Here is a 70,258-nt window from a genome sequence, read left to right on the forward strand (position 1 = left end):
AGGGCTGCCTCCCCCTGCCGGGGCCACCTTAGGACCCCTGGACCTTTGCCCCAGTGACCTAGAAGAGGTCTTGGGTGATCAGGACTGCCCTCTGGAGTTACAGACGGGGAAAGTGAGCCCCAGAGGCCTGGAGTAAATAACAGCGAGCACTTATGAGGCACTTAGTGTGTGCGAGCCATTGGGCATTTATCTTATCCTACCCTCGCCACAACCCGATGTGCCAGATGGGGAAACTGAGGCCCAGAGGGCGTGCAGCAGGGCGAGGCAGCAAGGCATCCAAGCGGCTCTGTTGGACCCTGCAGGATCTCCTTTCATTCCCTCAACACCCGGGCAAGGGAGAGACGGCGGTGTCCGTTTCCCAGCGGGGGAAACCGAGGCACAGAGGGGCTGGGTCCCCTGCCCGAGGGCTCAGTATTCTGCCTCCGGGATCCCTGCTCAGAGCTGGATGCGTCGGGCGCATCGCTAGGGCACACTTCACGTCTGTGCACTGACCAGCCCAGGTGGGCGCTCACGCGGGCATCTGTTGGAGCTCACACGGGCATCCCTTGGAGCTCACACGGGCATCCCTTGGAGGTCACACGGTCATCCCTTGGAGCTCACGCGGGCATCCCTTGGAGCTGCATTCGAATTCCGACTGTGCCTTTCTCTGGTGGCACCACGGCCTGGGCCCGGCCCGTGGCCGCACCCCGCTGCACTCGGTGTCCTCCCTGGTGGGGGCGATCGTGGCGGTCCTGACCCGGCAGGGCAGCCCTCGGGCTGTGCCGTGGAGTCAAAGCGGCACCTGGCCGCCCGGCTCCGTGGACGCTGACTTGGGCATCTGAATCCTCTCCGGAGCCAGGCTGGGGTCAGCCTCGGGGCCCGCGTCCGCCTCTCTCTCCCTGTGCCGCCCAAGGGCAAGGGGAGGGCGGAGGTTTTTATGAGGCTGGGAACCAGACAGGCTCTGGGGCTCAGAGGGGCCTGCCGGCGGCGGGAGTGGGGCCGCCTGGTTCCCAGCCCCTGAACTTTGGGCTGGGGGCCACTCGGTGGGGGGTGGGGGGTGCAGGGAAGAGGCAGGGGTGGAGCAGCATTTTGATGTCTTCTCTTCATTCCATGCCTGTTGCTCGAGCCAGGCTCCACTCCTGGAGACGGAGACCCAGCAAGGTCTCCGTCTGCATTCTGGTGGAGGAGACAAGATCAGCTGAGCGAGCCCAGGGACAGAGAAGATCGTTTCAGCGGGAGAGAAGCCCCATGACCGAAACACACAGGGGTGTTCGGGAGCTTCGTAGATCAGAGAGGGCTTCTCTGAAGAGGTGACCTGGAGAGACATCCGAAGGAGGAGAAGAAACAGGCCCTGGGGGAAGGGATTGCAGTAGGGGTAACAGCCAGGGCAAAGGCCCTGGGTTGGGTTGGGGCTTGGAGGTCCTGGGAAAGGCGGGGAGGCCAGGTGGCTGGGGGGAGTGAGGGAGGGGAAAGGTGATGTCAGAGAAGTTGGCAGGAGTCAGATCACACAGGGAGCTCTGGGTTGAGCGCCCCTCGTGGGATCTGAGTAGGGGCCTTCACTTGCTATTTTCACTTAAATTTCCTTTGCCTCTGACAGATGAGCTAACAACAGCCAAGTTCACCCAGAAGGTCAGGGGTGGGGTGGGGATGAAACCATGGTGGCTGGACAGACAGTTCGGGCCAACTCCCCCGAGAAGAGGGAAGTCAGAACATGGGCTGAGGAGTCGATGGCCCAGGGTCAGTGGCGTGGGTGCCCTCGCAGAGCCCTGGGCGCTGGGTGCTTCCTGGCAGAGGAGGTGCCCTTCAAGCTGAGGCTGGGGCAGTTTCTGGAAGAGTGCTGGTCGGGGGGAGCCCAGAAGCAAGGAAGAGCAGGGTGGATCTGGGAAATTCATCACGGCTCAGGAGCTAGGAGAGAGGACGGGTGGACTTGTCAGGATCTGATCCTGCGAGGCCTTGGAGCCACGGGGGGAAGCTGCAGTTTCAGTCTGCAGGTCAACTGTGTGCCCCAGCCAGATGCTAGGGACACCGAGACAGACGCATGTTCACCCTCCTGGGCCCCCTGGTCCAGCCCAGAGAGGGGTCAGGGCCACGAGGGGCCAGGAGGGGCACGGGGCGTGAGCTCCCATCCTGGCTTTGACAAAAGACACCTGAAGTGCAAATCTCAGTTTGCGGGGCACCGTACCTGAGTGGCCTGTGGCAAGTCACCTGACCTCTCTGCACCCTGGATTTCTCATTTGTAAATGTCACTTGGAGAGATATTGTCAGAACTCAGCAGGGCTATTCTTTCATTCACTCACTCACTGTTTTTTTCTGGGCACCAGGCTGGGCACTGGGGAAGCACAGCCTGGATGCAACCTGCTGCTGAAGAGGCGGGATGGCCTGGCAAGCCGTGAAGAACGCGGACTCTGAGCCGGAAGGCCTGGCTTAGCTCCTGGCCCAGCTCTTACCAACTCTGTGACTTTGGGCAACTTGCCTTACCTCTCTGAGCTTTTTCTGTCAAATGGAATAATTACAGTACCCACCTCATAGGGCTGTTCCAAGAACACAGGAGTTAATACGTGTGTTTAGCACAAGGTACACAGTACCTACTCAATAAATGTTCTCCACGTTTTGTGCTCAAAAGGAGGAGAGAGACAGTAAGCGATCAGGTGAACGGATGCGGCAGTGTCTAAAGTGGGAAGTGGCAGTACCGGCTCTTGGCGCCAAATGGGCATGCAGTAGGTACTCAATGAGTGCTTCCCCTCCATTGTCTCCTCCTGAGCCGAACTTGGGCTAGGAGAGGAACCTGAGGTTTGGGAGTCTGTGTGGAAGACGAGAGGCTGTATTCGCGGATCCAGAAATCCAGGGCTGAGCTTTGGGGCCGGGGAGGAGAGAGGCACTCCCACCACCCCCGTGCCCCCGTATTCCCCGAACCCCATCCCCAGCTTTGCTCACAGCCTGGGTGGCTGGGGCGAGCTGGGGCTTGCCCGGCGGGTCCCCAGTAATGACACTCATTACGCAGGTGTCTGGCAGCTCAGGGGGAGGCGAGAGCCCCAGGGGCTGCGTTCACATGGCACCCGGCCAGCCCACCCCGGGCCCTTCCTCGTCCTTTATGAGTCTGGTGCCCAGGGCGGGCAGGCAGGCTGGGGAGAAGAGCTGGCGCGGGGCCAGCTGGAGCCTGGAGAAAGGAAGGAACACTGGGGCGTTTGGGTGCCAAGGGCTGGTGTGGAGGAAGGGGGTGCTGGGGTGGCGGGGTGTGTGTGTGTGTGTGCGTGCACATGCATGCAGGTGTGTTTAGGGCCACAGGGAGTCTGTGTATCAATACAGGTATTCTTCCAGCCCATCCGTGCGGAGGTGAGAGGGTCTATGCAGGTGAAGCACTGGCCGCCCCCACAATGGGCTCAGCATCTCCAACATCCCTTTCACTTGTTCACTTAACCTGCACTGATGGGTGGGTGCCAGCCTGTGCCAGGTGACATCAGATCCAGCACTGGGCCCGTCGTGGCTCCTCCATCTAAGGCTCCAAACCCCAGGAGAGGCTGACGCCACACCCGGGGGATAAGACATCCCCATAAAGCCTCCCGTGGAGGAAATAAGGCAGGATGGTGAGACAGAGCCACTGGATGGGGTGAGGGAAGGCCTCTCTGGGGAGGTGACCTTGGAGCGGTGGCCCGAAGGATGAGCTGCCAAGGCAAGATCTGGAGGAAGCATGTTCTGGGCAGGAGGAACAGGCTGTGCAAAGGCCCTGGGGCAGCACTGGCGTGGCATGTTTGCGGAGCACTGGGAGGCCCCCGGTGCAGAAGTGACTGAGGGGAGGAGGTAGGAAGAGAGGTCAGGTGTGGGCCGGGCCAGGGCCAGGGGTGTGGATCTTACTCTGAGTACAGTGAGAAGCTTGGCACATGGTGAGCGCCCAGAAGGGGGCACCCACCACCCCCGCCCTGGGAAGGATGGGCTTGGAGAGAGTGGGGGCCAAGCCCACTGGGTGTGGGAACCATCGGCTCTCAGAGCTGCAGGCAGGAATGTGGGCTGCTTGATTTGTGTTTGAACCTATTCCCCTGGGTTCAAACCCCCTGGATCCGGGAGCCTGTTATTAAGCTGGCTGTACCCTGCGGCACCTGCCTTTATCCCCAGACGGGCCTGCCTGCCCCGTCTGCCCTGAGGTCAGCTCTGGCCTCCGAGAAGGGAGTGGGTGGGCGGGACTGGTGAACCCCCTGTGACTGCCCCAGCCTCCGCTGGGCCCCTGTGTGAGGCCCGATCGATTTCTAACAGCTGGAAGGAGATTGCGGAGCAATGAGCGTTTCCATTTACAGACACTGAAGCCCAGAGGAGAGGGTATGTCCCAGGGCCTCGTGGCAGGGAGCCGGTGGCGGCACCCAGGAAGTCTCTGTCATAACTCACATCGCTTCCCACTTCCCGTCCTGTCTGCTGGGCTCCTCTCAGCGTGACTCTGGCCAGAGGAGCAGTTGGCATCTGAGCAGAGTCGGAGGGAAAAACTGGGGGCAATTTGGGAGGCCTCTCTTTGTTGAGCCCTACAGGATGAACTGCCCAACAGTTTAGACAGTGAGTTCCCCATCATTGAAGGCATGTAAGAAGACCCAGATAACAGTTCTTCAAGGGTTCTTCTGCTTACAAGGGTTTGAATGACTGAGAGACCACTTCCTTTTAAGCTCTGTTATCCCACTGGAACTTGGCCTAATCTGTCTCTGTTTAAGCCTTGGTTTCCCAACTGTAATTTTTTGTTTGCTTATTTTTTGTTTAATAATCAGAGTGGCTTTGGAAAAAAAAAAACAGAGTGGCTTTGATAAGAGGACAGACTAGATGATGAAACTCCCCTGCTTCCAGCCCTTTCTCGGTTCCCTAGTCCTCAGGAGACAGCTCCATCCCTCACCATGGCCCACACGTCCTGCAGCCCTGGCCCCTGAGACCTCTTCCTGCCTCTCTCTAATGAAGCCACTTGAACTTTCTCACCATCATTCGGGTCACTGTCCCTTCCTGCCTCAGGGCTTTTGTATAAGCTGTGACTAATAGATGCCAGGTCAAGCGCTTTCTGTATTTTGTATCTCCCACCAGCCCTATGAGATCAGTACTGATATTAATACTATCATGGGATTAATTTTACAGATGAGGAAACTGAGTCTGAGTCAAGTCTTTTGCTGAAAGCCACATAGCCCGTAAGCAGAGGAGTCAGAATTTGAACTCAGGGCATCTGAAACTTGACACCACTCTCTTTTCCTCTTTCCTGATGGGACTCATTTTCATCTTCAAAACTTTGACCCCCTGGCCCCTTCTCCAGGAAGCCTTCCCTGATTACCCTCCCAGTGCTTCTCCCATGCCCCTCCTGAGTTTCCCTCTTGTTGCACTGGTCACGCTGCCGCACAGCTTCCTTCTAAAGCAGCTTTAGTGAGTGAGGTTTGACGGGCTTCCCAGGTGGTGCTAAGGGTAAAGAACCCACCTGTCAATGCAGGAAGCAAAAGAGACCTGGGTTCCATCCCTGGGTGGGGAAAGATCCCCGGGAGGAGGGCATGGCAACCCACTCCAGTATCCTTGTCTGGAGAATCCTACGGACGGAGGAGCCTGGTGGGATACAGTGCAGAGGGTCGCAAAGAGTCGGACACGACTGAAGCGACTTAGCACCGCTGAGGTTTAACAGACACGTGATGAACGGCACACCTTCTGGAGTACCCTTGCGTGAGTTTTGACATGCGTGTGCACTCGTGAAGCCAGCAGCACAGCCAAGATGGTAAACACATCCACCACCTCCGGAGGTTTCCTTCTGTTTGTCATCCAGCCTCCCCGCGCGCCCTCCTGCCAGTTGCCGGGTAGCTGCCAATCAGCTTTCTGCTGCTCTAGATTAGCCTGTATTCTCTAGAACTTTCTCTAGATGGAATCATATAGCGTATTCTTCTTTGTCAGGCTTCCTTGCTTCAGCACAATGATTTTGACATTCAACCATGTTATCGCAACCACTATTTGTTTTTAGGTCTCTCTCCCCCGCCCCTGCCCCCATCAGCTCCATGGGGACAAGCGTTTTGTTTATCTCTCTGTCCCCAGCACCCAGCATGGGGCTGGGCACACAGGAAGGGCCTAATAAGTGTTGAACGACTGGAAAGAAGATGAGGATGTGCCCAGGTCGGGGAGGAGCAGGCCCAGTTGCATGGCAGAGAGGAGTCCAAAGATTGACTTAAAAAAAAAAAAAACAAACAGCCCCTGGAATGGTCAGGAGTTATGGCAGCACGTGGCTCCTCCCTGGGACGGTCTCCGCGGAACAAGGACGTGAATTGCATAGAGGGTCGGGCTTGGGCCGAGGGGGCACTCAGAGGCTCCAGAATCTGGGGTGGGCGTCCGGCTCCGTCTGCTGGAGCCGCGCGGCCCACACCTCCTGCACGGCCCGGGCTCGGGGCGGTGGGCGGGCAGGTGGGCGGTGGGAAGGGGAAGTGGCCGCCCAGCCCTCCCCAAACCAGTCGGACTCCTTTGCAGAGGTTTCTGGAGGCGCTTCGGGGAGCTGAGTAAGGGAGAGCGGGAGGCCAGGGCGCGGGAGAAGGAGGGTGGAGGAATCATTTAATTAGCAATATTATAGGGAATTTCCAGTTCATGCCCCACCAGGCTGGGCAGGGACGCTGTGGGATTACTCAGGCGGTTTCCAGGTGTGTTCCAGCATTGGCCGCGAAGGCTCAGCTGGGCCCAGAGCTCTCGAGGCTGGCTGGAAACTCAGCCTGTCCGTGTGCGAAGGTGGTACAGGTGGTCAGGGCTTCACCCCGCGGCCGGGCCTGCAGCAAGGGCTGCGGGAAAGCGCGAGCTTTCGGCATCAGTCCCCCTGCCCCGAGGGGACTTTGTTGGCCCTTTCTCAGGCCGAAACACTGAGTCTGGGAGCTATGGAGCTGGCTGAGGTCATACCAGGGTCACTGGAAATGGGGAGAGATCAAGAACCAGGGGTCATTTTGGAGTGACTGCTTCAATAACAACGTTTTTTCACAAATGCTCATTGAACACTTACTGTGCTCAGCCTAGGGATTAAAAAATAAAATAAAATCCTGGGTGTATATTGTGGACTGCATCTTGTCTCCTGATGGAAAAACTATGCAGACAGAGACTGTTTAACGAAAGCTTGTTTCCCTTTATCGTGGAAATGAGTTTAGACCAGACTGCTGTTTTTCAGTCGCTGAGTCGTGCTGACCCTTTGAGACCTCATGAACTGCAGCATGTCAGGCTTCCCTGTCCATCACCACCTCCCAGAGTTGGGCCAGATGAGCATTTCCCAAATGAGCTTCTAAGGAACACAGATTCTCTGGGATATTAGTAGAAGTAAAGATGAGATGGCTGGATGGCATCACCGACTCCATGGGCTTAAGTTTGAGTAAACTCTGGGAGTTGGTGATGGACAGGGTGGCCTGGCGTGCTGCGATTCATGGGGTTGCAGAGTCGGACACGACTGAGCGACTGAACTGAACTGAACTGAAAGTGGGCAAAAGGGTTTATGATCCAATGAATTTGAGGATCACTGTGTTAAACAATATTAACATTTGCTGCAGGACTTCTCAGTCTTTAAAGTCTTCACAAACTCAGTGAGCATCTAGGTAAATGAGTGTTCTGTAAGTCACTCTCTGATATATCTAAGGGAACTTGTTCACTGTTTTCCTGTCTATGAATCATGGTTTACATGCCACCTCTTCCAAGGAACTTTCTCTGAATCCCCAGATAGACCCAATCCGCTCCAGTGGAGGCACCTGCCTCAAGCCCCCTTTAAGCTCCTAATAGTTTCCATCTTGGGTTGTAACTATCTGCTCCTGCCACTAGACTATGAGCTTCTCAAGGGAGGGGCCAGCTCTGATTCATCTCTTGGTTTTGGTACAGGGAACAGAATAGAATGAGTGGATGGAGAGGTTAATGGGTGGAAGGATGAGTGATGTTTTGATGGATGGGTGGATGGTCAAATGGATGATTTATGGCTGGGTATGTGGGTGGACGGCTGAGGGTGGATGGATGAAATGGATGAAGAGATAGATGGATGAGAGAATAGATGAATCAATGAGTGAAATGATGAACTGACTTAATGGATGGATAGATGGATGGATGAATAAAGAAGTTAGTGCATAAATGGATAGTTGGACGATGCATGGATGGTTGAATAAATAAATGGATAATGGATAGCTTATGAGATGGGTAGTATAGATGATTTCACAGTTGATACTGTGAATTATCAATGGTGAATGAGTAAACATATAATTAATGAGTAAATAAATAAGAAATGAAATGATGGACACATTAATAGATGGCTAGATAAATAAACACATAAAGGAATAAATGGATAGATGAATTGATAAATAGTGACTTCATGAATGAATGGTTGGGCAGATTGATAAATGGTTTTGTTGTTGTTTAGCCACTAAGTTGTGTCTGACTCTGTGCGACCCCATGGACTGTAGCCCACCAGGCTCCTCTGTCCATGAAATTTTCCAGGCAAGAACACAGGAGTGGGTTGCCATTTCCTTCTCCAGGGGATCTTCCCGACCCGGGGATTGAATCCATATCTCCTGTGTCTCTGGCACCGGCAGGTGGAATCTTTACCACTGAGCGACCAGGGAAGCAACCAATGGTTAGATGAGATGGATAAATGAGAAAGTGGATGGATGGATGGGTCAGTGAATGGATGAATGGAGGGATGGATGGGTGGGTAGATGAGTGGATGGATAAATGGATGCGTGGTGGAATAAGTATATGAATGGGTGGATGGGGGAGTGGATGGATAGGTAAGTGAACAGATGGATGCACAAGTGAATATGTACCAATGTCAAAGGTCTGAACTGAGGTCAGGATGGCGGGAAGATCCCTGCATCCCCCCCTGGGGTAACAGTCTGTCAAATTTTGGGAGCTTGAGAGTTTAATGAAAGCTATGACCCTTATCTCCCAAAAACTACTCCTAGATATGACATGTAAGCAGTTTTAATACAGCGGTGGCCAGTGAGCCTCTTGGCCATCTACAGAGCCTGGGGGGAGCTCCAGCACTGCACAGGTAGTTTCTATTTCTCAAGGCCTGTCCATGGAGAGGAACCCAGGCCCAGAGGGATGAAGGTGGCTGAGATGGCGACAGGGAGCATCCCAATGGAGGGGTCACTTGTGGATTAATTTGTCTGACACACAACATTACTGTGACCTTTCTGGATGCTTGGGAGAGGATCTCTGTGAAAAGATAAAATTGTCGCTTGTAGTGTTTAAAGAGTAAAGTCAAGCAGTTTTCATTTTTAATCTCCTGTCTAATGCTTACTGGTTGGGTCACCTTAGGAAAATTACTTCATCTCTCTGGGCCTCCTCTTTAGATCTAAAATAGGGATAGCAATAATCCCTACCCTATGGGGGTACAAACATGTAAACAAGTGTGCAATGCACATAGCCTGGTGCTCAGGGCATAGTAAGTGCTCAATAAAATGCTGGTGAATCCGCAGTATCTAAGGCATTGTCAAGTCCCTTAAAGCGCTCGTAGTCTGGTAGGAAAGACAAAGAAGTAAACACAGGCTGACTGGGGCTGTGGAGGGGAATCCTGAGCCACCACCACCTTTGGGGTCCACTGGTACCCAGCCTCCATTCACATCACTGTCTTCTGTCTAGAGGATGCAGAGGCTGGAGAGCTACAGGCCACATTTCCCCGTCTCCTCTGCAGACAGGGTTCTGTCTGCTCCTTAGGTTTGGCCACTCAGATGCTCTCCCACGAGATTCAGAAAGTAGAGCCATCTGGTTTTTGCCTTTGCTCTCTTTCTGCTGATAAACTTGGTCATGGCCAGGTTTTTCCTTTGGTAGCAGCATACTTTGTCTGCTCACCAGTTTCAGGGATTCAGAAGTAGCGGTGTGTGCTACATTGCTTCAGTCTTGTCCAACTCTTTGCGACCCCATGGACTGTAGCCCGCCAGGCTTCTCTGTCCATGGGATTCTCCCGGGAGGGATACTGGAGTGGGTTACCATGCCCTCCTGCAGGGGATCTTCTTGACCCAGGGATCAAACCTGCATCTCTTACATCTTCTGCATTGGCAGGTGGGTTCTTTACCTCTAGCACAACTGGGTGAGGTGTTCTGAAAGTCAGCAGTCCCTGTGGTGGCCTGCTGGTTCCCCACCATCCGGACTGGCTGTGGTGGCAGCTTCCCCTGTGGGCAAGCTCCACTGTGCCATTCTGGAGCCCCTCCAGGCTGTCTAGCAATTTTGTGAGTGCCCACATCCCTGTATTCCATCATCTCTGTGTAAAAAAAAACAAAACTGGAGGGCTTTCTGGTTCCTGTAGCTGTAATCTGATTCACATGGTGAGCGGGGATAGGACCTCAGTGGGTACCTAAACCAGACTTAGGGGATCGAAGACATTGTATGAAGCCCATGGCACCTTGGTTGAGTCCTGCCGGGCATTCGTAGAATAGTCAGACAAGAGATGGGGTTAGGGAGGGAGGAACCCTTCAGGCAGAAGGAACAGCCTGGCAGAGGCTCAGAGATGAGAGAAAACACAGCGTGCTGGAACAGTGAGAGGGGTTGGGGTTGGTTGAGGCCAGAATGTGTATGGATGGGGCGAGGTTACTGGACTGAACCGGGGTTTTAGTGCTGGCCAAGGTGTTTGAACTGCCTTCTGTGATGGGGAGCTACATGCAGCTGGCGGCCGTAGGAAACGGTAAACGTCAGCCAGCTGCTGTGGGAAGCTGGATTCAGAAAGGAGGGTGTTCCTATGAGGGGTACACAGCAAGGAGCTGAGTGAGGTCAGCCAAGGAGGAGGTGAGTGGCAGACGGATTCGAGGGGCGCTGAGGACAAGACTCCCTGGCCTCGGTGACCAGTTGGGCTGAGGGTGTGGGGGGGTGAGGCATTATGGGCAGCGCTCGGGCCTCTGGCTTTGTCCATTGGGCAGACGGTGGACCTTCTAAGAGTGTGAAACAGGAGGCAGAGGGGCAGTGTGGGGGAGGCTGGTGAGTTCACTTGGGGGGCATTGGTTTGAAGGCTGCCCCGGGGCCACACAGGGGCGACATCTGGGAAGCGTGCAAACAAGTGGCCAGAGGAACATGATGCCAAGGCTGAGACAGATTAGATATAAGACTATGACTCAGGGAAAAGGAGATTCCCAGGAAGCGAGTGAAATATTCATTCAACAAACACCATGGGGGAAGCCTGAGACAAACCCTGTCTCCTCATTTCTGAATACCCAGCACCTGGCCTAGGACCTGGCTGCTTGTTTTTTTCTGTCTTGTTTTGTTTTTTTTGGCCACACCACGAGGCACATGGGATGCTAGTCCCTCTGCATTGGAAGCGCAGAGTCCTAACCACTGGACCACCAGGGAAGTCCCTGGCTGCTGCTTAAGTAAACCAGGAGGAAGTTCTAGGGCCGAACCTCAGAGGATGGGCTGGGTTCCGGCAGGAGGAGAGGAGGTGAGGCCGCTGTGATCCCGCACGTGAGGCCTGAGCTTGGGTCCAGCTCTTCTGCAAGCTTGTGGTAGGGCCCTGGGCCAGTCTCTCCCCCTCCCAGAGCCTCAGTTTCCTCATCTGAACACTGGCTATGAAAGGATGTGGTCGAGATTCAGAGCAACGGCAGTGGAGCCGTCTGGCTTGGAGCGTGGGGGGTGGGGGGGGGGGGGGGGGGGCCAGCATGTGAAGAGCAGGCTGATGAGGTCGTGGTTTGGGGGTGACCTGGTGGAGCACAGGGTCACCTACTTCCTGGGGTGGCAGGGCCGTGGGGGACAGAAGAGGAAAATGAGGATCTGTCTGGAAAACACAGCCACAGCTGTGTCCCATGTGGGCCCCCTTCCACCCCACGGCCAGCTGGGGTGGGCGGGCAGGCTGGGGAGCCTCACCCGGAGACGGAGGAGGGGACCAGATGACAGGGACCTTTTCCGCAGTGCCTTGGAGCTGCTGGCACCGGGCTCTGGCCACCGTCCTGACCCTCTGATCCTGACTCAGGATCAGGCCCTGATCCGCTCCTTCTCTGGCGGTCCTCTTTGGCCAAGCGGAGGTTACAAACCGGAGGCCCGAGAGACCGAATCTGGCCCTCGGGTTGGCTGTGTTCAGTCCAAACAGAATTTTTAAATGAAAGGAGGCAATGTTAAAAAAAAAAAATCTGTAGATGTTGGATAAAAACCCGTGTTTCTGGAAAATCAGAGGACCCAAAATTCTGATCGCACTGGGTCCGCATCCCCGAGGAGCCACACTGAGCTTTAGACAGGGTGCCATGGTCCCCACCACTCCCTCTTGTCTCTCGGAAACTGAAGCCAAGGAAAAATAGCTCTTTATCATCTTAACTCTGGCCTGCTTCACTCTTTTAAAACCCCACTGGATTTTCAGCCCTGAAAAATTGTCTCTTTTCCCTCCATAACCACCGAGGCCTGGGCCCTGGTTCGAGCCCGGAGCCCGTTAATCTCTGCCTCACGTGAACGCTCCAGGATCTCTGGTCTTCTCTGCCCTTGCCCCCTCCGAGGCCCAGCACCCCGCCCTGAGGGTGGATGCGAGGCTGAGTCTTGGCTGGGCCCCGCGGGGCCGTGGGAGGCGGGCCCACGTCTGCTCTGAGACGTGTCAGCTGGGCCTGGTCACACTCTCCGCAGCTCATCCCAGAGGTATGTGGGACCAGCGCTGTGCTCGCGGCCCGGCTGGGGTGGCGGGCGGGGCCCGGCCGGGACGTGGTGTATGTCCAGGCCGCACGCAGCAGGCCTGATAGTTCAGCTGCAGACACACTGCCTGAAAAGAGGGGAGGAGGAGGGGAGAGAGGCAGAGCTGCTTTAGCGGAAAATGCCCAAAACGCAGAGGCAAAAAGACCTGAATTCACACCCTTGGTTGCTGTGTGACCTTGGCCAAGTTGCTTCACCTCTCTGAGCCTCCAGCGTAAGGTGGAGCCAAGGAGAGCCCTCAGAAGTGGTAACATGGCATCAGCCTAAATCCCAGAGGGGCAGCCCGGAATGAGGGGAAAAATATCACAGACTTTTGGGGGTCAGATCAACTGACCACTTGTGAGCTGAGTGACCCTGGGCAAGTCACCTGTGTATCTGGAGCTCGGAGCAAAGGTCGTAAGCTCTAAACCCTCAGAAAATTAATCTGAGGGAAAAGAGAATTCATTCACTCGACAAATATTTATTGAGCATTTCCTGTGTGTCAGGCGCTGGGGTCATAGCAGGACACGAGACAGTCAGAGGTCTCTGCCCCCACGGAGTTCACACTTTGGTGGGGTGAGTGGACAACAAACAAGATAAATAAGTTGTATATTATATTTGAAGGGTTTCCCAGGTGGTGCAGTGGTCAAGAATCTGCCTGCCAATGCAGGAGACGCAAGAGACTCGGGTTTGATCCCCGGGTCGAGAAGATCCCAAGTCAAAGGAAATAGCAACCCACTCCAGTATTTTTGTCTGGAAAATTCCATGGACAGGGGAGCCCGGCGGGCTATAGTCCATGGGGTCACAAAGAGTTGGACATGACTGAGCGCGCGCACGCGTGCGTACATGCGTGTACACAAACACACACACGCACACCTTGTATTTGAAAGCACCAGTGCTACAGAGAGAAATAGAGTGGGGGAAGAAGCGGGGTGAGCTGGGGGTTTCAATATCCAGAGATGGGTCAGAGACAGCCTCACTAAGCAGGGAACAGCTGAGCAATGATCTGTAAGTTGAGGGAGGGAACCCGCAGGAGGAGGAGGAGGCTTTCACGAAGCAGGAGCAGCTCTCACTGCGAAGGCCCTGAGGTGGTGTGGCGGGAGGAGGCGGTGCGGCTGAGCAGGGCCGGGGGCAGGGCCGGGGCAGGCCAGCAGGACCCTCTCCTGCTTCTCCGCAGGAGGCGGGCGCCACGGAGGGTTCCGAGCAGAGGCGGGACGCAGTCTGACTTGCGTTTTCACAGGACCTGCAGAGGCCGGGACAAAAGCAGGAAGAACAGGGGAGGTCCGGCAGCGGTCAGTCCTCTGTTTGCGGATCATGCTCCCCCCTTGCTCTACAGCTGTCGTGGCTCCCCATTGCCCCTGGAGAGAGCCGGAGCTCCTCAGCCCGGCGTTCAAGGCTCCCGCTACGCGGGCTGGCCTCCTCCCTCCAGCCCCCCTCTCTCCCCCGCAGCCTCGCTGGACATGCGTCCTCCTCTGTTCCATGAGCTGTGCCTCCTTCTCCCGCTTTGGTCCCTCAGCCAGGAACACTCTTCCTGTCCTCGCTTTGTGAGGCAGCTCACGGGTGGCTCGGTCCCACCAACTCCTGCTAACTCTCAGCTGGGGTTTAGGAAGGCAAGAGGGGGAGAGGAAGTCCTCGCCCCAAGGGGCGGGGTGGGCTGGGGGGCGCAGACCTTGTCTCCCTCCTTCTCACATACACCCCAGAGCTCTGCCAGCTAAGAGCAGGTTTGGGAGGTAAAAGTGGAGCTGGAGCCGGCTGTGTGACCTTGAACAAGTCACGCACCGTCTCTGGGCTTTGCTGTCTCTGCCTGGTACAATGGGGAAAATAATGAACTTCCTCATAGGTGGTTGGACAGCGGCGGCTGTGAGCTCGGGGGCTGCTACCACTGTGGGCGGGATGGCATTCTGGGAGAAGATGCGAGCACACGTCTCTTTCCAGCTGGGCCAGGCCCATACCGGCGGCCCCGAGCTGACGCCAGGGCTATCTTGGGGGACAGATCCCTTGGCAGCCCCAGGGTTCTTCAGCTTGGTTGTCCTTGAGTTACCCAAGCAGCCACTGTGTGTCTAGCCCCAGTTCTGAGTAGGGACTAAGGGTCTTCCCAGGTGGCGTCAATGGTAAAGAACCCATCTGCCAATGCCGGAGATATAAGAGACATGGGTTCAATCCCTGGGTCAGGAAGATCCCCTGGCGGTGGGCAGAGCAACCCACTCCAGTATTCTTGCCTGGAGAATTCCCATGGACAGAGAAGCCTGGCAGGCTACAGTCCATAGGGTTGCACAGAGTTGGACACAATGGAAGTGACTTAGCATGCATGCATGCAGGGACAGAAGACCTGGGTTCAAATCCCAACTCTGCCACATAGCAGCTTTATTATCTAGCTGAGTTAACCCCTCAGTCTCTCATCTGTGAAATGGGGAAACTAACAGTACTTATCTTCTAGAGTCATGAGAGAAACCAGTGAGGTGATGTAAATATTACGCTCAGCACTTGGAGTAAGTACCTAATCAATGCCAGTTAGTATTATTACTGAATTATTTTTTATGACTGCTATTTACCAGCTATGGGGGCGGGGCTCCCTATGCCTCAGTTTTCTCATCTGTGAGATGGGTAATTGCACTGCTGCCCTCACAGAGTTTCTGTAAGGATTGAGTTTAATATGCATAAGTGGGGTCTGGAGCAGAGTAGGTACTCAGTGGGGTTTTTTTGAAAATTTCAAGCATAGAATTCATTTAATATAGTACCAGAAGTCGTCACTGATCTGCGAATGGTTCCTGTGAAAGCCTTTTATTATCTCTCTACTCAAACAAATGCCCATTTGGTTTAATTGAATTTAAGCAAACAAATGAGATAAGAAAGAAAATCCCCAGCCTCGGGATAGTTATTGCAACCCAGCGGGTGATGAGAGGTACACGTGCTTCTAATAAAAAGCCGAGGAAGAGCAGCAGGATTATATTAACATTTCAAGTAATTACGACTGTGCAGTTGGATGACCTTGGGCAAGTCCCTACTTTCTCGGACCCTCGGTCTTTTCTTCTCTGCAATGGGTATGAGAGCCTCTAACCTGCGGGATTATGGTTTGGCTCAAACCCGTCACGGCTGTGGCTTATGAAGCGCCTCCTGTATGCCGAGGACTGTTTGTCATCTCCCCCTCCCTCCCAGGAGGGGAGGTTGGGCACGGGCTGCCCCCCCTCCGCAAGGAGAGGACAGTGAGTTTGGAGACGTGGCTGGAGATGCCGCTGCAGGAGGGAAGGAAGTGGGGGGCTGGGCAGGCTGGACTGACGCAGCTGTGATGTCAGCGACAGGCCGCAGGCGGTGGCCGGCCCAGTGTGAACGGTGAGCTCTCTGCTGGCCTGGCGCAGTGCCTCCCCCCCGGGGTGGGGGGGTGGCCTGCTGCCCCCCTTAACCCCTTCCCGGCCTCGTTTTCCCAGACAGCCATCCCCCGGGCCTGGCCTTGCCCACAAGATTCCCAGATTTCACAACCGGGGCTGGCGCTGAATCATGTACAGTAAGTCCGGGGAGAGAAACTCCTGGCTGCCCGGCGTCCCCAGGACCAGCTGCCAAGCCAGTCTTCCCTCCCCACGGGCGAGTGGCCGTGGGGAGCTGGGGATCGTCCCTCCGGGCCGCCAACCAGCTGGGGGGGCATCGGGCAGGGCACGTGATCTCTCCAGGCTGCGCTGGGAATCAAGGGGTGGGGCTGTCTCTAGGGGACCCTGGGGCTCTGGAGGGCGGGAGGTAGGGCGTGAGGGTGACTGGTGACCGGGAATGCGTCCCTTAGTCTAAGCTACAGTTTCCTGATCTGGAGGATGGGCATAATCACACGACTGACCTCCCGGGGCCCGTGCGAGGATTAAATGAGGTGATCCGGCGCTGAGCACAGGCAGTGCCAGACGAGCAGGACTGTTGCTGTTGTGGTGTCAGGTCCCCAGGACACGCTTTGAAAGGCTCCGGAGAAATCATTCAGTCCTTGGGGGGAGCCATCCCCGCTGCCTGCCCCCTAGAACACCCACCCCTTTCCTCGTGACCCAGATGACTCTTATTTTTAAAAACGTCTTCATTACATCAACAAGTATCTGTTGAGCACCGCTGTGTTCTACTGGGTCCTGGAAATACAGCAGTGAATAAAAAAGAAAAAAAGAAGAAGAAATAAAAACAAACCCCTCTGTTGTCATGGAGTCTACATCGTAGTGAGGGAATCAGACATTTGAGGTCGTTTCAGAGAGGGATAAGGGCTCTGCAGGAAATAAAGCAGGAGCTGTGATGGAGACAGCCCCAGAGCGATCCTCTGAGGAGGTGACCTTTGAAGAGAGATTGGATAACAAGAAGCCAGCGTGGGAAGGAGTGTGTGTGTGGGGGGCATTGCTCCGGGCAGAGGGGACTGCAGGTGCAAAGATGTACTGGTGGGAGCCAAGGCGTGTTTGGAGATCACCTGGGCCGGTGTGGCTGCAGCGGGGGGATTGCGGGTAAGAGCGGGACCAAGTGAGCTTGCGGGGTGGGCACAGATGCCCTGCACCAGCGCTCTGAGCCCTGGGCTCCTCCTGAAAGTGAGCTGCCTGGGGCCTGCCCTCTGCCTGCAGGGAAGGCCATTGGCAAGGACCTGGCTCCCTTCTCTCTGGGGTCCCCAGGCCCAAGAACAGCCCACTCATATGGAAAAACCTCATCTCTGGGGGCACCATATAGATCGGGCACCTATGCTGAGGCTTCAGCTGGGACTCAGACGGCCTCAGGGGAAAGTGGAGGGCTGAGGTCTGCCTCTTCCCAGCCCAGGGCTTTGACATTTGCCTCTCAGAGCCTCAGTGTCCCCTTCCGTGAGATGGGCGCAATGTTGCCACATAGAGGAATGTATGTGGTGGAATACTACTCACCCAGGAAAAAAACGAAGCCTTGCCGTTTGCGACAACTTGGATGACCCTTGAGGGTGTTATGCTCAGTGAAATAAATCAGACAGAGAAAGACAAATATCAATACCATGTGATTTCACTCATATGTGGAATATAGACAACTACTAAACAAACAAAAAACAAACGAACAAAAAAACCAATATGTAGATACAGGGGAGAAAGTTGTGATTACCACCAGGGAAGGAGAGGCGGGGCGGGGGTGGGCAAAATGGATACAGGGGCTCCGCCAGAGGTGGGCAGATGGAAAATGAACTTTTAGGGTGAGCACACTGGCAGGTGGGCTTCCCAGACGGCGCCAGTGGCAAAGAAGCTGCCTGCCCAGGCAGGAGACATGACAGACCCGGGTTCCATCCCTGGGTTGGGAAGACCCCCTGGAGGAGGGCATGGCAACCCACTCCAGTGTTCTGGCCTGGGGAATCGCATGGACAGAGGAGCCTGGTGGGCTATCGTTCATGGGGCCGCAGAGAGTCGGACACGACTGAAGCGACTTAGCACTCACACACACTGTCAGATATATAGGAGTAGAAATGAGGTGTTGTACACATGAGACATCTAACGCTATGTCAGTATTTAATTTAAGAAAATAATTTAATTTGAGAAATAATGCAAAATTTAAGAAATAATATAAAAAATAAATAACTAAAAGGAGGAAGAGAGGGCTTGCTCCAGTATCTGTCCCTGTTTCCCCTCCCCAAGCAAGAGGCTGGGATTCCAGGGGCAGAGGGCAGTTGGAGCTTGCTTCTGGAGCCCGAGAGTTGTGGGCAACATGAGGCCTAATCAGCATTCCGAAGAGTGTTTTATTTATTTTTTTTTTTTACTTTTTGGCCATACCAAGCAGCATGTGGGATCTTGGTTCCTCGACCAGGGATCAAACCTGTGCCCCCTACATTGGAAGCACAGAGTCTTAACCACTGGACTGCTAGGGAAGTCCCCTGAAGAGTGTTTTAAAAATCATTTTTTTTTAACCATTTCCCATCAGGCTGTGGCAGTCAGGATGGCTGTTGGTGTGGGAGGTTGGGGCCTGACATGCAGCCAGGGAGATGGGACGTGTCTGTGTCCCTGTGAGAACCAAGTGCAGGCCCCGAGGGGCAGGCCAGCTTCTTGCCCACATTGTGCAGATGAAGAAACCGAGGCCCTGATGGGACAGGTGCTGCCCTGGTCTCCCCATCAGGGAGGGGCAGAGACGCAGGCTCAAGACTGGTCTGTGTGGTGCGTGCCCATTCACAGCCCCACCTCCTCCTGGTACCGGGCGTCTTGGGGCCGGGACAGCCATCAGAGCCAGATGCTCACGCCTGCAGGGCTCCTACACATCTGGAAAGGAAACCGGATGGAGGCCGGATCAGACCAGGTGCGACCCCTCTTCCTCCTCCCTCGGGCTGGGAGTAATTATTTGCCCGGGTTAATAGTGCCCCCTTCCCACCACCTTTCATCACAGCTTCTGGAATTGCCAGGCAGTAATTAACCCTCCTAGCACCCCTCTGAAGTTGGTACTGGAGGCAGACATGTTATTATACCCATTTTTTTACAGGTGGGTAAACTGAGGCAGGGCCCATTGAGGCCTGGGAGCCTGTGGTACCCCCATGACTCAGCAGCTAAATCAGTCTCCACTTCCTTCCCACAGGAAGCAAGAAGGCTTATCCTCCAGACACCCCTTCCCCGGGGCCGAGCCGCAGATGGGAGGCTTGGCAGGTCTTGGGCACTCCTTGTTCCTGCCCTCTCGCCTCTCAGAAGCAAGGGGCACAGGCTTGGGGCCAGGTGGAAGGGGCTGGGGCCTGACTCTGCTGTGTGGCCCTGGGCAGGTCACTGCCCTTCTCTGAGCCTCAGTTTCCCCCTTGGTAAAGGGGGGATAACCACCCCGCTTGGTGTGTTTGTTTTCCTGAGCAGAAAGCACAGGCCAGACCTCTGGTCCAGCTCCAGTCCGTCCCCTGGCTCTGGCCACATGGGCCTCCTCTGTGCTCTTTGGACACCCAAGTCACTTTCAACCTCAGGGCCTTTGCATGCGCAGAGCCATCTGCCCAAAATGTCCTTCCTTCAGATCTCTGCCTAGCAGGCGCCTTCTCCGCTTTCTCAGCTCAAATGTCACTTCCTAAACCTAGAGTCCCTCCGCCCCCCAGCCCGGCCCCAACCTCTCACTCTATTTTATTTTCTTAAAGTGCTTATGAAGGTAACTCATCATTCACCTTGTTTGTTTCCTTGTCAGCTCCGCCAGGGCAGATATTTTCATCTGGTTGATTCACAGTGTACTCTTAAGGCTCAACTCAGTGTCAGGGACACAGTAGGTGTTTAAGAAATGATTTTTGCTTTCTCCACCTCTTGCCTGGCTCTCTCCAGGGTCAGCTACTCCTTGTCAACTGAGGACGGACTGAGCTCCATTCTCTTGAAGGACTCAGGTCGCTTTGGAATCCAGGACCTTCGGTCTCGTAGCTTCCCAGGTAATGCGAGTTGACAGCGAGACAGTTGATGAGGGGAAAGAGCCCTCCCCGGAGCAGACACCCCCTTCCCTCCTGCCCCACCCCTCCCCTGCTGCCCTGGGCTCATGGACTCACTCCAGGCCGATCCCCAAGCCAGCCACCCCCTCCCTTGGCATGTCTGTCAGCACCCTTGGGGGAAAGAATTTGGAAAGGGGAGGAAGAGAAAGAAAAGAAAGCAGGGTGCGAGGGGATGGTTCCCACACCTGTGTAAATAATTTGTCGTCTTAAAACTTGTCAAATATGCTCACCTTCAATGCCCAGTTCTTGGGCTTGTTTTCCTTGGCAAGGCCCCCACGGGAGTGGAATTTCGGCTGAAGGGAGCCCAATTGTCATCCTCTAAGCATGTTCCCAGGCCAGGGGGCCAGGGACGGCTCTGGCTGGTGCTCCACTTCCGTCCCCAGAAGTACCGGAACGTTCCTGGGATTTCGGGAGCAGCCGCCAGTCCTGGAAGCTGTCCCAGAATTCTGGAATGTTGGAATTCAAACGGCCTTCTGCCTATTTTTCAGAGGAGGAACATGAGGCCCAGAGAGGGAAAGCGGTTGGCCTGAGGTCACACAGCATGTTGGGAAAAGCTAGAGTTTTCCAAGAGAAGGTGGGATCAGTATCCATCTTCTGGTTTCTCCTGTATTGGGGTAATAGCACCCCAATTTCCTGCTGGAGAACCCCCTCTTCCCTCATCTCATTCCATGAGATTTGGGTGGGGTGTCCTAGGACCCTGTCTCCAAGGGTGGACGTGTGACCAAGTCTGGATCCATGTGATTGGTCTGGGGATGGGCGTGTAACTAAGCCTGCCCAATGAAACTTGATCCTGGGACTTTGGTTGCTGGAAATTATTTGCGAAAAGATTTGCAGTTTTTCCATTGGATGGAGAGTGAGCAAGTGAAAGCCTGGAGCATCAGGGGACTTCATAAGAGAAAAACCTGCCTGAGAGCGATCAACACAGAGCTAGACAGGGTTGGAACCCCCGGATCCAGCCGTCCCTGAAATTAGACACACTTGGATGTTTTAGTTTCAGGAGCCACTACATTTCCGGTTTTCGGCTGGAAACAGTTTGGTTTTCTGTCACTTGTGCACAAAAGGGGATGATTGACCCAGGGGAAGGGAGAGGGAAGTGCTTCCAGGCCAAGGAAGTAGCTTGTGTAGTGGCCCTGAAGCAGCAATGCCAGGGGATATTCAAGTAGCAGGGCAAAGCGAGTCATCCCCAAGGCGAGGTTAGGAGTATGTCAGGTGGTCAAGTGGGAGAAGGGAGCGTCTCCAAGCAGAGGGAACGACCGATGAGAATGCTCAGAGGGGTGACCAGCGAGTGAAGACTAACCACGTGCTGGGCTTGTGTTGGGTGCCAAGGAAAGCAGAGAAGAACGTGAAATCGAATCCAGCTACTGCTTATCGGCTCCGGCCGAATGTGGGCTCTTCTGCTTTCAGAGCTGAGCCATCACCCGCTTCCAGCATGCTGGCTGAGATACTCACGTGCTCTCTTCATTGATGTTGGGCACCATTGGGGCCACCCAACTTCACTTTATAGGGTGCAGAGCATCAGTCCACATTGGGTCACATGGTGAGAGTCATTCCCTTAGCAGATCTTTCTACAGTTCTTCCTTCACATCGTGAAGGGCAGATGCTAACCTCTCGCTAACACCCAACACTTGCTTATCTCCCTTGGTGAAAATGAGCACGTCTCAGACGTCAGACTTCTGGCATATAGTTTTCTCTAGCTAAACTTTTCAAAACTTTGTACTAAGCTATGACATATGCAGGAGAAGGAACTGGCAACCCACTCCAGTACTCTTGCCTGGAAAATCCCATGGGGTCTCAAAGGGTCGGACACGACTAAAGTGACTGACCATGACATACGCAAAGAAGCGCTCCGCTTGAATGTTCACGGCCGAGTGATTAGCACCCAGACAGACAGACCCAGAGCTGCCCCACCCCCAGAGCCCGCCCCTCGCCTCCGTCACTTCCCTTCCTGTGGGCACTGCTCTCCTGACTTCCATCACCATAGGTCAGTGTCACTTGTTTTTGAACATTGATCTTTTTCTCTTTCTATAAATTTGCCCTTTCCAGAATGTCATATAAGTGGAATCCTATAGCTCATTGATTTTTGAGGCTGGTTTTTCCTACGCTCAGCACCTTGCATTTGAGACGCGTTCATTTCATTGTGTGTTATCAGTACTTTGTTCCTTGCTATTGCTGGATAGTATTCCATGACATGGACATACCACTGACTGTTTACCCACTCACTGCTGCTGCTGCTGCTGCTAAGTCACGTCAGTCGTGTCCGACTCTTAGCGACCCCATGGACTGCAGCCCACCAGGCTCCCCCGTCCCTGGGATTCTCCAGGCAAGAACACTGGAGTGGGTTGCCATTTCCTTCTCCAGCACATGAAAGTGAAAAGTGAAAGTGAAGTCGCTCAGTTGTGTCTGGCTCTTAGCGACCCCATGGACTGCATGCAGCCTACCAGGCTCCTCTGTCCATGGGATTTTCCAGGCAAGAGTACTGGAGTGGGGTGACATACCCACTCACTAGTTGAGGGATAGATGGGCTGTTTCCAGATTCAGTGATTATAAGTAAAGCCACTTACAAACTTTTGCAAACAGGTTTTTATGTGACCATAAAATTTTATTTATCTTGGGGAAATTTCTGGGAGTAGAATTGTTGGATCACATGGTAACTATACGTGTGACTTAATCAGAAACTGCTGAACTGTTTTCCAAAGTGTCTGTGCATTTTGTACTCCCACCCGCACTGCATCAAAGTTTTAGTTGCTTCCCATCCTTACCAGCACCTGATATTGTCAGCTTTTTGTTTTTAATTTTAGCCATTCTAATAGGTGTACTCTGGAATGTCATTGTGTTGTTAATTTGCCTTTCCCTAATGACTAATGATGTTAAGCATCTTTTTATGTGCTTATTTACCATCTCTGTTTTTCTTTTCTTCCTTTTTTTCTTTTTTTTGGTGTAGTGTCTGTTCAAATTTTTGTCCATTTAAAAAATCAGATTGTTTTCTTATTAATGGGTTTGGAGAGTTCTTTATATATTCTGGATACGAGTCAGTCCTTTGTAGATGTGTGATTTGCAAATACTTCCTCCCAGTCTGTGGCCCGCCTTTTTTGTTCTCTTAACAGGCAGACTTTAATAACATTGTTTTGTTTTCATTGTGGTGGTTTTTCTGGTTATCTTTGATTTATGGCAAATATTCTTTGTTCTTTTCAAATTTAGTGATCATATCAAATGTCTTCTCTTAAGATAAATTCATTTAGATAGAAAGGTAATTCAACTTGAAGAAAAATATTAAGCAAAAGGCTTCCCTGGTAGCTCAGGCGATAAGGTATCTGCCTTCAATGAGGGAGACCTGGGTTTGATCTCTGGGTCAGGAAGATCCCCTGGAGAAGGAAATGGCAACCCACTCCAGTACTCTTGCCTGGAAAATTCCATGGATGGAGGAGCCTAGTAGGCTACAGTCCATGGGATTGCAAAGAGTCAGACACGACTGAGCAACTTCACTGGTTCACTGGTAGAAATAGTGGAAAACATACCGCACAAAAATCATGAAGCCAGGTACTTGAATAATCGAAGTGTGGGCAGCTCTGATTCATTTCATCAGCAAATACGGATTGAGCACCTACTATGCTCCAAGCTCTGTCTTAGGTTCTGGGACATACAGGTGGACAAAAGTTTCTGCCCTTCTGTTGATGGTTTCTCTCCAGCGAGTTCCTCTTCATCCTTCAAAAGCCGACTTGAATGACCCATCCTCTGTTTAACATTCCCTGGAACACTCACTACATTATACTGCAATTTTCTGCTTCTGTGAGCTTCTTTCTGGGAAGGGGATATATCTGGCAGCCTCTGAGCAGGTTGCATAGAGTCTGATGCTTAGGTTCTCAATGAACAGCATCTCATGGAGTAGATGTTATTATGAGTTGCCAAAGATGGGTTTGCTGATTTTAATGATTGAAATTAGCCTGTTCCACTCAGATGCACCCAGATGTGGCCTGAAGCCCCTCCCTGCTGCAGTCTGAGCTGGTGCTCTGCAAACCAAGGTCTTTCTCCTTGGCCTTCCCTTCCACTGACAAAGACATCAAGAGAAAAAACGTCCCAAACCCAGTGCCTTCAGGTCCCCTCCTTGCTCCCCATCCAGTACCCGTGGATGTCTTCCCTGGTACTCATGATCCCACACTCACTCACCAGGCATCTCTTGGTCTGACTCGGCTCTAGGGACCATTTCACCCTGGCTCCTACCACCCTTCCTCCTGCTTCTCCACTCCATCACAGCAGCCTGCTTCTGCTCCTCCAACACACCAAGCTCATTCCCACCCCTGGGACTTTGCACTTGCTGTTCCCTCTATCTGAGACCACCCCCCCACCCCTTTCTACCTCTTTGCATGACTGGCTCCTTCTCCACATTCAATTCTGAACTTAAACTACTCCCTCCCCAGAGGCCCTCCCAGGCCATACTATCTCACTTCTACATTTTATCCTATCAGTTCAGTTCAGTTGCTCAGTCGTGTCTGACTTTTTGTGACCCCATGGACTGCAGCACGCCAGGCTTCCCTGTCCATCACCAACTCCCAGAGCTTGCTCAAACTCTTGTCCATCGAGTCGGTGATGCCATCCAGCCATCTCATCCTCTGTCATCCCCTTCTCCTCCTGCCTTCAATCTTTCCCCGCATCAGGGTCTTTTCCAATGAGTCAGTTCTTCGAATCAGGTGGTCAAAGTATTGGAGTTTCAGCTTCAGCAGCAGCCCTTCCAATGAATAGTCAGGATTTCCTTTAGGACGGACTGGTTGGATCTCCTTGCGGTCCGAAGGACTCTCAAGAGTCTTCTCCAACACCACAGTTCAAAAGAATCAGTTCTTCGACGCTCAGCTTTCTTTATAGTCCAACTCTCACATGCTGTAATTTGATCCTATAATTCTGTTTATTTTCTTTGTTGCACCAAGGGCTCTCATTTCAGAGTTTATTTGCATGCTCACTGGTTTCTTTCCTGTGTCCTCCATTAGAGCATCGGTACTGTGGGGGATTCTGATCTGTCCTTCCCTGTCTTTCCAGTGCCTGAGGTATAGTAGATGCTCAATAAGCTTTTGTTGAATGAATGAATGAATGAATGAATGATGTCTCCTTTGAGGCTCACTCAAGCAAAACCGAGTCCTTTAGCCCACGTGACAGGCTGACGGCTCTCCATGCTCCTTCAGGGTGGACCTTCAGGGTGGACCACATGTCTTCCTCTTCCTCCTGGTCCCCATCAGGCCCCTGCGGCCGGCCCAGTGCCGAGCACTACCTACTGGGTCCACCAGGCTCGTGTCCTGCCAGCTGGGGCATTCCACCTTCTTGGAGCCGTCCTGTTGGGAGGCGGTCCTCAGGGCCTCACCCACTGTGGACTGCGGGAGGGGCTGGAGCTAGCTCTGTAGGCTCCGAATCACACCAGCTCCCTGCGAGAGTCATTGCAGCTCCCTCTGTCCTGGTTCTGTCACAAGGAGGGCAAGGCTCCACTTGAGGCCTGTGTGTCTTTCTCATTTCCTAATACTTCCTTCATTTAAAGAAACAGTGTGTGCATGCAAGCTCAGATGCTTCAGTTGTGTCCGGCTCTTTGCAACCCTATGGACTGTAGCCCACCAGGCTCCTCTGTCCTTGGGACTCTCCAGGCAAGAATACTGGACTGGGTTGCCATGCCCTCCTCCAACGGGATCTTCCCAACCCAGGGATCGAACCTGCGTCTCTTTATGTCTACCTGCATTGGCAGGTGGGTTCTTTACCACTTTGTATAATTTGCTGAATAGCTTCAATTTATAGCAAGTGCCTTAGGTTGGGTCCCTCTAGAAGCAGATCCCCAAGAAAATAATTCAAAGCCAAGTAGTTTATTTGGGAGATGATCCCAGAAAACTCTGGTAGGGTTATGGGAAAGTGAGCCTAGGAGGTAGGGGTCGGGGGAGGCCTCCAGTGCAGAGAATATTGTCGGGGCGCCTGGGGCTCCACCTGTTGCAGAACTCCGAGAAATGGTACAGAAGCTGATAACCTTGGATTATCCAGTGGGGGTGGGGGGGGTGGGCGCTGCCAGGGAGCTGAGGCATGGATCCACCTGCTCCTGCCGCTCCTTGGTTGGGGGCAGCTCCCTGGAGTGTTAATTCCCAGAATTTCAGGTCTCCTGCAGGTGGGCAGAGCCCATGGTTAAAGGGGGTAGGTGCTGGCAGCTGGAATCCAGTTTATGTTCATGGGAAGTAAGCAGGAGGGGAGCTGGGCGAGGCACCAACAGAAATGCCTTGCACTTGATGCTGGTTTCTCATATAAAGCAGAGATCAAATGTTTCCTTTACAATGAAGTTTAAATAAAAGTTGAAAACATGAGTCAGCTTAAAGAGAAAGAGTAAATAGTGTATGGGGGAAGTGTGAATGTGGCAAACACTGCCACTTCTAAGGGCATTTAAAGCCTTTCACTTCCCTGGTGGCTCAGACGGTAAAGAATCTGCCTGCAAGGCAGAACATCCGGGTTCGATCCCTGGGTCAGGAAGATCCCCTGGAGAAGGGAATGGCAACCACTCTAGTATTCTTGCCTGGAAAACCCCATGGACAGAGGAGCCTGGTGGGCTGCAGTCCATGGAGTCGCAGAGTCGGACACAACTGAGCGACTAACACTTTCAAAGCCTTTAACAAGCAGACATGTCTTCTTGGTGACCCACCCACACGGGGATACAGAGACCAGCCTTTCCTCCCAGCACACCCACCCCTAACACTGCTCTGGATTCCTGGGAATCTTGGAAATGAGCCACGAGGCTTGAAGCCCTTTGACTTGGGGTCTGTCACTTAATATCTCTAGGCCTGTCCATGAAAAGGGTAGGTTCCAAAGTCATGTGAAAGAAGAAATGTGCAAAAACAGCCAAGACAGCTCTGAGATGGAAGAACTAAGAGGGAGGGCTTGTCCATCCAGACTTTAGGATCTATGGCAGAGGTTTAAAAAGTAAAACTCTATGGTAGTGGCAGGCCTGCCTGCTAAGTCAGTTCAGTCGTGTCTGACTCTTTGCGACCCCATGGACCGTAGCCTGCCATGCTCCTCTATCCACGGGATTCTCCAGGCCAGAACACTGGAGTGGGTTGCCATGCCCTCCTCCAGGGGATCTTCTGGGATCAAACGCACATCTCTTACACTTCCTGCATTGGCAGGCGGGTTCTTCACCCCTAGCCCCTCCTGGGAAGCCCGGTATTGGCATAGACATGGGCAAACACATCAAGGGAATAGAACAGAGTCCAGTTAACTAGCCCAGGTGTCACTTGCCCTGCTGAAGGGATGTGAAAGGGTTTGAGGAAGGGGAGACGCGAGTTAGCATGGAGTTCTCTGGATTGGGCCTGGGCTGGGGCAGTAGCTGCCCAGCAGGTTCCTGTCACTGGCCTTCCCCTGGGATCCACCTGCGGAGACAGCCTCACGGGCCACACGCTCCCTATGTCTGCCCTGGGAGTCTCAGAAGCCTCCAGGGCCTTGCGCCCTTCGGAGTTCTCTTTGATTCTTCTGATTAACCCGCAGAGACAGCCGCATGTGGGTGCTGGCAGGCCTTTCCCAGGTCTCCGAAGCTTGCTCATCTCCTTTTAGGAGGCAGAGCAGACCTCAGCCCGGAGCCTGCAGCCGGCCACAGAATCCAGCTAGAGTTTAACAATATTTCTTTGTGATCATTGCTTTTGAGGTTATGTTTTGTCTGTAGAACAGTAACTGTACAAATTTTCCTTGAAAATTTTACTGACACATGCTACAAAGAGGATGAACCTCCATAACATCATGCCAAGTGAAAGAATTCAGATCCTGAAGGTCGCCTCTGGCACGATTCCCTATGAAATACATAGAATAGGTAAGTCCGGAGAGACAGAAAGCAGAATGGTAGTTTCTCAGGACTGGGGTGCAGGGCTTGAGAGGGCTGCTTCATGGTACCGGGCTTCCTTCTGGGGTGATGAAAATGTTTTGCAGCTAGTGAGAGATGGTGGTTGCATAACCCTGCGAATACCATTGTGACTAGCCCATGAATTGTTCATTTTAAAGTGGCTAATTGATGTTACGTGAATTTTACCTCAGTAAATGATTTTTAAAAAACCAACCAAGCAAAGGAAAAAAAAAATCATTCATAAAAAGTGTGAATGACTTTAAAGATGACTTTTCAGCGAGGTTTAGGAGACATTGGCTGAGGGAGCTGACCTCACCCCCAGGCCTTGGCCCCTGCCGTGCCCAGGTGTGGAATGCCCCCTCTGTGCACTGATGGAATGCTGCCCATCCCTGGGAGCCAAGCTGCAGCCTCAGCTCTGCAGGAAGCCCTCCCTGACTACGCGGGCCCGTCCAGAGGTCAGAGCGGTCAGGTGGGCCCAGTCCTGCAGCTGTGCAGACCTTGGTGCAAATCCTGTTAGTGGGGAGGAGTCTTCTAACTTTGGACACACTGCTTCCTTCACCTCCCCAAGAGGGCCTCAGTTTCCTCATCTGTCAAATGGGGGTTCACAGTTCTTCTTATCTCACCAGGTTGAGTTAAGCCTACATAGAAAGCCAGCAGACAGGGCCTGGTGCAGCGTGGATGCCCTTGGTTCACCCCTGGCTTTGAGCACCGGTCACATCATACTGATTTATGTACCTCTCGTTTCCTGAACTGGAAGCAAGGGTGCAGTCTTTGTCATCCCTGTATCCACAGTTCCCACAGAGGGCTCAGGCGTAAGTCTTCAGGAAGGATGTGTTGATTGACGCCCAAAGGGATTCCCCGAAACCCGCCTCTTCCGCCCACCTTCAGGGTCCCCACCTGTCGAGCTCCTGTCCTCACTCACCTGGACCACTGCGGGCCACCCAGCTCTGTGCTCTACTCCTCACCCCCATCCATTCTCCACGTGCAGCCAGAGGTCTCATCAAAACCTGAGTCAGCCCATCCCTCTGCTGCTGTGAGCCGTCCTGGGGTTCTCCTCCCATCTAAAGTCTGAAGCCCTCCTCGCGGCCCGCCAGGGCCTGCGTGATCTGGCCGTCTCTCCCCTGCTCCTCTAAAACCCCGGCCTCCACCACTGGGCTTTTGCACCTGCTGTTCTCTTTCTTGAGGACACTCTTCCGCAGATATAGCGCCCACTTCCTCCCCTCCTTCAGGTCTCGGTTCAAATGACTATTCCTGTCAAGGGAGATTTTCCCTGGCTTCCCAGACCTCACTGGACACCAAAGCTCTCTTCCTCCCCTAGGAAAAGCCCCTGGCTGGGGTCCTGGGTCCCAGCCACGCGTGTCAGGAGAGGAGAAGTTCCTGGGCCTCGCCCTGGACTCGGGGCCCCGGGGTCAGCCGTGGAGGTGAGCAGCACCAACTGTACCTGGTGTAGAGCCCCTGCCCGCCCGCCCTCCGTGGGAGGCGCCCTGCCCAGCTCCCACGGGCTTGCAGGGCACAGATGGGAAAGTCCCGCGGCCTCCTCCTCTTACCTGACGAGGGCTGACTCAGACCCTCACCCCTGGCCAGAGGGAGCCGCAGCCACCCCGCCCGGGCCCTTGATGGGAAACCGCGCTGCCAGGGCCTGGCTGGGCCCAACCCTGACTCACGGCACCCCGCCCAGCCTCTGCCACTGGGAGTCACACCTCCCTCTAGCCAAAGACGCTCCGGCTTCGCTCCCGGGGAGCGTTCCCCTCCACGCCTTTGCCCCAGCAGTGCCCTGGCTGGCAGTGACCTTCTATGGGGAGCCTTCTGTTCCTCTGAGCCCAGCCCAAAGGCCATCTTCTGGTGGGGAACGCCAGAGATTCCTCTGGCCAGGAAAGCGAAGGGGTCGTGGGAGAGGTGGTAATGATAGTAGTAATAATAATAATGACTCTTATACAGTAATAAGAGTAACTAGTCATGCTTGCGCTGTGCCAGGCACTGTAGGAAACACTTCATTGTATTAATTCATTCAACCTTCACAATAATCTTCTGGGGTAGGGACTTTCATTTTCCCAAGGCACAGAGTGGTTAGTAATCTGCCCGAAGTTACCAGCTGGAAAGTGCGAGAAGAGCGACTTGAATCTCAGGAGTCTGGCTCTCACACCGTCATTCTCATCTCCCAGACCTGGAAAACCCAGCGGAGACCCCTGAGGGAGCCGGGAGGGAGGAGGTCCAAGTTCTGGGCTCGGTCTCAGTTGCCCTTCACCCACAGTGGGCACAGGCCCTGCTCTTCAGGGTACAGGTGGTCTTTGCTCCCTCCATGAGGGTGAATCCTTGGAACACGGTCTGGGCAATCCACAACAGTGGTGGAAAAGGCATTTACATGTACAGAGCAAGGACTACGGCCTGGACACTTAACCCATTTACCTCCCAGCAGCTGCATGCAGTGGGGGCAGTTACTAGCATCTGTTTTATGGAGGAGGAGACTCAGGCCCAGAGCGTAATAAGATTTGCTCAATGTCACAGAGCTAGGATATAGCAGATGCTCGAGTTAAACCCAGAATTGTTCTGACACCGTAAGGCCAGAGTCCCTCCTGCTGAGTGGGGACATGGCATCTCAGCGAGGAGCAGGGCAGGGCCCAGATGTCAGAAAGAGCCTGGAACTTCAGTTCGTGTTGCTGTCTTACTCTAGCATCCTACCAATGTCCACCCATTCATTCATTCATCTGTCCATCCACCCACCCATCTTCCATTCACTTATCCATCCACTCACCCTTTCATCCATCCATCCGTCCATCCATCCACCTACTCATCTACCCACTCATCTACCTTCCAAGCATCTATCCATCCAGCCATCCTTCCATTATTGTCTGTCCCTTCCATTCAGCCTCCATCCATCCATCCAGACTTCCATCCACCTGTTCTTCTGTCCATTTTTCTATCCCTTTTACCTTCTGTCTGTCTGTCCTTCCACATGCATCTGTCTCTCCATCATCTTAAACAGTATCTGTCTATCCATCACCCATCTATTCTTCTATACATGCATCCATCTCTACATCCATTCATCCACACATCTCACAGATGTTTATTTAACTGATGGCTACTATGCCCAAGCCTTCAGATCACTGTGCCTTGAGCCAGGAGAAACATACCTAATTAGGTTTCTGTTTATTTGCTGTTCCAGGAAAGCTAATTGAGGGGTTTGTAAACAGCCCTTTGATGGCTGGAGAGTTACTTAAGAGGACAGTTAAATAAACAACTGCTGGGTGGAAACAGTCAGGGCTGGTACACAGCGGGTCCAGAGCCATGACCTGCCTTGCACAGCAGGAGGAGGGCTGAGCTCCAGACAGTGTAGAGGCTCTGGGTTCAGAAAGGAAGTCAGAATAATGGGAACAGTGGCAATAACACCCACCAAGTGTGGAATGCCTACAGTATGCCAGATGCTATGTTAAGCATAGCTCTTACAGAAACTCCACGTGATGGAAACTATGATCCCATTTATGGATGGGGAGACTGAGGTTTGGGGAGGGACATCCATGTGCTCAAGGCCAGAGAGCTGGGAAGTAGCACAGTCAGGACATCAATCTGTCTGTGTGCAGCAATTATGGTAATAATAGCACATAATTATATAGCATTCACTAGATTCTAAGGCATTGTTCTAAGAATCCCACTAAATACACAACTCTATGATGTCGCTACTATCATCAATACCATTTTACAGGTGAGAAAGTTGAGGTTGAGAGGCTTAAAGTAATTTGAAAAAAATTACTCAGTTGCTAGAATTTTTTAAAGAGTAATCTGGACTCAGAGTCTTACTCTTCACCGTGTTATGCAGTGGATTACGCCTTCTGTGCATTTAACTTAGAAAGATCTAGCCATACACGATTGGCTAAACACTTTTTTAAAATCATTTTTTTTCACTTTTTCTGTTTTATATATCTAAAAATACTGTGAAATTATAACTTGTTATGTCTTTTTAATTGCTTAGTTCAGGGGTTGGTAATCTTTTTCTATAAAGCTAGTGGATAATGAATGTTTTGGGCTTTGTGGACCATATGGTCTCTGTTGCAACTACTCACCTCTGCTATGGTAGCTGGAAAGCAGCCACACACAATATGAAACTAATGGATGTGGCTGTGTGCCAATAAAACTTTATTTACAAAAACAGGCGGAGGGCCGGATTTGGCCCAAGGGCTGTAGTCTGCCAACTACTGACTCTGTGCATTTAAAATGTATCTGTATTCACCAAACCATGTGCTCTTGCCTTTTCATGAACAACAAAAGATTTTCAAGGATACTTTAAACCATTGCTCAGTTCCACCTCCAGACCATTTGCTCACATATGCCCTATACAACATTTGCCCCTTTGTCAGCTAGTGGCACCTTCTGAAGGAAATTTGCAAATTCTTGGCATTAAACTAATTCCTTTATTCATGTAGTCAACAAATGAATGACAGTCTTAAGAGGTGGTCAGCCTGGCTGACTCCCCACTAGGGACTCTGAGAATACTAAAGGACACAGGATTTACTCTTCTCCACACCAAGTTTTGTAAACTTCTGGTTTGGGGGAAAAAAAAAAGTAAAATAGAAGTTAAGTAGTCCTATGACTGTGGCTCTAATACTATTTCCTATTGGTGACAAGAACAAGGAAATGAAAGGATGACTGGTAGAGATATTACAAAATGTCCTCAGAGCTAGTGGGAACAAAACCGAGTGAGGTCAGAAAGATCCCCTTTCCTCTTTATCCCCACCCCCTTTGCCTCAATGTTGATTTCCCAGCCTCAGAAAAGTTGTGAGCCTGGGGGAACAGCATGTGTTCACTTCTAAGTCTAAAGACCAATGACAACCTGGGTAAAAATATTTGCAACATAAACATAGACAAATGATTTATTTCCATAGTAGCTAAAGAATCGCTGCAGAGCAATAAGAGAAAAACCCCAAAAGCTGACCCCCTAGAATAACAGCGTAAGTAGATGGAAACAGGCAACTTAGAGAAACAGAAATACATATGGCAAATAGACACGCAAGATGTCCAGCCTTGCTGGTAATCAGGCAAATACAAACTAACAAAAATTAGACAAGGTTTTTGAGTCCTCCGTGTATCAAAAATAAAAGACTGATAATGTAAAGTATTCAGGAGATCGTGGGAAATGGCCATGCATATTCTTCTGGTCCAAGTATGAATTGGAACAGTCTCTCAGAAAGATAACTTTACAGTATACAGTAATACTGTAAGTTCATGTTTTTTAGAACTCAGGAATTCCATTGTTTGGCGTCTCCTTTAAAGAAACATCAGGCACAAGGAATATGTGCCAAAATGGTTACTGGAAACAACCTAAATAGCTGTTGGTGGGGGAAGGGTTAAGTACCTTGAAGTGATCTAAGGACTCCCCATCTTTTGAGGCAGACCCTACCCACTCCCACCATTGATGGTGAATCTGCTAGATGTCCACACTTCCCAGTCTCCTTTACAGCTTTGGGGTGGTCACATGACCTGGGCTCATCCAATCAGACACACCTACCCAAACTTGGAATGAGGGGTAGTCCAGAGGCAGCAGAGAGGTCTTACCGGATCTAGTCCTATGGTTGGGGCACTATCCCTGCTAACTTTGAAATCTGGTTCTTCAACTCTCTTAGACTCTCCCAACCCCAAATTTTAATTTGAGCTTTTAAAAAAAATTTATTTTTTAATTGAAGGATAACTGCTTGACAGAATTGTGTTGGTTTCTGCCAAACATCAACATGAATCAGCCATAGGTATACATATGTCCCTTCCCTAATGTGAACTTTTTCCTCAAGTGTAGAATACATGCAGAAAAATGCACAGGTCATAAGTGACAATGTGAGGAATCTTCCTAAGTGAGCGCATCAAGGCCACATCAAGACGCAGCGTTCCCGTTTCCCAGAAGCTCCCCGCTGCCCTCTGCCAGCGATGACTTCCCCGCAGGTAACCGGGGGTGGTGTGTCTGATCTAGTCCTTTGCTTGAATAGAATTAAATGATGTGTTTTCGTATCTGGTTCTGTCTCCTAATGTTGATGTCTTTGAGATCCATCTATGTTGTTGCATGTGGTTGCAGGTCATTCATCCTTATTGCTGGGCAAAAGGCCATCATCTGGATGTGGCTCAGTTCATTCATTCCCTCTCCTACAGATGGGCATGTGGGTATTTTCTAGGTAGAGACTGTTGATGAATAAGGCTGCTCTGAACATTCTTGTGTACATCTTTTGGCGAACATCTGTCTACATTGCTGTTGAGTAATAGACCTATTGCTAGGTCATGTGGTGACGGTATGTCTCATTTGATTAGAAATCACCAGCTTTCCAAAGTGTCTGCATCATTTTGTGTTCCTACCAGGCATGTATGAGTTTCTTCTGGATGTTCCACCTCCTCATCAACTCTTGGTATTTTCTGTATTTTTCATTTTAGCCATCCTAAGTGGTATCCCGCTGTGGTTTTAAATTGCATTTCCTGACAATCAATGATGTCAAGTCCCTCTGTGTGTTTATTGGTTGTTTTGCTTCTCCTTCGTGAAATGTCTGCTTGACTCTGTCTTTTGTGTCTGTTTGATTGATTGTTCTTTTTTTTTCCCTAAAGTACTTGTAAGAGACTGTGTCTCTGTTTAGTTTTTTTAAAAGATATTTATTTATTTATTTACATGGCTGCGCCTAGTCTTAGTTGTGGCATGCATGACCTTTAGTTGCGGCATCTGAACTCTTAGTTGCAGCCTGCTAACTCTTAGTTGAGGTGTGTGGGATCTACTTCTCTGACCAGGGATTGAACCTAGGCCCCCTGTACTGGAAGCATGGAGTCTTAGCCACTGGACCACCAGGGAAGTCCCCTGTGTCTCTTTAAATTACTGTAACAGGAGGGTTTTGCAGGAAAAGAAAATCAATAGGAGATGATCTATTTATCATCGATCTGTCTGTCTGTCTGTCTATCATCTAGCTTTAGGAATGCAGTTATGGAGGATGGCAAGTCTGAAATTTGTAGGCAGGCTGGCAGGCCACAAACTCAGGGAGGATTTCTATATTATAATCCAGAGACAGAATTCCTTCTTCTCCAGGAAACCTCAGTTTTCACTCTCAAGGCCTTTAACTGGTTGGCCCACCCACATTATGGAGGATACTTGCCTTTACTTAAAATCAACTGAGTGTAGATGCTAACCACACCTACAGAATACCTTCACTAATGTTTGACCGGACAACTGGCACAATAACCTAGCTAAGTCGACACATAAAATTTAAACATCCGATTACTCAGAGTTATTTACGCTGTTTGCAACTTGGGAGCCCAATCTAGTCCACCATTTACATAAACACACACACACACATGCACGCATGCTTGCACACACACAATATCAACGGCAGTGTTATGCATTTCTATGTGTGTACGTGTACAAGAATGAGTCTGGGAGGACACAGCCAAACCTGTTACATGACCACCTCAGGGAGTGTCTGGATTGAAGGTCAAAGGGAATTTTAACCATAAACAGTAACAGTAAAGAAAAAAATTAAAGAGTATAATAATGTCCATTATGAAATTAAAGTTAATTTTCAAGCGGGAAAACATTTTTCAAAAAATAAAGGAATCATTATGTTCCCATTATTCATTCAGCAAAAATGGACTGAACACCTGCTCTGTGCTCATGGCTGGAGATGCAGAGGGTAAGACCGGCAGCCTCTGTCCCGGGGCGCTGACGTCAGAGCGGAGGCGGCAGGCAGCGAAGAAGCAAAGACCTGGGCAAGGAACTTCAGAGGGCACTTGGGAGGACTCTGCAGGAAGCCAGCGAAGAGAGGAGGAATGAATGGGGCTGTGGGGTTGTGTTGCCCTGATGGTCAGAGAAGGCCTCGCTAAGGCCACCTTTGAGTCCTGCAGGAGGGGGAGCAGCTGGCTTGGGAAGGAGCAGAGCAGGCGGCCAGCCCCGCAGGTGTGAAGGTTCTAAGGCAGCGATGGATCCGACGAGGCATGAGAACCCGAGCAGTGCGTTTGGGAAGGGAGGTTGAGAGGGGGCCCAGTGGTGGACGTGGGGGAGCCCGCAGGAGGCCCCGCTGCCTATCCCAAGACGAGTTCTCTGCCGATGCCGAGCTGCCTGTCTCGGGGAGGGGGAGGCCTCGGAGCTGCTCGCAGGGCCTTATCCCCACGCCACTCCAGCAATCCCTGCAGGATGAGACCCGAGCTCTGGAGATCCTGTCCCCAGGCCTCGCTAAGCCAGCCCAGGCCGGCAGCACCCCGAGGGACATCCCAGGGCTTTACTCTCTCTGCCTCTGAATGGGAGGGTCAGCAAGATCCACCATCACTGGCTCACTGAACCATAATGTAACAGGGACGAGGAAGGTAACCAAAGAGATTCTTTCCCTGCACCATGCCTATGGCTCCTGGTAAGAGCCCCAAGGGGTTGAAGGTATTATTGTTATTCCCATTTTATGGCCCCGAACACTGAGGCACAGAGAGATTAAAAACCCTGACCCCAGGGTCTGCTTTCTTCACTCTTGCAGTCTGGAACCCAGCTCTTCTGGCTCTCAGGCAAGAGCAAGGCCATCTTTTTTTTTTTTTTTTTAATGACAGAGCCCTAGATGGAAAAGGACAACCCCATCTAGACTCTCTTTACATAGATGGAAATTCCAAGGTCTGGGGAGAAAAAGGAACCATTCCCTGACTATACAGAGCCAGAGCGGGAGCTGGGTCTCTCTGTCCGCAGGACCCTTGCAGTTTTACCCCCTTATTTACCTCTACCTTCCTTCTTTCAGTGATGGTTAGACTGGCCTCTAGGGCTTCTCTAGTGGTTCAGCTGATAAAGAATCTGCCTACATTGCAGGAGACCCAGCTTTGATCCCTGGGTTAGGAAGATCCCCTGGAGGAGGGCATGGCAACCCACTCTAGTATTCTTGCCTGGAGAAGCCCATGGACAGAGGAGCCTGGTGGGCTATAGTCCATGGGGTTGCAAAGAGTTGGACACGACTGAAGTGACTTAGCATACACGCAGACTGGCCTCTAGGCTGTTCCTTCAATATGCTGATCTCAATCCTGCCTCAGGGCCTTTGCACTTGCGATCCCCTGCCAGATCTGGTCCATCATTTCTTTTATGCCTTCCTTTTCCACTCCATTGACAATAGCCCTGCACTCACTCTTCCTATTTTGATTTATTTTTTGGCCTAGTTTTTTTTTTTTTTACCCTCAGTCATTTTATTAAATATATTGTTTATGATTCATCTCCCTTCCTAGAATATCAGCCCCTTATGGGTAGGGACTTTATTCACAGCTGTTTTCCCAGTACCCAACCCAGGGCCTGGGCCTCCATAATGCTCAATATGTGCTTGTGGAAAGGATGGGCAGATAGATGGATAGATGACAGATGGATGGATGGATGGGTGAGAGATGGATAACAGACGGATGCATTGGTAGGTAATGGATAGACAGACAGATAGATAGATACATAGGTGGTGGATGGATGAATGGATGGGGGATGGGTGGACAGTTCCCCCAACATGATTTCCCAACCCTGGGCTCCGGGTCTCCCACTTGGCTGTTCTGACTTGTCTCCTTTGGCTCCAGGCCTGAGCCGGCAGCTGTGGGGGCTTCCACAGGATCAGGCAGGAGCTGCCATTTCTCATCCTCCTCTGTGGCTGGGCAAACAAAAGCCTTTGTTCTCCCTCCCCGGCCTGGCCCCCCTACAGCCCCGGGTGGGAAGTTGCTGGCAAGTCAGCGACTCAACTTTGCCACAACTAAATTTTGAGGCTTAACCTGCCACGCTGGGCCCAGGGGATCCTGTGGTCCATACTGGCGCTGGGCATACCGGGGGTGTGATGGGGGCACCGTGGTCACAGCCCAGAGATGATTCCTACCTGGGTGGGCCCCAGAGTCTTCTGGAGACCTTGGGTTTTTGGAGGTGGGTGGGGGAGTTACAAGATGAAGTTGGCCCTGGGCTCTCTACAGACAGCTCAGGACAGGGTTTCCTCTCGTCCCTCAGGGCTGTCCCCACAGGGCAGAGGGGCAGAGAAGGGAGCCTCAGTGGTGGTGCAGTGGGCCCGTGAGGGTGGTGCCATCACAGAACCCACTGCACAGAGGAGGAAACTCAGGCCCAGAGAGAGAGTTAGCGTGCCCTGCTGAAAGCCAGACTGGATGGGCAGTCGTTACCCAGCTGGGCTGTCTCTGCCAACCAAAGACAGTGGCTTTTGGCCAGTTTCTTCCTGCCTTTGTCCAGGTCAGACTTGAATCTTGTTCAGATGAACCCCAAAGCCAGTGGATTGTGGGCGCAGTGACTGGAGAACCTGGCAACCTTAGCCCGCCAGCCTCACCAGCACACCCTTGAGGAATCTGAATAAACAGCTCACTTCCCTGTCTGCTCTGGAGCGGGGTCCCACTTCCCGAGCCGAAAAAGCAGGAAGAAGTCCGGGATCCTAGCGTGGCAGCTGAAGTCCATCCACGTGACTGCTCAACCTCCTCGCCATACGGTACCTTGTGCAGCGGGTGTCGGGAATCGTCCGCACGAACCACGTGCTTTCCAGCCTCTGCCTTGGACCCTGCTGTCTCCTCCACCGAGGATGCTGTCCTGGTCTGAGTTCTTCCAGAAACAGACCCTGAGACAGGATTCAAGTTCAAGGAGTATATTCGGAAAGTGATGCCAGGAAGTCCCCATAGCAGGGTGGGTGAGCAACACAGGGAAGGAAGCAAATAAAACACGTGCTTATCGGGCCAGCAGTGTCCGGGCGGATCTCAAACCTACTCAGGGAGCCAGTGTAGAGCATGGACCCCAGATTTTTTCCAGCCAAGGGGAGAGAAAACCAACCGTGTATCCGCCAACACCCCGTCAGTGGTCAACTGAGGGCTCATTCCAGGGCACCAGCTTTCTGGAACTTCTGGCTGTGCAGATGCCCTCAGCCAGACCAAAGGTCTCAGGTAGAGAGAGTAAACATAGGTGTTTGCAGCGAGCGGGAGTGTTCATCTGGGGGATTTACGTGGGCACCCACAGCATTTGCTACAAGTATTTATTGGTTCCTGATCTTTTTCTAGTAGATTCCTATTCATCCTTTAAAACCCATCCTTCACTCTCCCAAGGGAGATTTCCCTAACCCTCTTAAATCAATTACTTCACCCCATTCCTTGTATGCATGTCTAGTATTAGCCTTTATCACAGAGGGTTGTAATTACCCTTTAATACTCTGCTTGTCCCACTAGGGAGTGAGCAACTTGAGGGCAGGGACTACATCTTAGGATGTAGAACGTGCTGTTTGGTGTCGCGAAGTTTGGAGTTCCAGTCTCTTGGCCGCTCTGAAGCTAACTCTGGTCGCCATCTCTGTGTCCCCAGGACTTGGCTATTATGGGCCCTCAGTAAACATACAGGCAAAGGAATTGAAATTCCGTTTTTAACTCACTGACATTTCTTCTTTCCGGGACGTTTGGTGTTTTGATTATGGAGATTTTGGTAAGCAAGTGAGTCTCCATCTGTGTTATTCCGTCTCAGAATCACTCCTACAGAGCATTTAGAAAACTTCAGGGTCTGAGGCCCCACCTTGGAGATTCAGATTCAGTCACTGGAGCTACTGCATTAAACTTCGATGATAATAGGAAGCCTCAGAGACATTTCCCCCACTTCAGGGGTGCTCATGGAGAAAGCTCATCACAATGTCAGACATGAATGTGGAGAGGGTAGGCGGGAGCAACCTGGAGTCTGGGCTGGGAGAAGAGACACAGAAGTAGGGAGGACGCAGAAACCAGAAATGAGAAGCAATGCGCCAGGTTCACACACAGCCGTGTGGTTAGAGCTGGAAGGCAAGCACAGTGCCGGGTGGAAAGGAAAAAGGCAGGCTGATGGTTGATCTCTGCACGGTGTGCGCTGCTCAGATCCCCAGCAGACCCCGCCGTCCCCCGGGTGGGGTTCTCCAACCTGCCCCTACAAGCTACTGCAGCAGGATCTCTGGGGTGGGTTCCAGGAACCGATACTTTAAGGATGTGAAGCCGGGGTGGAGAACCGTGGAGCGCCGGAGTATGAGTATCTCAGTTCCATGTCCTGATCTGACACCAGGACTCACGTACCCAGCAGTGATGGGATGAGCGTGTGCACGAGTGGAGGGCGTGTGTCAGAGTCACTGTGCTGGCAGCTTCACGTGCTTCGCCTCACTCTTGTCCCAGATAGCCTCTGGTGGTACATACTCTTGTACTCCCCGTTTCGCAGATGGGGAAACTGAGGCACGGGGTGGTGAAGTCAGTGGCTGAGGATTCACGGCTGTTCAGCGGCAGATCGGGTTTGAACCGGGGTCTGCAAACCTGACCCCAGAGCCCTTGCCTTCTCTCCTCCTGCGTCCTCCAAAGTTGCTCTTTCTGATGCCCTTTGACCCACCAGTTCAGCAACCCACAGGCATTGACCCACTCAGTTCTGCAAGAAATTACTGTTGTTGATGTTGTTTTTCCCCGATAAATCCCTCATGGCCTTCCCACCACCCCTCCCCGCCCCTTCTCCTTTAACCTCAGCACACAGACAGATCCCACATCACAAAGGCCAAAGCGGCTTCTGGAGGCGAGAGCGTCATTCCATGGGTCAAAACTGCATGGGCCATGTTTATTAGGCTTATTTTAAATTGCTTCCCCATCCCCCAATGAAAGGCGGGAAGTCTTAAAATTACTTCTCCTCCAAATCAGCCGTCAGAGGCGCCACCCTGCCCCGGAAGCTCTCTGACCTGCCTCCTAAGGAATTATTAATGATGATTTGTTTTTATAATCATCCCCTTGGAGCCTCGAATGACAGATGCTCAGGCTTGTCCACCCTTTAAAAGAAGGAATCAAAGGTTCGTGGCAATCAGTTATGTATAACAAGTGGGATTACTTGGGCTCAGCCCTGGATTTGCTCTGTGACCTTAGGCAAACCTCTTCCCTCTCTGGATCTCTGTTTTTCTAGTTGTAGAAGGAATGTGGACAGACTTCTAAAACAGGGTTAAGATATGTGTTTCCCAAACTGTGACTATGCCAGAGGTGTGGGAAATGGTTGTAAATTGTACATGGATGGACATTTTACAAGTTTTATTGTTTTACTTTAACTTTTAAAATTTAACAGTGCTGCAGTATTTAATTTATAAATGTGGCTGTTTTTGTTCGTTGGGATGGTGACAGGGAGGAGGACCCCTGATTCACACAGTCACTTAGGTATCCCCACTGCTGGAGGCACTGCTGTGTTCAACGTCACCCTGGGGATCAAGATCCAGCCAGAGAGAGGAGATGGTGGAGAAGGAGCCCGTCAGCCCAGGGTAATGTACATGTGTACCCTCCGCCCCGCCCTGCCCTGCTACGCTCCTCTGTCCAGAACTAGTCGCACGGTTCCGCCCAGACACGAAGGCAACTGGGAAATGTAGTCCTCTGGCTGGGCAGCTCCTTATCTACAGCACCCTTCAGCACCTCGGCCATGCCTGCTTCAATAGTCTATTTTTAAACAAGTAAATTGAGGAACAGAGCTTGGCCACCCCATTTATCAAAAAGGTAAAACACCATACACAACTTTCTACGAAGTGGGAGGGATCATTCTACCCCGTGTCAAAGTTTCCTACACAGCAGAGAGTAGTATTGGCAGAGGAAGAAGAATACAATCAGTGGAGGGGAAGAAAGGACTTAGACCCACACAAACATTTCCAGCTGATTTGTGATGAAATTGTAAAAGCAATTCAGGAGAAGGATAACCTTTCTAATACAGTAAGTCCCCTACATCTGACTGAGTTCTGTTCCAAGAACGTGTTTATAAGCCCAGGTTGTTTGTTAAGTCCAACAAAGTTAGCCTAGGTACCCAACTAACACAATTGTTTTACAGTACTATACTTAATAGGTTTATAATTCTTTTCACACCAGTAATAAATTCAGTTCAGTCGCTCTGTCGTGTCCAACTCTTTGCGACCCCATGGACCGCAGCACGCCATTTTTTAATAACAAATTTTAAAAGACAAAAAAAATACAGAAAACATTTTTAATCTTACAGTGTAGTACCTTGAAAAGTACAGTAGTCAGAGAAGGCAATGGCACCCCACTCCAGTACTCTTGCCTGGAAAATCCCATGGACGGAGGAGCCTGGTAGGCTGCAGTCCATGGGGTCGCGAAGAGTCGGACACGACTGAGCAACTTCACTTTCACTTTTCACTTTCACGCTTTGGAGAAGGAAATGGCAACCACTCCAGTGTTCTTGCCTGGAGAATCCCAGGGATGGGGGAGCCTGGTGGGCTGCTGTCTATGGGGTCACACGGAGTCGGACACGACTGATGCAACTTAACAGCAGCAGCAGCAGGGAACGTCAGCGGGCATACAGGGGCTGGTATCGATCGCAAGAGGAGTCACTGCCTGGAGGAGGGAGGGGAGGAAGGGGACGTTGAGATGAGGGACTGTCAGCAACAGGAGATGGAGGGCAAGCTGCAGCGTCACCCACCCTGACGCTGACGAAACACACGTGCGCAGCTTTGAAAGTATGTAGGGGACTTACTGTAAATAGTGCGGGAGCAACGGCAAAAAGAAAAGATCTTTGACTTTGACCCAAATCTCACACCTTATAACAAAGACTAAATGGGTCATGGACTCAAACTAAAACATGAAACTATAAAACATTTATTTCTTTTAAAGCAGGAGAAAATTGATTTCCAGGATCTAGGGCCAGGCAAAGAATTGTTACACCCGAACAGCAAAAGCATGATTCATAAGATGAAAAAAGTGATAACTTGTACCTCATCAAAATTAAAATTTTTTTTTGCTCTGTCAAAGAGGATGAAAAGACAAGCTACAGACCAGGAGAAAATATTTGAAAACCATGTATCTGGCAAAAGACTAGTATTGAGAATGTATCAAGAACTCTCAAAACTCAGCAATGAAAATGAAATCCAATTAGAAAATGACAAAAGACAGGAACAGACATTTTATGGAACAGGATTCACAGATGCAAATAAACACATGAAAAGATGTTTAACGTCACTGGCCGTCAGGGAAATGCAAATTAAGACCACAATGAGGTATTACTACACACCCATCCAAATGACTAAAATGAAAAATGATGAGAACCCTAGATGTTGGAGAGGACTGGAGAAATTGGATCGCTCACGCATTCCTAGTGGGAATGCAAAATGGCACAGTGTTCTGGAAAACAGTTAGGCAATGTCTTAAAAACTACCAGATGATCTAGCAATTGTGCTCCTGAATATAGAAATGAAAACTTAGATTCACACAAAAACCTGTACACACGTGTTCATAGCAGTTTGATTTATAATAGGCCAAGCATGGAAGTAACCCAGACGCCCTGCAATAGTGAAAGTTAAAGAAACTGGTGCATCCATACCTTGGAATTCTACTCAGCATAAAAAGGAACAAAATATTGACACGTGCAACAGTTTGGATGACTCTTTAGGGAATTATGTGAGTAAAAAAAATAATAAGTCAGTCCCAAAGGGTTACAAACCACATGATTCCATTTACATTGTCGTTGCTCAGTTGTCAGTCATGTCCGACTCTTTGCGACCCCACAGACCATAACACGCCAGGCTTACTCACGGAGCTTGCTCAAACTCTTGTCCATTGAGTCGGTGATGCCATCCAACCATCTCATTCTCAATCTTCCCCCTCCTCTCCTGCCCTCAATCTTTCTCAGCATCAGAGTCTTTTCCAATGAGTCAGCTCTTCGCATCAGGTGGCCAAAGTATTGGAGCTTCATCTTCAGCATCAGTCCTTCCAATGCATATTCAGGATTGATTTTCTTTAGGGATATTTATATTCTATTCTTGTAAAAATCTGTGTATTTATTTAGGTTGCGCCGGGCCCCCCTTGCTGCGCTCGGGCCTTCTCTGCTTGTGGCGGAGTGGAGGGTGCTCTCGTTGTAGGAGGCGGGCGTCTCTGCGGGGGTCTCCTGCTGCAGAGCGCGGGCTCTAGGCTCAGGGGCATCAGTAGTTGCAGAAGGTGGGCTCAGGGGCTGGGCTGCATGGTTTAGTTACCCTACGCCATGTGGGATCTTCCGGGACCAGGGATTAAGCTGGTGTCTCCTGCCTTGGCAGGCAGATCCTTACCCACGGTGCCACCAGGGAAATCCATTTATATAGTATTCTTACAATCACACAGCTGTAGAAATGGAAATGAGATTAGTGGTGGCCAGGAGAAAGGGCAGAGTTGGGGGTGGGAGAAGGCTGAGGCTATGGAAGAAGAACGGGAAGGATCTTTCCGGGGATGGAGACGTTCTGCCTCTTGGCTGGATTGGTGTCAGCAAGCTGGTTGTGCCGACGTTTTAAAGACGTTGTCATGGGGGATATGGAGGAGGGGGTAAGTAGAAATCTCTGTTTCCAGAAAAAGAGACACAGAAGTACAGAACAGACTTTTGAACTCTGTGGGAGAAGGTGAGGGTGGGATGTTTCGAAAGAACAGCATGTATATTATCTATGGTGAAACAGATCACCAGCCCAGGTGGGATGCATGAGACAAGTGCTCGGGCCTGGTGCACTGGGAAGACCCAGAGGAATCGGGTGGAGAGGGAGGTGGGAGGGGGGATCGGGATGGGGAATAAGTGTAAATCTATGGCTGATTCATATCAATGTATGACAAAACCCACTGAAATGTTCTGAAGTAATTAGCCTCCAACTAATAAAAAATAAAAAAAATAAAAAAAAAAAGAAATCTCTGTTTCCTACGACTGCCCCTGAATCTACACCAATCTCAATGTAAGAAATTTAATAGAGAATATGAACACAAATTTTTTCTACCTAGCCACTTCTGAACATAATTGTATCTTTGGTGACATGGAGGCAGTATCAGAATCTCAAACAGCGGATGTCGTGCCGTGGTTAAGTGTGTGGTTTGCCGATGGCACCGGCTGGGTTCAAATCTCAGTCGAGCAGACCTCTCACTGACCTGAGCCTCAGCTTCCACCCCTGCAAGTGACGGAGCAGGGCCCAGCGCTCCAGCGCGCCTGCCGCTCTGTAAATTCCTCGTCACTGCAGGGCCGCGACAGGCAGGCGAGCGGACCTTCGGACATCCTCAGCTAGCTCCCTAGGTTGGGGCGGTGAGGCCCCTGTCCGCGGTTTGCTTCGACTCCTTTCTCACTAAGGGCTGTGTGCTCAACAGCTGCCCTGAGGTTGGTCTGGTTGGTTCTGGTCTGCCCTCGGGGCTCTGGAGCACACTCTTCAGGACCATTCTCAGTGAAGGAAGATCACAGGTGGCTCCCGCGGGCTGGGCGGCTCCAGGGGACCACGAGCCCAGGGGTTAGCCTCTCTGAGGCAGTAAAGAGAAGGGATGAAAGGAATGCTGACTGCCTACCTACTGTGTGCCTCATGATTTACACGCCCCAGCTCATCCAAGTCTCCCAACCATCTTGCACAGTAGGTATTATTATTATTTCTACTTTCAGCAGAAGAAAGCCAAGGCTGAGAGAGAGGAATGGACTTGTCTAAGGTTATGGTGGAGCTGAGCCTTAGTCTGATTTCAATTTAGTGTCATTTTGCCTATTAATAATAACCTTATTTATTAAACATCTACCGTGGCCAGCTGGGACGCTTAGCTCTTTGCTTTGGGACATCATCACACCCTCCCCATTTTAGAGAAGAGGAAACAAAGATTGAGAGGGGTGAGTTGCCCAGATGGACTGCAGTTCTTGAAGAAGAAGTCAACTGATAGCTCTTCCTTCAACCCTGCCCTCAGCTCTGGCTCAGCTCCTCTGAGACTCAAGCTCGGAGATGTAAATGCTAAGCAAGCAAAGAGTTAGTACCTTGAGGTATGATGCCATGGCAGCCTGTGGGCATTTGAATGTCAACTTTAGCTGGCTGGGGTCAGCTGAGATGGCCAGAGCTTCCCGTGGGGGCTTGGTGGGGTCCCGGGGAGCTATGCAGAGACCACCCCCCCTCCCCGCCTTGGGCCTGACAGACAGTGCGGCAGTTGGAACAGGCCCGGGGTGGCGGCGGCGGTGACAACTTCCTTTTGAGTAATAACATTTACTGAAAAGCAATTCTGCTTTTAGCACCAAAAGTTCACCACGCTTGCAAACAGGCGCCTAAGAATACCTCTATTCAACCACAATTCAGAGATTCACACAGATTCCCTTCTGCCTTACCTCCAGCAGAGTTTTGCATTTGGTGTTAAAGGGAAACCAAGACCGCAATTATTGGAGGAGGTGGGAGGGGTGTGGAGAGCGGGGTGATGCAAGGGGGGCCAGGTGGCATCAACCACAGCGCCCCAGGCATCCACAGGCCGCCTCCAGGCAAAGCCCAGCCCCCTGCCCTGCAGTTACTGGAAAGACATCGGCAGGCTCAGAGTGAAACTGAAGGGCTGACCATTTCTCTTCCTTTTACAAGAAAAAGAAAGTGATTGTCCTCGAAACAAGCCTGACTTTGGAGGCTGGGGACTTGCCCTGGCCACTCTGCATGGCAGAGGCCGAGCTACAGCGGCCCCAGGCGCTCCAGGTCCACGCCTGCTGGGTCCTTTGAATGGCCCCACTGGAAAGCTGGTCTGTACCGGGGAGGGGATAGTCTGAAAGGTTAGGCGCTCATCCACAGCCCAGGCAGTTGGAGGATGGCGGGGGTGAGGGAGAGGGCCTGAGTGAGGAGGTGTGGTGCTGGGCAGAGGCAGGAGTTGTAAACAGCAGCTCTAAGTCCCTTCTCTGCCCCCTGATCTGGCCTCCTGACTCGATCCAGAACCAGGCACGCACGAGCATGCTCAGTCGTGTCCAACGCTTTGCGACCCCCATGGACTGTACCCCGCCAGGCTCCTGTGTCCACGGGATTCTCCAAGCAAGAAGACTGGAGTGGGTTGCCATGCCCTCCTCCAGAGGATCTTCCCGACCCAGGGATCGAACCCACGTCTCCTGCATTGCAGGCTGGTTCTTTACCACTGCGCCACCTTGGACGGTCCCCCCAAACCAGGAGCTGTCAGGAAATGGAAAGACTGAGAATCATACAGATGTGGGTTCAAATTCCACCAGGGATGGTCACTGGCTGTGTGACCTTGGGCCAGTGATTTCACCTCTCTGAACCTCAGTTTCATCATCTCTAACATGGGGAGAATAATAGGAAGTCGGGTCATGACCCTCCTCTGCTCGGAATCCTCACATGGCTCCCACCTCACTTGGCGGTCTTCCTGTGACCCCCAGGGCTTGCATAACTGCCCCGCTGCTCCCCCTTACAAGCTCATCTTCTATTTTCTCCCCTTCCCTCCCCTCACACTGGGCAACTTGTGTTCTGCCGACAGGCTAAATACACTCCTGCCTCAGGGCCTTTGCGTTCACTGTTTCCTCTGCCTGCAAGATCCTTCCTCCAGATACCCCTCCTTACCCTATCGGGGGTCTCTACTGAAATGCCCTCAGGAGGCAGCTTTGGCCCTTTAAGTTGCTCCTCAATATTCTTTAACCCTTCGAAGGTGTTAGTTGCTCAGTCATGTTCAACTCTTTGCAAACCTGTGGACCACTAGGCTCCTCTGTCCATGGAATTCTCCAGCAAGAACACTGGAGTGAGGTGCCATATCCTTCTTCAGGGGATCTTCCCGACTCAGGGATCGAAGCCAGGTCTCCTGTTTTACAGGCAGATTCTTTACCGTCTGAGCCACCAGGGTTCCCCTTTGGCCTGTGTTAATGTCCCTCCACTGCTTGGCATGCTTTGGGGACTTTGTTAATCCCTGTCCTCCAGACTGTACCCTCCAAGGGGGCAGAGCTCAGTTCTGGGTTAATCTGTTTTCAACCCTCAGGGCCTGGCTCACAGCAGTTGCTCACCAAATGTTTGTTGACTGCACCCAGGCAGGGTTATGTGGTGAGGCTGAAGACTGAGTGTATAGACGGTTCAGACCAGCCGTCCTTGCTTAGTAAAGCGTTACTTCCTTTTCTCCCTTCCCAGCACCAATCACGTGCCACATGCTTGACTTCCCATCACGAAAGGACGCCTGTTGTAGATGCAGAACCCACACCCACTCACGGGTGGGCCTCTGAGGTGTGGTCCAGGGGCCTCAGCCTCCTGGACGATGGTGACAGGGTCTGCAGTGACCTGGGCCTGGCTGGCTGAGGGAAATGGCTGGGGGCGGGAGGGGGCGGGCGGGACTCTTTAGACCCTCAAAAGGGCTGTGGGCAGAGGAGAGGCTGGCTGTGGCTTCAAGGGACAGCAGGCCCTGGACCTGGGGTTCACACCCTTGCCCTGTAGACCCCCTAGTTCCCATCAAGGGGGCCCAGGGTTTGCAGAGAGGGGCTTTTTCAATTTTCCGTTTCTGGAAAGTTCTGTCCCAGGAAGGGCAGATGTCAGACGAGCTGTTGGATACGGCTGGAGCCTCAGAGACTCAGAGACTCCGGGTGTCCTCTCTCCCCGGCACCCAGCCAGTTCCCGAAGCAGAGGGACTTTCCAGAGAAGTCCGCCTCCTGGCTCCCCCTGTGCCTGCCCACGAGACTACAGGCCAAGCTCCCAGTGAGGCCCTGCCCCCACCTTTGTTTCCCTGTTTTTATTTCTTAGAGAGGCCAAGGAATCTGGGGTGAACAGCCCCAACACTAGGCCCACCCTGTGGAAATTTCAGAGCCACAGACTGGCTTGGCACAGGCCCCAGGATGTGACCCCCCAACCTGGACCTCCACCCCAGGCTCTGGGTTGGACTGGGCCTGTAGCCGGCCTAGGGTGGGCTGAGCAATTGCCTGTGAACCCCGTCTTCTGTTGGTGGTTTCACCTCTGCCCATCAGAGCTGCCTTGCCCTGCGAGGACCCCCTTCCACACTGCTAGAGCAAGGCGGATGCGAGTGATTCATGAGGAAGAACTGCTTTCTAGCACTTCATGGTACCCAGAGGTGGCCAGACCCCCGAAACCCCTCAGGGCAAACATTGCTGCCACCCACAGGCCCTATCCAGCCCAGGAATATGTTTGGTTTGGCCCTTGATGTAATTTTTTAAAATGTGAATCAGTTACCAACATTCAAGATACCAGGAGAGTTGACATAAAACCCATTTCTCTGACTTCTCTTAAAAAACAGGAATCTCAGGCTGTGCGGGGTCCGCTTTCCTGTAGGGCGTGGGGAAGCCGGAGTGGGTCCTGGTTCCCCTTTCAGAGCAGCACATAGCAGTTATTCTCTTCTTCTTCCCAGTCCCTGCTCAGCCCACTTTTCTCACACACATTGCCTACCAGGATCTTGAAGTATGCATAGGAGTTCACCAGACAAAGGCGTGGAAAAGCATTCTGAGGAAAAGAAGAGCATCTGTCTTTGCAATATATCTCTTTAAGATTCACCCAATAAGAATGTACTGAATGCTTACTGTACACCCTGGGGCATAGAGCAGGAAACCAAATAGATAGGGATCCCTGCCCACCTTGAGCTCATTATTGCAGATAGCAGTTCTCAGCTGGGTACTATTATGTCAGCCAGGGACACTTGGCAATGTTTGAGGCATTTGTGGTGTCATAACAAATGTGGGTGGGGGAGGGGATGCTACTGGCGTCAGTGGGGAGAGGCCAGGGGTGCTGCTAAACCAATCATGGCGTGCCCAGGACATCGCTTCACAGCAAAGGATGATTTGACCTCAAATGTCCAGAGTGCCAAGACTGATAAACCTGGGTTTAGCGGGAAATAGTAAACTAAACGAGCCAAAGAACACATAACCTGAAGTCAGGTGGTGCTGAAAGTTTTCTGATGAAACTGATCAGAGTGTGGCAGCGGGGATCAGGAGGTGGGTGTACGGCTGCCTGGGGGAGGTTCTGTTTGCACAGACACCTAGGGATGAGAAGGAGCAGGTCCTGAAAAGATGGGGGTGTCCCCGGCAGGGTGACCCCAGATGGTAGTTGCTCGCTTAGCAGCAGTACCTCCCCCTTCCGCACTGCTTGTCACCTCAGCCTCACTTCTGGGGCTGGGGTCAGTGGTCCAGCTGCCACTTTACCAACAAAGAACCCTGACTGGATGTCACAAGCCTCTAAGAGGCTGACCCAGGCCACCCGGCCCCTCTGAGCTGGTGTCCTTGGGGTGCCTGGAGGGCATAATGGGCACTGAATTGCCTTCATTCATTCATTCATTCAGCTCAGTCACCTAGTCGTGTCCGACTCTTTGCGACCCCATGGACCGCAGCACGCCAGGCCTCCCTGTCCATCACCAGCTCCCGGAGCTTACTCAACCTCATGTCCATTGAGTCGGTGATGCCATCCAACCATCTTGTCCTCTGTCCTCCCCTTCTCCTCCCGCCCTCAATCTTTCCCAGCCTCAGGGTCTTTTCCAATGAGTCAGTTCTTCGCATCAGGTGGCCAAAGTATTGGAGTTTCAGGTTCAGCATCAATCCTTCCAATGAACACCCAGGACTGATCTCCTTTAGGGTAGACTGGTTGGATCTCCTTGCTGTCCAAGGGACTCTCAAGAGTCTTCTCCAACATCACAGTTTTCATTCAAGCAGTCAATAAACATCTACAAGGCCCACTGTGGCCCAGCAACCTCAGGAGCAACCTCAGGCTGTGTCAGCACCATTCACGGCACATAGCAGGTCCACAGGAAATATTGTCAAACAAATGAAAGGAAGGTACCGATGAATAAAGGAGCCCTCGTCCATGTAAGATAATGGGTCAAGGCCAGCATTGATTGGGTGCCCACTGTATGCCAGACGCACCCCCAGCTGGAGTCGACACCAGCTCAGCGGGAGGGACAACGGTCATGCCCACTCCACGGTGAGAAGGCTGAGGTCCGGAGGGGACGCTGATGGCCCAAGGCCTTGTAGCCAGGAGTCTGCAGAGCTGCGCTGAAGCCCAGGCCTCCCGGATCTGAGGGTGCGCCCCCGCCTTGGCGTTTTGTATGCTCTGACTCCACTAGCTGTGCTCTCAGCCCTGTGAGGTGGCTGGTGGCATGATCCCATCTTACGCATGAAGCAGCCGGGGCTCAGAGAGGTGGAGTGACTCGCCCAGGGTCACACGGCATGGGTGTTCCATCTGCTTTCCACACTGCGGACCCCCAAGCCCTGCCCCTGGTAACACTGCCTCCCCCCTGAGGAGGGTTAGTGAGACCCACACGGGAGGCGGGCCGGAGGGTTAGGCCCCCTGGGGTCTGTAGGACCAGGAGGAGGCTCTGGAGGAGGCGGGGTCCGGGGTGGGCGGATGGGAGCAGGTGGGCCTGGGGAGCCGCCAGCCTTCCGCCCCCACACTCGGGCCCAGCCGCAGCGAGGCCGTGGAGAGTCTGCCCCGTGGTGCGCCCCGGCTGACAATGGCTCCTGTGTCTGCGCGGCGGGAGGGGAGGGGCGCCACTGTTCTCCGGGACACCTTCCCGCCCGGGCTGGCTGCGGGCGGTGCCCGGCCTGGGACACTTGGCGCACGGCTGTTCTGGGCACCTGAGGGAGGTGTGTGCCCGCACCTGTGTGTGTGTGTGTGCTGCTGGAGGGTGAGTGTGTGCACAGAGGGGCACGTGCGTCTGAGTGCACATGCACGCCTTGCATGCTGGGGCGCTGTGTCTGAGCAGGCTTGTGGCTCCCTGCGTCTACCAGCGTGCTTCCTGGGTGTATCTGCCACGGGGTGTGTATCTGCCTCCAGATGTGTCTCTGGCCCCGTGTACCTGGTGTGTGCTCCAGGGGGTCGGGAGAGGCTGCCCTTCTCTGCCAGTGTCTCTGTCTCCATCTGGGCCAATGGGACAGCAGAGCTCTGGCTTTCGGGTGAGGCCCGGGTCCCGCTTGTTGCCCACTTGTGCGGAAAGGGGTTCCAGGCAAAGGGGGTGCAGGTGAAGAGCCCGAGGCAGGCCCGTGCCAGGGGATGGAGGGAAGCAGCCGGCGGCCAGGGTGGCCACAGCAGGGGGAGTGGGTGGAGAGCACCCCAGCAGGGAGTGGAGCTGGGACTTTGTTCCGAGTGTGGTGGAGCCATCGGGGTGTTCGTGCTGGGGATCGACACAGTCTTTTATGGAGGCGCCCCTGGTAGAGAACAGACTGCAGGGCCAGCATGAAAGCGGCTGGGGGTCACCCCGGGGTGCCCCCACGCTAGGCAAGAACTGCAGCTCCAGTGGCACTGAGGAATTTGTTTACGGGGCAACAGTGGAGAAACAGACATGGAGAACAGACTTGTGGACTGGGGAGAGAGGGGGAGAGGGGGAGATGTGAGGAAAGAGGAACATGGAAACTTACATCACCATGTGTAAAGCAGATAGCCACGTGGAATTTGCTGTAGGTCTCAGGGAACTCAAACAGGGGCTCTAGATCAACCTAGAGGGGTGGGATGGGGAGGGAGATGGGAGGGAGGTTCAAAATAGAGGGGGCATATGTATACCCATGGCTGATTCATGATGAGGTTTGACAGAAAACAGCAAAATTCTGTAAAGCAATTATCCTTCAATAAAAACATAAATTAATTTTTTTTAAAAAAGGCAAAAAAAAAAAAGAATTGCAGATCCCCATTTTGAAGAAGTGGAAACTGAGGCCCAGGCAGGAGAAATGCCTTCCAAAGCTGCACGTCTGGGAGCTGGTCTAGTACCAGAGCTAATTCTCATCTCCCCTTCTGTGGTGGCCTTTCCTCCTGGAGTCCCTTCCTGTCCCACGGCTATGCGGGTGCCTGTGCTAAAGGCAGGGGACTAGGCATCCCCATCATCTCAGGAGCTAGGACTCTTGAGCCACCGGGCTTGGGTTCAAATCCTATCTCTGACGCTTCAGAGCTGTGTGACCTTGGGCCAGTCACACAGCCTCTTTGTGCCCCAGTTTCCTCATCTGCAAAATGCGGATAATGACGATGCTGCTGCTGCTAAGTCAGTTCAGTCGTGTCCGACTCCGTGTGACCCCATAGACAGCAGCCCACCAGGCTACCCCATCCCTGGGATTCTCCAGGCAAGAACACTGGAGTGGGTTGCCATTTCCTTCTCCAATGCATAAAAGTGAAAAGTGAAAGTGAAGTCGCTCAGTCGTGTCCGACTCTTTGCGACCCCATGGACTGCAGCCCACCAGGCTCCTCCATCCATGGGATTTTCCAGGCAAGAGTACTGGAGTGGGTGCCATTGCCTTATCCGGATAATGACAATACTCACCTGTAAAGATGAGGCCACTGATGACCCTCCCCATCACAGGATCCCTCTCTACTTAGTTTTTCTCCAAGATACTTATCACCTTCTAATACACGTGAAAGTGTGTTAGTCACTCAGTCATGTCTGACTCTTTGTGACCCCACAGACTGTGACCTGCCAGGCTCCTTGAGTCCACGGAATTCTCCAGGCAAGAATGCTGGAATGGGTTGCCATTTCCTTCTCCAGGGCGTCTCCCTGACCCAGGGGTCAAACCCAGGTCTCCTGCGCTGCAGACAGATTCATTACCATCTGAACCACCAGGGAAGCTTCACGCAGGACATGTTATATTAACTTGTCCTGGCACTAGTGTCATTTCCAGGAAAGCAGGAAGTTTTGGGTGCTTTGGTCATTACTAACAACCAGAACACTGTTGGTGCTCAGTGGACTTTTGTCGAATGAGTGAAACCAGGTAATTGGTATGAGACTGGACTAGGGCCTGGCACGTGGGTGGAACATGAGTGTAGCTGTCCTTATTAACTTGGGAATGGGCTTGGACATGGGTGTGTGGAAGCACAGAAACCCAGGCAGCCCACCTAGGAATTAGGGCCCCAGTCTCTTTTCTGCCCTCTGTCCTGCACGTCTGACCTGCTGAAACCAGTAGCTCCTGTCTATTTTTTTTTTTGCCACACCACACAGCTTGTGGGATCCCAGTTCCCCAGTCAAGGACCAAACCTGTGTCCTCTGCAGTGGAAGCTCGGAGTCTCAACCCCTGGACCATCAAGGACGTCCGGATATTTTCTGTCTTTAGTCTCCATGGCTCACGGACAGGTTGGCTCCTGCAGGCATCGGGCGCTGGTGAACATCCCCGAATATCGGAGCCCCATCACTCCACTTCCCAGGACCCCGTCCCCCTCTGGGTCACACCAAGCAGAACCCTCTGGTTCGAGGGCAAGTGGGGTAAGGCAGCTGGCAGCTCTGGCGAAAATGTCCCCCGCCGGCGCTCCTGGCACAAGGAGCCGCTGGGCAAATATTTGTCAAGTCCACATGCTTTGTTAAAGAGATGGCTTCGTGATCTTTCAGTCTGTCGGAGCAAGAATGAAAGGAGTCCGTCAAGGCCAACTGGGTGACATAGTGACCTCTCAAGGTCATCGTGTCCAGCCCCCTGCCACCTGCACTCAGCATTCCGGGGTCCTGAGGAGGGCCAGGAGCTGGAGAGGGGAATCGGAGCTGGAGAGGGGACCAGGCCCGTCCCTGTCTTGCCTTCCTCCTTTGTCCTGACACCCGGCCCGGGGCAGGCGGTGGGCGCCGCGCGGGTCAGTAGAAGCGGGGTATGGGGCTGGCCAGGGTGGCCACGGTCCCTTCCTCGGGGACCAGCTGGGGCCCTGCTCAGCCTAACTGGACAGCTTGGGGTCCGCCCACGGGCCCCCACCCTATCCTCACGCCTCATCAGGGTTCAGGCCTCTGTCTCAAGGTTCTCCATTCACACCTCCATCTGCTAAGCATCCTACCCTGTGCCGTGTTCCCTGGGGACCGTGAAAAGGCCTCAAAAGCAGAATGTTTGCAGAACACAGGGGAGGGCGGTGGGGCTGGAGCTGAGAGAGCCGGGAGAGTGGAGGAGGAAAGGTCAAAGGGGTCACGGGGCCAAATGGTACAGGGCCTCCGGGCCAGGGAATTTTGGATTTCCTTCTGATGCAGAAGTCCCACTGGAGGGCTCAGGACAGCCCCGGAAGTGCCTTTCAATTCCTGTAACAAAAGGGGCTTTGTCTTTTTGAAGGATCCCCTCTGGCTACTCTGAGAGAGTCCACGGGGGGTGGGGTGGAGACGGTGCGGATGGGGGCAGGGAGGAGCAATGCGACCCAGGGTGACGGGCACAGCGGTGGTGAGAAGTGGCATTCAGGGTGTATTTTGAAAGTTGGGGCCAACGGCCTTGCCTGCCAGGGGCTGCTGGGGTCACAGAGAAAAGAGAAGCTAGCGGGCCAGCTCTAGGCTTTCTGGTCCAAGTAACTGGGAGGCCGGAGGGACCATTTTCTGTTCCAGCGAGGTGGGAGCAGATACTGCTTTCGGTTTAGGGAACCCGATTGAGTTGAGGTGTTTTGTGGGCAGATGAGTGAGGAAGGGCACGGCCTGACACCTCCCCGAGGCCTTGGTCCCATCCTAGGGCCCGTACCCGCCCTGGGACAATTGCGACAGCCTCCCAAGGCTCCTCCCAGGCTTTCTGCGCTGCAGCCCTTCTGCTCCACATTGTCCATCTTCAGAAAGCACCACTCTAGAACTTCCCAGGTGGTGCCACGGATAAGCATCTGCCTTTCAGGGGACCCAGGTTCGATCCCTAGTGGGTGACTTAAGATCCCGCATGCATTAGAGCTTCCCTGGTGGCTCAGCTGGGAAAGAATCCGCCTGCAAAGCGGGAGACCTGCGTTCAATCCTTGGGTTGGGAAGATCCCCTGGAGAAGGGAAAGGCTAACCACTCCAGTATTCTGGCCTGGAGAATTCCATGGACTGTATAGTCCGTGGGGTCACAAAGAGTCAGACATGACTGAGCGAATTTCGCTTTATGCCTCGGAAAACTGAGCCCACGTGCTCCAGAGCCTGTATGCCACAACTAGAGAGTCTCTCTGTGTGTGTGTGTGTGTGTGTGTGTGTGTGTGTGTGTGTGTGAGAGAGAGAGTCACTCAGTCTTGTCTGACTCTTTGTGACCCAGTGGCTATAACCCACCAGGCTCCTCTGTCCATGGGCTTCTCCAGGCAAGAATACTGGAGTGGGTTGCCATTTCCTTCTCCAGGGGATCCGTGTGCTGCAACAAAAAAAATCCCACATGATGCAGCGAAGGCCTGCATGCTGCAACTATGACCTGACAGAGCGAAATGAATAAATCTTAAGAATAAAAAAGGAAGCGCAACTCTGGATCATGCCTCTGCTCTAGAACCATCAATGGCTCCCCACTGTCACCAGGATAAAGTCCAAAAGCTTCAGCTGGGTTACCCCATCTACCCTGACCTCTACAGCCTTGTCCCCTATGTGGAAACCAAGCGGATGACTCTTGGTTCCTCATACACACCTTGTCCCCTCCCACCATCTCAGCCTTACCTAAACTGTTCCTGCCAGCTGAGTACCCTTTCTCAGCTCAGGGATGAGTGTGAAGGTCTTGCCTCCAATGTCTGTTGCCCTTTGTTTATTTCTTTCTCCCAGGACATATCACACAGCGCCTTTTAATAACTTTTTAATTTCATCTATCTGGGCCATGCTGGGTTGCCGGTGCCTTGCACGGGCTGTCTCTAGCTGCGGCGGGCGGGCTTCTCGTGGTGGTGGCCCCCTTGTTGCGGGGCGCGGCCTCCAGGGTGTGTGGGCTTCAGTTGTTGCAGCGCGTGGACTCCGCTGTCGTGGCTCCTGGGCTCAAGAGCTCAGGCTCCGTAGCTGTGGCACACGGCGTCTCGTTGCTCCGAGACCTGTAGGATCTTTCCGGATGAGGGATCGAACCCGTGGCTCCTACGAAAGCAGGCGGATTCATTACCACTGAGCCACCAGGGAAGCCCCTCACGGTGCGCTGAATTACACTTGTTTATCTCTTTCCCTCCTCCCAGAGTGCAGAAAGGCGCCAGATTTATTTCTGGGCTTGATGCCAGGCTCAACCCGGTTCCTTGTCAGATTTGGTGGGTGGACCACTGAAGATGCTGTGTTCCCCGTGGTCTGGGCCCACCCAGCTCCCGTTTCTCCTCCTCCTGGAGAATATACTGATTTCCCCCCTTGGGGTGCACCATTCCATCAGCTGAGCTGGCCCCAGCCCCAGAGGTAGAATGGTGGTCCGGGCCTGCCCAATCAAAACTTCCCAGGCCCCTGGCTATTTCCATTGGTTCCAGGGGTAGGCACGTGATCTAGTCAAAGCCAACAGAACTCAATTCTGTGGAACAGAAGAGAAGGAATTGTGGCCTTGAAGTGACTGAGCTAGTGGGACCTTAGCCTGGGGGAGCCATGGCCTCTGAGCCACCATAAGAGCAAAGACTGTCTGAAAATACAGCCGAGGTGCAGCAGAGAGGTGGGGCCAGCCCGAGTCTTAAAAGCAGTGTGGATACGCCTGGATCCAGCCGTACCTGAAGCTGGCATAGCCCTGAACTCCGTTATATAAGTCAATTTGTTTTTCTTTCTGAGTGAGTGAGTGAAGTCGCTCAGTCGTGTCTGACTCTTTGCGACCCCATGGGCTGTAACCCACCAGGCTCCTTCGTCCATGGGATTTCCCAGCCAAGAATACTGGAGTGGGTTGCCATTTCCTTCTCCAGGAGATCTTTCTGACCCAGGGATTGAACTCAGGTCTCCCGTGTTGTAGGCAGACGCTTTACCATTGGAGCCACAGGGAAGTCCTTTCTACTTCTCTCTTTTAAAATGAACTTCGTATTGGATTTCCATTGCTTGCAGCTGTAAGAATTCCTGAGAAATACACAAGCTTTCTTCTGTATAAATCTCTTGCCATCTCACTGCCCGTCCCTTCATGATCCCAAGTGAAATTCCCTCCTTGAGGAATTGTTTTGAATATTTACTTACGGAGCTGATATAGTATTTGTCTCTTTTCTCTCTCCTGGATCCCAGGCTCTAGTTGCCTCAAGCAACTTTCGGAACAAGGCAGGGGGCAAACAGAATAAAGAAAGAAAATGGGCTGGAACTCCTGAGGGTTAAGGCAGAGCCTCTGGCCCCACCGCTGCTCAGCATGGTGCTGGGCACACAGTAATGCTTCTTGGCCATTCCCTGCTCGATAGTGTAAGGGGAGCGTTTTCAATCTGGGCGTGATGGACGTTCTGAACCAGAACTCCTCTCTGAAATATTGTAATGAGGAGTCCTCCCTCCAGGACTGGTTAAGAGAGGCTTTCTCAGCTTGCTGACTACTGGCGTCTGGGGCCAGCTCATCCTCTGCAGTTGAGGCCATGGCAAGTTAGATTAGAAGCTTCCCTTACTTCTCTGCCCACTAGATGCAAGTGGCAATCCCCGCCCCGCATTGTGACAATCACAGGTGTCTTCGGACATTGCCAAATGTCCCTGCGGGGCAAATAACCCTTGGTTGAGAACCCCTGGTGGAGGCAAAGAGCTTTGCATAGGCCTTTACACGTAGCAAGCACTCAGTAAGTACCAGCAACGATAATGCGTGATAACATGCTGATGATCAGTTAGGAGATTCAGGAGTCTCAGTCAGGGTCAGAGCAGACCAAGTTAAGCAGGAAGGGATTTGTTGGAGGAACATTGTGAGTTTATGGAATTTCTGAGGAAGGGGGAGAATGAGGTCAGAATAGCACAGAAATGAAGAAAGCAGGTGTTAAGAAAGCAGGTAGCTCAAGGAAGAGGTGCTGGGAGCGATAACCAGCTAGTCCTCACGCCGGCCTTCCTAACAGACCCTCATCTTGCCCAGGAAATCCCCCCATCTCAGGGACTCAGGGTAGGGCAAGGGACACGATTCTGGTCAATGATACACATCAGGAAATCTGCTGGGAGCTTCTGGGAAAGGCTTCCTTGCTTGTCAAAAGAGACAGAGGCATATTTCACTTAGCACAAGACAGGAGTCCCTTCCTTTATAAGGTTTAATAATATTCCATGACACGTGCATACCCCATTTTCTTTATCCATGCCTCTGTCAGTGGACTCGTGGGTTGTTCTCACATCTTGGCTGTTGTGAATAACATGGCAGAGAACGAAGGAGCAGATACCTCTTGGAGATCCTGATTTCAGTTCTTTTGGATAAATACAAAGGAGTGGGATTGCTGGATCGTTATCATTATGGTCAGTGAACTGAGCGAGCCACAGAAGGACAGGTGCCGTAAGATTCCTCTTGCCTTGGAAGTGGTGGAACTCCAAGCATTTGGAGCGGTGGAACTCAGAGAAACAGAGTAGAATGGGGGCTGACCAGGTCTGGAGGGAGGGGGACGTGGGGAGTTGCTATTCAACAGGCCTGAAGTTTCGGGTGTGTAAGAGGAGTTCAGTTCTTGAGATCTGCTCCACCTCAGGGAGCCTATAGTTAGCTGCATTGTGTTGTACACTAAGAAGTTTGATAAAAGGATAGCTCTTATGTTAAATGCTCTTGCTAAAATAAAAAGAGCACTTATAAAACAACATTATGTGGAGTTCTCAATGGTACCAACATTTAAAAAAAAAAATTATATTGGGTTGGCCAAAAAGTTTGTGCAAGTTTTCTATAACATTTTATGGAAAATTTGAACCAACTTTTTGACCAACCCAATATATGAAAGTTCTTAGATAAAGAGAAAAAAAAAGTGGGGTGGGGGAGGATGGGCTTCTATCCCTCTAGTGTTGGGAAGAGGTCATGGTGCTTGCAGCCATCTTGAGTCAAAGATGAGAGTCAGTTGGAGGGCAAAACCCAACTCTAGGACGTGGGTCCTTGTTGATGTTATTAAACCGCTGAATTAACCAATCCCTGATTCCCCAACACTTCCAAACTTCCAAGCTACAAGATAATCATTTCCTTGTTTTTGAAGCCTCTAATTTTTTAATATTCTTTCTGGTTGATTTTTTTTTTTTTTTTTTAATTTTTGGCTCTGCAGGGTCTTGGTTGCTGCACGGGCTTCGCTCTAGTTGATGAGAGCGGGGCTACTCTCTAGTTCTGGAGCGCGGGCTTCTCATCTCAGCAGCTTCTCTTGTGGAGCTCAGGCTTTAGATCACAGGCTCAGTAGTTGTGGCACACAGGCTTAGTAGCTCTATGGCATGTGGGATCATCCCAGATCAGGGATTGAACCCATGTCTCCCTGCATTGGCAGGAGGATTCTTTACCACGGAGTCATCAGGAAAACCCTTGAGCCTCTTTAGAATGAATTTTTATTCCTCGTAGCCAAGAGCACTGGATCAATGTGCTAAATCCCAAGATGTATTATTGCTTCTAAGTTGCTCTTGACATTTCTCACCTGCCTCCTAAATAATGCAGAGGAACTCATTCTTGCCAGAGATCGGACCCCGGGGTCCTGGCTGCCGGACATATTCTGCGGCCTGGAGATGAACTCAGGGTTCAGGCAGGAGGACTTCCAAGAGACCAGCTGCCAGTGCCTGCGTGGAGTTCAGACTCGGCCTCTTGGGGCCTCAGTTTCCCCATCTGTGAGCTGGGGGTGGTAACGGGGCCATCTATTCCCCAGGGTGTTATAAGGATGAGTTAGATGAGTTCTTTTCTATAAAGTAACAGGTGCAATGCCAGGCACACGGTAAGTGCTCAGCTAACGTGGGCTATCACTATTCTTTCCTCATTTGGGAAATAACGATAAGCAAGGAATCTATCCCAAACATGGTCCGTGTAAGATGTGCTCAGGACACTGTTAGAATTGGTAGTAATCATCATCATCATTTCTGTCTCCATCTGTGAAATGGGCCGGGGGCTTCCAGAACCAGGGTAAACGGAGGTGCCATCACGGGTGACTCAGGTTCCAGGCTGCAGGGTGAAGGGGTCACAGGAAGGGAACCCTTCCTGTTGTTATTACTTGGAGCAAGGGAAGGAGGAACCTGGGCAGACCCAGCGTGGATGGCAGGTGCAGAACGAGACTGGCAGCCTCAAGACATGAGCCTGGGGAGGAGAGGAAGGATTCCATAAAAGCAGGTGAAGAGACTTCAAGGAGAAGTGTGAGCCCCTGAGAGTCTCCTGAGGTTCAGGGGAGCCACCACATCGCCAGCTTGAGAGAGAAGTGCCTTTCTCCTTAGACGTGAACGAAGAAGGGCCTTGGGAAGGTGAGAGGTGGAGGAACACGGGCATTAAGCCAGAAACGTCCAAGGCAGCCTTCACGCCTCCTTCCAAAGACCCTGCGTCATCACCACTGCACCAGGCCTCCAGAGATGGAGGTCGTGGGATCCTTCCACGCTCTCCAGAGCCTCCAGCATTCAGGCCTGGGGCTTCTGCCTCGGAAGTAGAGGCTGGGCAGACTCCTCAGCCTCTCCACTCTGTGCCCTGGGCACCTTCCTGACCCCAGGGCCCGTACCTGGCTCTCCCAAGGAATCGGAGGGCCTCCCTGTCACCAGATAGATTAAGCAACTTGAGCAAGCATGTGTTTTCCAGCTCCTGCTCACCACCATTCACTCACTTCCTCTCACACGCATCAAGCAGTTGGTTCCCTGTCATTTCTCAGAGGAACCATGTCCTTTCCTGTGAACCCTTCACTTTGCAGCCTGGAACCTGAGTCACCCCGGTTCTGGAAGCCCCTGGCCCATTTCACAGATGGAAACAGAAGCGATGATGATGATGATGATGATAGCTCTCAATCCTAACAGTGTGCTGAGTACTTTCTACGTGGACTAACTTTGGGGCCGATTCCTTACTGATTGTTATTTCCTAAATGAGGAAGACAAAACCCAGAGAGGGTGAGTAACATGCTAAAAGGTAGGGGAGCTCCAATGTGAGCCCAAGCAGTCAGGTATGGAACGTCAATCACGATTAGTTAGACATTTAACAGAGCACTTTTGTAAAAGAAAACGTTAGGAAGAAAAAATGTTGGAATTTTTGTTTTAAAATGTATCACTGGTTTATTCGCTCATCAACCAGCTATTTCCATAGTAGAATTCTTCCAGGACCATCATGTGGATACAACGCATCGGTGCGGAATACTGTGACTTAAAACACATTTGCAGTTCACCTCCCAGCTGGCTTGAGGGAAGGTGATTCCAGAAAGGCTGCATAATGAAGACTCAGTGTCTCTGCAAAGGTCAGCTGGACTCAGACAAGCATTACAGATGAGCCGAGAAGTCATGGGCCTTGCAACAAGGGAGGTGGCTGGGTGAGGACCATGGTGACCTGGAAGGACAACCGAGTCAGCTTCCACGGTGAACTTGCCCCAGTCATGCCAGAGAACCATTGTCCTCCAGAGAAGTCAGAAATCCAGATCTTTAGATTGACTCTCAACGTTTAAATGTTTCTGACTGAGTAAGAGAAAGCATTGGCCTACCACCCATGCACCTTTCAGGATCAAAAGACAGACAGTAGCAAGTATTGGCAAGGATATGGAGCCATCAGAACCCCCATACTCTGTTGGAGGGATTGTAAAAACGATGTAGCCACTTTGAAAAACAGTCTGATGCTTCATTGAAAGATTAAACACAGTTACCGTATGACCCAGGAAGTCTGCGCCTGGGTATATCCCCAAGAGAATTGAAAACCTGTGCGGTTTCCCAGGTGGCGCAGAGGTAAAGAATTCGCCTGCCAGTGCAGGAGATGCAAGAGACATGGGTTCGATCCCTGGGTTGGTAAAATCCCCTGCAGTAGGAAATGGCAACCCACTCCAGTATTCGTGCCTGGGAAATCCCCTGGACAGAGGAGCCCGGTGGGCTACAGTCCACAGGGTCGCAGAGTCAGACACGGCTGAGTGACGGAGCATGCACACACACCCACACAGAACCTTGCACGGGAATGTTGATGGCAGCATTCTTCACAGGACACAAAAAGTGGAAATGATCCAGATGTCCATCAGCTGAGAAATGGATCAAAAAGTACGGTTTGGCCACACAATGGAACACCACTTAGCATTAAGAAGGAACAAAGCGGAACTTCCCTAGTGGTCCAGTGGTTCAGAATCTGCCTTCCAAGGCAGGGGACTCAAGTTTGATCCCTGGTTAGGGAATTAATATCCCACGTGCTGAGGCCACCTGGTGCGAAGAGCTGACTCATTTGAAAAGACCCTGATGCTGGGAAAGATTGAGGGCGGGAGGAGAAGGGGACGACAGAGGATGAGATGGTTGGATGGCATCACTGACTCAATGGACATGGGTTTGGGTGGACTCCGGGAGCTGGTGATGGACAGGGAGGCCTGGCGTGCTGCGGTTCATGGGGTCGCAGAGAGTCGGACACGACGGAGCGACTGAACTGACTGACTGATGCTGAGGGGCAGCTGAGCCCCTGCACCACAGTCAGTGAATCCACGTGCCCTGGGGTCCGCGAGGCACCACTAGACAGCCTGTGCGCGCAACCAGAGTGACGCCAAGGAGGGTGCAAGAACAGAAGCTCCCCCAGGCCGCAGCGAAGATCCAGCCTGCCACAGCTGAGACATGACTCAGCAAAAACTAAATAAATTTAAAAAAAAAGAAAAAGGAGCAAGGTACTGATTTATGATTCACGGTGGATGAACCTTGCAAACATTATGCTCAGTGGAAGAAGTCAGACACAGAAGGCATGTACTGTCTGATTCCATTCATATTAAACGTTCAGAAGAGGCAAATCTGTAGAAGCAAAAAGTTGATCCGTAGTTGCCAGGGGTTGCAGGGAGGGGGACTGGGAAATGACTGCTCACGGGACTGGGGTATTTGGGGAGGTAAAATGGATGGTGGTGATGGTTACGCCAACGCCAGGGGTGTACTCAGAACCAGTTAATTGTACACGTTGTATGGTATGGGCGTTATCTCAAAGCTGGTAAAATTTAAACGCATTTGCCTAATAGAGCTCAGAGTGAACCGCAGGCCACGCTCTTCCGCTCCCTGGTTGAGGAGGTCAGCCTCAGCTGCCCGGATGTTCAGCTACCTGGAACGCTGGGTTCCCGCAGAGTGCGCGCGGGGCTGCCCCAGAAGACAGAATTTCCCCCTGGGGCTCAGCGGCCGTAGAGAACCGCCCTGGTGGGGGGGTGCTGTTCCCAATACTTCCCTTTTTGCTCCTTTCAAAAATAAACAATGAGATGCAAGCCGAGAAAAGTTCTGTTTGTTAACCTCATGCATTGGAGAAGGAAATGGCAGCCCACTCCAGTATTCTTGCCTGGAGAATCCCAGTGACGGCAGAGACTGGTGGGCTGCCGTCTAAGGGGTCGCACAGAGTCGGACACGACTGAAGCGACTTAGCAGCAGCAGCAGCAGCCCCAAACGAGAAGGAAGCAGAGCCGGCTGAGCCTGTGGTTCAGACCAGCTCCAGAGTCCGGCAGGCCAAGCCCAGCATCTTCCGCTCTGTCTGTGTGTGAAGTTTTCGGAGTCTGGTGCCTGTGCGTGGCGGGGTGGGGGCTGCTTTCCTGTCCCCTTCCTCCTCCCTCCCTCGCCTCTGTGAAGAAGAACTGGAAGCCTTGTGAGCACAAGAAAGATGGCCGTGGTCCTGGAAGGGCAGGCTGGGCAAGGAGCCACTGCTCTCTGACCCTGTGGACCTGGAAGGATAAAACCCCTCTGCGGTCAGGCCAGGACGGAGGAGTTAGGAAGGACACCAAGAGCCCCCAGGAGAAATTTCGAGCCTTTTCTGGGAGCAAAGGAGGGAGTCTCCAGGTCAAGGAGGGGGCTGTGCAGAGAAGACAGTGGTAGGAAGAGGCCAGGTGTGAAAATCCCGCGTGGCTCTAGAGGCCATGTGACCTGAATCCTGGTGAGGTTTGTGACTGGCTAGCGCCCCTTCCCTCGTGGGCCAGGGGCTGAGGACTTAGTGTGCTCAGCGAGGCAGGGGGAGGCATGTCTCTGCAACCCCGGAGTTGAAGTTCTAGCAGGAGAGACAAGTGATGAGGGATAAGCCATACACCCAGCTCGGAATGCCATAGGGGGAGAATCTTTGGGACCTCGACACAGGGTGAGAAGCCAGAGAGAATCAGCGTGTTGTTTTAGACGGGATGGTCAGGCAAGGCCTGTGTGAGGAGGTGGCATTTCTGCTAAAAACTTGAGAGAAGTCATATTTGAGGCAGAAGAACTGTGAGCGCAAAGGCCCTGAGGCAGGCACGCCCCTGGCGTGACCGGGGCGACTGCACCTGGGACCAAGAAGGGAAACTGATGAGGTCAGGAGTGTCCAAGGGGCTAGACCAGGCGGGACCTTGTGGGCTCCAGTGAGGGCTTTGGTTTTCCTCCAAGGTGGGAGCCATGGAGCCCTGATCTGGTCCAGACCCTAACAGGATGCCTGCGGCCCAAGGCAGAGAGTGGACTGTGGGCTGGGAGGGGGCACAGAAGCAGGGAAGCCAGGGGGGAGGTGACGGCAGCAGACCAGAGGGCAGGTGACCGCAGCCGAGGACAGTAGAGGTGGAGCGGGGGAGACTGGTCCCTGTCTCCTCTCACGGCACAGCCTGCCTGCTCCCCAGAGAGGCAGGACTGGCAAACCCTGGAGGTTCCAAACACATGCACTCTCACACACTCTCCATGCAGACAGATCCTACACACACACACACACACACACAAGCATTCTACAAACAGAGATTTCACACCTGCATTTTACACACATATTCGTATATTCTATGTAGACACAGATCTTACACATATACACATATATGCACATATTTTACATTCATATAAAATTTTCATATATATACACTACACACATATAGACCCTTTCCGTTTATTATATATATATATTAATGGATATATATAGAATATACATATAGAATACTAGAGTGAGCAGCCTTTCCTTTCTCCAGGGGAATCTCCCCAACCCAGGGATCAAACCCAGGTCTCCTTCATTGCAGGCACATTCTTTACCAGCTGAGCTACCAGGGAAGCCCTATTCTACACAAATATAGATGTTTCCCATTTATTATATATATATACATATGTCAATATATCCTACATACACATACACTTTATGTGTATATTATATACACACATACTTAGAGATTTTACACATATATACACATATATTCCATGTGCATATAGACCCTTTCATACATTATATATACACACATACATGTATTCTACGTACATATAGTCTATATATATATGCACATATATTCCACATTCATATAGTTCTACATATGTACTATACACACATATGGTGTCTACATATATATTACTTACCCACATTCTACACACATGTGGATTCCACACCTATATAGCACATACACACATGCATTTTCCATACGTGCAGACTCAACACAGGTATTCTAAACCAAGGCGACCTTGAGGGCAGTGAGCCTCGTCCTGGAAGGGGCCCAGCTGAGGAGCTGGGAGCTGTGTGGCTCGGGCCTTGCTTCTCAGACCCTCGTTTGCCTCGTCTTTAAAACGGGGATGACAATGCCTGCCTCGCAGGGTGTTGGGACAGCGGATGAGATCACCACGCATGCAGAGCAGCTGGCCTGGCGAGGGAGCCGGGACTAGGTATTAGCAGGCATCACACGAACAACGAGGCCTGTTTTGGAGCCAAGCAAGCCCCACAGAGCTCCTTCCTGGAAGCAGGATGTGTATCACCCGCACGCCCAGGCTCCCGCTTGGGGCAGACCCGGGGCCCCTGTGCGGGCAGGAGGGACCAAGAACTACCGTGGAAGCCTGTGAGTCAGCGACAGGCATAAAACAGTTAACGGGCGTGCCGCCGCAGCTACAGTAACGAGGGGGAGATAGAAGCTTAGATAATGTCCGGAAGGCAGGTGGATTAGTCAGGGACAGAAACCCGGCTCAAACCGGTTTAAGCAAAAGAGAATTTATTGGGTCATGTAAAAAAAAAAAACTTCAGGGGTGAGCTTGCTTCAGACATCGCTGGATCCAGGTGCTTGGATGATGTCATCAGTTTGCCATGTCTCTCTGGAAGGTGAATCGAATTAATAAATGTTTGTGAAGCACTAGGCAGCACTGAGTACACCTACTGCTCTATAACATTGGCTACTATTTTATTACTACGACTATTACGGCTACTGTTGTTACCTCATCAGGCCAGTAACTCAGAAGAAGTGAGGGTTCTTTCTCAGCTTGTCCTATACAAGTCCCAGGACCAGTTCTCATTTAGGCAGGGTTATATGGCCATCAATGAACCAAACACTGTGGCCATGGCCAGGCTCTGTGACAAAGACAGGTGACCATCCTTAAAGCCGGAGATGAAGTCAACTCCACTTGAACCACGTGGACACAGCACGGTGGCGAGGGGCTTCTCGGGGCTGTGACGGGATCATCTCCAGTGCCTGCCCCATCCCGAGGTGGGACCCTCGATTCTAGTCACCTGGTTTTCTTATGTTTTTTTAATTTCTGGCTGTACCCCATGGCATGTGGGACCTTGGTTCTCTGACCAGAGATCGAACCTGCTCCTCCTGCAGTGGAAGCACAGAGTCTTAACCACTGGGCCACTAGGGAAGTCCCTCTAGTCACTGGTTTCCCATCACCTGGGAGTCTTGAGACCCAGATTCTCCGCCAATTATCTCCTTTGCCCAAGGGTGGCCTTTAGAGTTGAATAGACGTGAACTCAATACCCAGTTCCACTCCTCACCTAGCTTCACCTCCCTGTGCCTCAATTTTCCCATCTGTGAAATGGGATAATTACCACATTAATTCAGCTTATGGAAGATTATATCTGACAGGTATTGGTACCTCAACATTACTTTTTATGTATTAACTCATCTGACCCTGATAACTCAGTTGATAAAGAATCTGCCTGCAATGCAGGACACCCCAGTTCAATTCCTGGGTTGGGAAGATCTGCTGGAGAAGGGGTAGGCTATCCACTCCAGTATTCTTGTGCTTTCCTTGTGGCTCAGCTGGTATAGAATCTGCCTGCAATGCTGGAGACCTGGGTTCAATCCCTGGGTTGGGAAGATCCCCTGGAGAAGGGAAGGGCTACCCTCTTCAGAATTCTGGTCTGTAGAATTCCATGGGCTACAGTCCACGGGGTCACAAAGTGTCAGACACGACTGAGCGACTTTCACTTTCACTTTTTCATCTGACCCTCTCAGTAATAACTTTGGAAGTTAAGTACAGCCATCGGATTTTTACAGGTGAGGACACTGAGGCACAGAGAGGCACAGTCACTCATTGAAGTCACTCACAGCCACCCAGCCAGAGAGTGGTGGAGCAGAGACTTGAAACCAGGCCACCTGCTGCTGCCCCAGTTCCTCTGTTTAATGACAAGCCACGTTTTTCACCCTCAGCTGATCGTGCAACAGGCGTCCGTGGATCTGCCACCGTCTGGCCCCCCTTCCTGACTTGGAACACGGGGCCCAGTGGCTGTCTCTAGAGACTGAAGGGGCGCCTAGGCCGGGAGAGCAGCAAACTCATGGCCTCGGCGCTGTGCGGCTAAGTTTCTGCGCGCTCTACGGCAGCAGGGAGGACAGCTGAGGGGCGGTGTGAGGGTCCGTGAGACAACAGGGGCAGGAGCCTGGCACCGACGAGCCCTCAGCTCTCAAAGGGGCCGAGATGCCATCCCCAGGAGGCTGCGGCCTCTTGTGTCTCCAGAATAGAACCGAGAGGATGCAATTTCACCTCCCAGACCACCTGTGCCGGAAGCTAGAAAGTTCTCACGCGATGGACGGGGTCACTGAGGCTCTGAGAGGCTCGGCAGCTTGCGCCAGGTGCCACAGCATCTTAATGAGGGAGCCGGGTCGGTGTTCGGGTCCTGCAGCTCCAAAGCCCTCCGCTTTCCACGCCAGTGCCCTCCAAACCACAACTTTTTTGCAGACCGTCAATTGTGACTGGACCGTCCCCGTGGTATATCCTCCTGGGAACTTGGCCCTGGGTTCTGTCTATGGGTCTGGGTTGGCTCTGGTATCCCCAGGTGATCTGAAGCCAAAAACAGCCCTTCCCGCTGGGGAGGGGAGCTAACGTGGATCATTTTCTGTGCCCCAATAGTAATAATAATAATAATAATACTATAGTGATAATCATGTTAGCAGGCAATTATTGAACGCTATTACTATGTGCCAGGGACTTTCCACGTATTATCTTATTTTAAAATTCACAGCAGCCTTCTGAGGAAGCCTCTGTTATGCCCACTTGACTGACGAGGGGCCCGAGGCTCTGAGTAGCGGAAGGACCCACCCCAGGCCACCAGCTGCATGGTGGCAGAGGAGGCACCAGAGCCCAGGCCCGTCAGAGAGAAGAAACGCGTGCTTCCGAGAAATGGCTGGGGAACTTGGGACTTTTTCCAGCGACCCCCTCTTCTCAGACCTTGGGAGCCATGATACAAAAAGAAACACCCGTGGGGACTCATGTCCAGGCCCCTAGAAGCTTCTGAGCAGCTCTCTGTCTCTCCACCTCTCATTCCGCATCCACCCTCGGCCCTCACCTCCTCAGTAACTTAGTCCATCTCCCTGCTCCCCCGGCCCAGCCCCACCACTGCTCACCTGGACACTGCAGCGGCCTCCCACCCGGCTGCCCTGGTCTGCCCTGGGCCCCCTTCTCCAGGCGTTGCCAGAGGCATCTGCTTAGAATCTCAGGCAGTTCAGCCTGTCCTTGCCCCCTTCCACCCTGGGACCCCTGGAGTCCAGTCCACGCTGCGGCCAGAGGTGTCTTACCGAACCTGAATCTGAGCAAGCCCCCCCCCCGGCCCCCACCCCTGCCTAAATCCTGTCTCTGCTGTGACTCCGCCCCCCGCAATCCCTGAATGCGCGTCCGTGCACAAGCCCGCCACTGCTGAATCTCTTTCCCTCCTCCATCTTCCTGAGTTTTTCTTGCACTGTCGCTCCAGCCAGATCCACCTTCTAGGTCCCCCAGGGGCCAGCCTCTAGGCCGGGGTGGCTCAGCCTCGGGTGGGAACTTTCTGTAGGCCATGGGAGTGTGCGCTGTGGCGTTCAGCAGCGCCCTGGCCTCTGCCGCGACGCCGCTCCCCAGCTAGGGCCACCAGAAACGTCTCCAGGCCAAATCCCTGGGGAGAGCAGAGTCACGCTGGGAGGGAGCCACGGGGTCCGGCGTGCGTCCATGCCGCTTTTCCTTTTAAGAGCTCCCTCCCAGCCCTCGGCTCTCATCCTCCCGCTCCACCCTGAACGGCAGTCCCTTTTCAGGCCACCCACGAGCAACCTTTCCACTCCCAGTGGGGTCAGGAGTCTTCTCGGCGCTCCCACAACCCGCCACCAGTGACCTGATGGTACCGTCTTGTGACTGTCGGGTCGCGTGCCCTCCGCACCGCCCGCTGCCGCGGGTCATTGTCTCCGCCAGGACGGCGCCGTGCCTGCTCGTGGAGCTGTTGGGGCTCCGTCCGCACTTAGCATGGCCTCACTGCCCCCATTCATCCTGACAGTCACTCCACAGACTCACCCCGAGTCTGCAGAAGGGGCAGGTGGCAGGGGTACCGAAAAGAATCTGACACGATTCTGGGCGAAGCGTGGGGCATTAGGAAATGGCAAACAGCCGCGCCTGCCTGGAGTCCCAGGTTGGAGGGGCCGCTGGTGGTGGTGGTGGACAGAGGGGATGAGACCGGAGCCTGTGGCCACCGTCAGGCATTTATATTTTTTCCGAGGGAGTTGAGAGCCACGGCAGACTGTCGGCAGAGGAAGGACACGCTGTGACTCGGGTTCTAGGAGAACCCTCTGGACGGTTAGCAGGAGTGATGGAAGTGGAGAGGAGAGACTGCCTCAGTGTAGGTGGACGAGGATGGTGGCTTGGCCCGCGGGGTGACCACGGAGGTGAGGAGGCATGGTCTGATTTCAGAGAAATTTGGGGCATCAGATGACAGTTTCGATGGTTTGGATGTAGTGGTGAGACAAGGAATGTCAAGGACAGTGACCGGGTAGACGAGGTCAGGGGCCCGTCTGCACCCCCAGAGAGGGCGGTCAGGGGCCCGTCTGCACCCCCAGAGAGGTGGGTCAGGGGCCCGTCCTCACCCCCAGAGAGGGGCGTCAGGGGCCCGTCTTCACCCCCAGAGCCCTCATCAGGGGAGGCCGGGGCTGGGACCCAGTCCCCCCAACCCCACCCCGGGCCCTGCTTCCCTCCAGGCTGTCTCAGGTGTGGCCGCGGCTCTCCCACAACCCCCTGTGTGACTTCTGGCCGTGTTCTCAGCCTCTCCGGGC

The 70,258-nt window shown here is 52.4% G+C and overlaps 1 protein-coding gene and 3 long non-coding RNA genes across 4 annotated transcripts; 3 read left to right on the plus strand and 1 right to left on the minus strand.

Annotated features, from left to right (window-relative positions):
* The first annotated feature begins 10,563 nt into the window (after positions 1 to 10,563).
* Positions 10,564 to 14,700, plus strand: LOC122681134. Its single transcript, XM_043882845.1, has 4 exons — positions 10,564 to 10,600; positions 12,355 to 12,525; positions 13,062 to 13,131; positions 13,733 to 14,700. Exons 1-4 carry the CDS (start codon positions 10,564 to 10,566, stop codon positions 14,268 to 14,270), a joined length of 816 nt encoding a protein of 271 aa, XP_043738780.1. The 3' UTR covers positions 14,271 to 14,700.
* Positions 14,701 to 15,058: 358 nt separating this feature from the next.
* On the plus strand, positions 15,059 to 16,609 carry LOC122682209. Its single transcript, XR_006337264.1, has 3 exons — positions 15,059 to 15,885; positions 15,981 to 16,057; positions 16,328 to 16,609. It is a non-coding gene; the product is annotated as an uncharacterized LOC122682209 (long non-coding RNA).
* Positions 16,610 to 18,434: 1,825 nt separating this feature from the next.
* Positions 18,435 to 20,423, minus strand: LOC122682200. Its single transcript, XR_006337260.1, has 3 exons — positions 20,170 to 20,423; positions 19,631 to 19,874; positions 18,435 to 18,761 (listed from the first exon to the last, which is right to left on the minus strand). It is a non-coding gene; the product is annotated as an uncharacterized LOC122682200 (long non-coding RNA).
* A 5,193-nt stretch (positions 20,424 to 25,616) lies between these two features.
* On the plus strand, positions 25,617 to 35,507 carry LOC122682199. The gene is made up of 3 exons (XR_006337259.1): positions 25,617 to 25,658; positions 33,562 to 33,704; positions 35,373 to 35,507. It is a non-coding gene; the product is annotated as an uncharacterized LOC122682199 (long non-coding RNA).
* Positions 35,508 to 70,258: the final 34,751 nt, after the last annotated feature.

This window comes from Cervus elaphus, chromosome 23 (genome assembly GCF_910594005.1).
Source record: "Cervus elaphus chromosome 23, mCerEla1.1, whole genome shotgun sequence".
NCBI lineage: Eukaryota > Metazoa > Chordata > Mammalia > Artiodactyla > Cervidae > Cervus > Cervus elaphus.

Bases quoted from the DNA above. Each gene is read 5' to 3' on its own strand.
- LOC122681134 (XM_043882845.1), top strand. From the start codon at position 10,564: ATGGGGAGCTACATGCAGCTGGCGGCCGTAGGAAACG. The intron at 10,601-12,354 runs GTAAACGTCAGC...TGAACGCTCCAG, and splicing joins GCTGGCGGCCGTAGGAAACG to GATCTCTGGTCTTCTCTGCC. The intron at 12,526-13,061 runs GTATGTGGGACC...CCTGTGTGTCAG, and splicing joins CTCCGCAGCTCATCCCAGAG to GCGCTGGGGTCATAGCAGGA.